At 56.1% G+C, this 67,366-nt stretch overlaps 4 protein-coding genes across 7 annotated transcripts; 3 read left to right on the top strand and 1 right to left on the bottom strand.

The window, feature by feature from the left end:
* The first annotated feature begins 11,006 nt into the window (after nt 1-11,006).
* LOC121355278 (pro-glucagon-like) lies at nt 11,007-12,688 on the top strand. 2 transcript variants are annotated; one of them, XM_041470555.1, is made up of 3 exons: nt 11,007-11,103; nt 11,796-11,942; nt 12,604-12,688. In XM_041470555.1, the coding sequence occupies exons 1-3, from the start codon at nt 11,009-11,011 to the stop codon at nt 12,611-12,613; spliced, it is 252 nt and encodes an 83-aa protein (XP_041326489.1). In that variant the 5' UTR covers nt 11,007-11,008; the 3' UTR covers nt 12,614-12,688. The 2 variants fall into 2 exon arrangements, with proteins under 2 accessions (XP_041326489.1, XP_041326488.1); XM_041470554.1 differs by having other exon boundaries at nt 11,793-11,942.
* Nucleotides 12,689-18,684: 5,996 nt separating this feature from the next.
* SLC4A8 (solute carrier family 4 member 8) lies at nt 18,685-40,688 on the bottom strand. Its single transcript, XM_041470541.1, has 24 exons — nt 40,602-40,688; nt 35,911-35,992; nt 34,671-34,805; nt 34,150-34,285; nt 33,276-33,436; nt 32,455-32,586; nt 31,272-31,381; nt 31,005-31,162; nt 30,582-30,669; nt 29,726-29,872; nt 29,474-29,565; nt 28,896-29,070; nt 28,500-28,633; nt 27,410-27,655; nt 27,215-27,320; nt 26,038-26,199; nt 25,315-25,428; nt 24,714-24,875; nt 23,925-24,176; nt 21,953-22,021; nt 21,195-21,368; nt 19,876-20,013; nt 19,195-19,292; nt 18,685-18,772 (listed from the first exon to the last, which is right to left on the bottom strand). Exons 1-24 carry the CDS (start codon nt 40,644-40,646, stop codon nt 18,685-18,687), a joined length of 3,204 nt encoding a protein of 1,067 aa, XP_041326475.1. The 5' UTR covers nt 40,647-40,688.
* A 12,357-nt stretch (nt 40,689-53,045) lies between these two features.
* GALNT6 (polypeptide N-acetylgalactosaminyltransferase 6) lies at nt 53,046-60,526 on the top strand. The gene is made up of 10 exons (XM_041470545.1): nt 53,046-53,537; nt 54,319-54,491; nt 55,812-55,961; nt 56,045-56,279; nt 57,235-57,352; nt 57,453-57,653; nt 58,539-58,670; nt 59,818-59,919; nt 60,029-60,181; nt 60,323-60,526. The coding sequence occupies exons 1-10, from the start codon at nt 53,050-53,052 to the stop codon at nt 60,434-60,436; spliced, it is 1,866 nt and encodes a 621-aa protein (XP_041326479.1). The 5' UTR covers nt 53,046-53,049; the 3' UTR covers nt 60,437-60,526.
* A 1,228-nt stretch (nt 60,527-61,754) lies between these two features.
* CELA1 (chymotrypsin like elastase 1) lies at nt 61,755-64,061 on the top strand. Of its 3 annotated transcripts, XM_041470544.1 has the most exons (8): nt 61,755-62,190; nt 62,288-62,370; nt 62,465-62,565; nt 62,816-62,941; nt 63,030-63,166; nt 63,448-63,593; nt 63,675-63,824; nt 63,943-64,061. In XM_041470544.1, the coding sequence occupies exons 1-8, from the start codon at nt 62,148-62,150 to the stop codon at nt 63,958-63,960; spliced, it is 804 nt and encodes a 267-aa protein (XP_041326478.1). In that variant the 5' UTR covers nt 61,755-62,147; the 3' UTR covers nt 63,961-64,061. The 3 variants fall into 3 exon arrangements, with proteins under 3 accessions (XP_041326478.1, XP_041326477.1, XP_041326476.1); XM_041470543.1 differs by having other exon boundaries at nt 62,288-62,565; XM_041470542.1 differs by having other exon boundaries at nt 61,755-62,565.
* The last annotated feature ends 3,305 nt before the right edge of the window (nt 64,062-67,366 follow it).

Here is a 67,366-nt window from a genome sequence, read left to right as displayed (position 1 = left end):
CCCCGTCCCTCCAGGTGATCACCAGCAGGGGAAGGAGCCCGGGCTGGGTGTGAGCCCTCCCGGGATGAATCAGAGGCTCCTGCAGCTCCAGCTCTGTGTCAGCACAAAAACCATCCAGGGCCCAGCCCTGAGCCCAGCTCGGGCACTGCCAGGGGGATTTGGGGTCAGCGGGACCCCAAAGCAGGGCAGGTGCAGCTGAGCCCAGCAGGAACAGAGCCCAGAGCTCCTTCCCCCACCAGCTTCCCTGGGCTCTGAGGATTTGATCCAGGCAGGGAGGTGAATTTAATCCAGACTGAATTTTGGCATCCAGCAAACCCCGTGACCTCACCTGGCCAGGGCAGCGCCCAGGGCAGGGCTGGAAAAGGACTGAGGGCCTCCCACCTGTGCTCACCTGTCCAGGAATGGGAACAGCAGCACTTGAAAACCAGTGGAGAATTTATTATTACTACTTCTTTAACATTCCAGCTTCTTCAGACTAATTTTTAATTAGATTGGAAGGCTGGGAGGCAGCAATGCCCCACTCACTCCCTGAACAGAAATTGGCTTTTCATGGAAAAATCCACCTTTATTTCAGCAGAAACAGCAAGGCCAGGTACAAACCTGTGTGTTCACACTGACTTACCTGCAGCGCTGTGCTGGTTTTCCTGCTTCTCCCTAAAACAGGAGATTCCATTCCATTCCATTCCATTCCATTCCATTCCATTCCATTCCATTCCATTCCATTCCATTCCATTCCATTCCATTCCATTCCATTCCATTCCATTCCATTCCATTCCATTCCCTAAGCCACACAGCTCCACCATTGTTTGAGGCATTAAAAGGTGAATTACATTTTATTACCAGCTTTTTTTACCCTAATTTAAATATTTCTCACCAGGTGAAACCACTCCAAAGGCACCTCATTACCATGCCTGGGTGGTTTTGCTCTAATTAAGGGTTATTCCCTGAACGTGCCCACGAGCAGCTGCTCTGCTCTTAAGAAGATTTCACAGATAATTCCTCACTCCTGAGTACCTTTTCCATCCTCAGGTAATCACTTCTCAGCTTTAAAAAATGGGGGTTTTTTTCTTTTTTTCTGGAGGGAGGACAAACCCAATAATTTTCACAAGTTGCAACAGTCTGGAAACTTCACATTTTTAATACATCAAAGGGCTTTCAGGTCTATTTAAGTCTAATTAAGAAAGATCTCCACCAGATAATTTAAGTTCCCTGAACCCCAAGTTTTCTGGACAGGGGAAGGAACCAGGGCCATGAGAAAAAGCAAAATTCAGTGGAAATTGCCCAGTTAAGGATTTTTCTGTGGGATGCAGGAGCTTCTTTGTTTCTGCTCCTTGCAGAGGGTGAGGCCCAGCTCAGTCCAAGAGGCAGCAGGGACAGAGCTCCACATCTGGGACACATCCCTTCCACCCTGCTCCCAGCTCCAACTATTTTGCATCCCTGAATGCTTTGTTTGAATCCTCAGGTCCTGGAGAGCAGAGCCTGGTTTCACCCAGCTCACTGGGAAGATGAGGAGAAAACAACACAGGAAATCCCAGAGGAGGAGAAAAGGATCACAGAGGGGCTTGAATCCCAGCTGGGAAATCCCAGCAGCCCAGGGAGCAGCTCCCTGCTGCAGGAGGAATTCCAGGGCTGCTCTGGAGAGCCCTGAGCAAGCAGAGAGCAGCTCAGGAGCACCACGAAGGAGCTGAGCCAGAGGAGAGAACTGAGAACACAGAACAGAACCCAGAATACAGAACAGAACCCGGAACTCAGAATAAAGAACACAGAACAAAGAACCCAGAGCAGAGCTCAAGGCTCCACACCAGGAAACTTTATTCCTGCAAATACTGACATTTCCAGAGCATTTCCAGAGCATTTCCAGGGTTGAAATGTCGCTGGAGAGGAGGGAGCTGTGCCCCAGGAGGAGAGCCCGGCCTGGGTGTTGGCATTAGTCACAGCACAGGCTGTGCCAGCACCCACCTCCTCCAGAGCCTTCCTCCTCCTACTCAGCCTCTGCCCAGCCTGTTGTGCCATGAGATCCCTCGTTAGGAGCCAGGAAACAGCTCCCAGGCCACCAAGGGACAACAGCCACCCTTCCTGTTGTCACTCCGGCCAGGAGCGCGGCCTCTGCCTGAGCAGCACCTCCTGGAATTTGTGTTTGGCTCCCTGGCTCAGTTCACGGGGATTTGGGAGTCAGGCTGGGCACCCCCCGGTGCTGCCAGTGCCACCAGTGCCCTGCCTGGTCCCCACAGTGCACCAAGACCCCAGTGTGTGCATGGCAGCACCGTCACTCATGGAAAGGTGAGAGCTGCCCAACAAACACCCAGGACATTGAGGAGGCGAAGGGCCGGAGATGTCCAGAGAGCAGGGAGGGCAAGAAGAGACCCAAAGGTGCTTCTGTTCCCACTAAACACCTCCCACAGCCCCCAATACCTCTTTAATAATTCCAAACTTTAATAAGTCCCAACTCCTACAGCCCAAAAAATGCCTCTTTAATAAATTCCAACAGCTTTAATGAGTCCCAACTTAGTTTTTAATAAGTCCCAACTCAACTCTAATACATTCCAACTCCTTCAGCCCCAAAATCACCTTTTTCAAGCCAGAACAGCTGGGAGTTTTTAGCAGATGTCCCAGGGTGGGAACCAGGAGGGGACAGGTGTCCCCCTGCCCTGCGTGCTCTGGAGCAGCGCCCCTGGGACAGCGAAGGGTGCCGAGGCCATCTCCTGCTGCCCTCTGCTGGGATTGCCGGTGGGGAAAGGAGAGGTGGCAGGAAAACCCTCCCCAAAACAGCCCCAGCTGAGGGAAAACCCCTCTGTTGTTTCCACCCACCCTTCCCAAAGCTCAGCCTCAGCACCCCACGGACATGGAGGTTCCTCCCTGGTGTCTGGGGACTCCGCTCACGCTGCTGCCGCCGCGCTCTTCCCGCTGCCAAGTTTCCTCTTGCTCAAGGTTTTGCCTCGGCTTTCCAGGATCTGTTTGTTCTTAATCACCCTCCAAACAAAGTCCAGGCGGCTCCTCTGAGGGCTGCTGGTGATGGCATCAATAAAAATCAAGAGTAATAAGAAGGGAAGATAAAGGCGCCCTGCAGGCCTGAGCTTGGCCTAACAAAGGGGCTTTGTTGGGAAAGGTCAGCTGGAGCTGAGAGGGTTTTCCAGGCTGGAGAAAGCAAGAACCCAGCAGGCAAGGAAGGGATTAAACTCAGCTTTTTAAACCACAGCCTGGGGTGAGGTGTCGGAGTTGCCCCAGCTCCTCCAGCCAGGTTTTGGGCTGGGTTCCACCAAAACAAGAGCTCTGCAAACGCGGTGCCTCCATCCAGCCCCAGGATGTGCAGGAAAAGGAGGACAAGACCTCGAGGGTCCTCTCCATGCACAGAACCACTCAGGAGAACTGGGACCTGATCCATGGCAGAAACAACCCCTGAAAAATCACCACAAACCAGCAAAATAAACCAAATTAATCCCCTGGCACGAGGCCTCCAGGATCCGGGCCCGGCTCTGCCACTTGACATTAATCCTGCTTGGCAAAGGCCAAGGGAGCTCCTGTGCCCAAGAGCAAGGTGCAGCTGCAGGTTGGGATAAAGCCCTCTTGTGCAGCCAGGATTAAAAATGGGGATGAAAACAAACTTAAATGTCCGGCACAATCAGCCTTTTCTAAAATGTCAGAAAGAAAAAAAATAAATCAATTCCTCTTCCCCAACAAATCTTTCAGCTTTTACCAGCGGGGATTTTTCCCTCCTTTCCAGAAGCTGGTTTCTCTGGGGACAGGGCAGTTGGTTCCCTGCCATGCAGCCAAAAATGAGAAATGAGCCCTTTCTCCATTCTTTTTTTTCTTAATTCCTTATTTTTTAAGCTACTTATCCCAACAGCCAATTGTTTCCTCACAGGGAGCCCCCCATTTGGAGATCAGAGTCCACAGGAATTCTGAAACCTGTTATCACCCTCATGGGTGATGAAGGGATATAAAACCCAGCTTGTTTTCTTATCTCTTGGAACAGAAACCGCTGGTGTGTTTCGCAAAGGAGCCCTGTAGGAACAGTTAATCAGTGGATAAAAGCGTGTTGGGTGTGCAAACACAACCTTATCCCACTGCTGACATCAGGCCTTGCATCTCCACGGCTTTGCCCTGGATTTTTGCCACTTTGTGTTTGGATTTTGAGCTCAGCTGCAGAGCCGGGCTCGGCAGAGCTGGGCTCTCTCTGCAGCAGCAGAGCTGTGCTGGGGTTTGCTCATCCCTGCTGCACCATCCAACCTCCAAATGCTCCTTTCTTTGCATGGAAACAGGGGGGTACCTGAGAACTCCCTGCCGTGAGCAACCACCCTGACTGAGCCCCAGGCTTTGCAGCAGGACAAGGTCTGGGTGTGTTACCCAGAGCCTTCCCAGGCCAGGGAAGGCCCCCCACCCCGGGCAGGACCCCAGACCATCCCTGGAGGAGCCATCCCGCAGTGCCGGCATCTGCAGGAGAGAGATCCAGCGGCAAATCCAGCCCTGGGCACCTTCAGCCGATGCTGTCTAGGACCAGTTCTAGTCTCAAACCCAGCCCAAAGGGGCCAAATCAGGCACTGCCGGGGGTGTCTCAGGTGGAGGCAGCTCCTGCCCCAGCCGGGGGTCCCAAATCCTCCTGCCCAACCTCTGAGGATGGTCAGGATAAATCCTGCACCCTGGGCAAATTCAGCCCAGATCTGAAACCTGGGCTGAGGCTGGGGCCAGAAGAAAGACCCCAAGGGGTTGGAGTGAGCCTAGAGCCAGTAATGGAGCTGGGGAAGGGCTGGAGCAGCAGGGAAGGTTCTGGAGAACTCCTGAGGGACCTGGGAGGCTCAGCCTGGAGAAGAGGAGGCTCGGGGGGACCCTGTGGCTCTGCACAACTCCTGGACAGGAGGGGACAGCCAGGGCAGCTCAGGCTCTGCTCTAGGGAACAGGGACAAGAATAAAGAGCCTGGGGAAGTCTAGGTTGGGAAATTTCCTCACTGGAAGGTTGTCCAGCCCTGGCACCAGGGTAGCAGTGGAGTCATCACGCCTGGAAGTGTCCAAAACCCACGGGAATGCGGCCCTTGGGGACCTGGGTTAATGCTGCTGATGCTCTTGGAGGTTTTCTCCCAGCCTGGATGATTTCTACGACCTTGGGAAAAGGAGGACTCAGACAATCCAAGGCAGCAGAGAGCCAAACTTCCCAGCTCCAGGGGAAGGAGCCGAGGCCGAAGGGTCCTCACTGTGCAGCTGCAGCTCCCGGGGCTCGTTCCTGTCCCCGGGGAAGAGCAGAAGCTGCAGCCAAGCCTCGGCGGCTGAGCAAACACGGGCGGCTTCTGTCCAAGCAGGCAAGTGAATCTGGAGGCACAATTTGTCATCTAATTGCAGCCACACCCCCCGGGATTAATTGCTGCATTTGAATTCAAAGCAGGGCAGATTTATGGCCCCATCAGGTTTCATCAGCCGTTACTGGTGATTGATGCCCGACTAAAAGCACTGCAAACAGCCAAAAAAAAGAGCTCTCATGTGGTTTTTTTTCAGAGCTAGGAGTATTTGGGTTCTTTAATCATCCCTAAGCCTGCAAGAGGGGGGAATTAAAACCTTGGCCACATTGGCTCCAGACTCCACTGAAGGTTTTTGGCTCCTGCACTAGGGGAAGTTGCCTCGGGAGGGTGTCTAAGATTTCCATAGAATTATGGGCAGGAAGAACAGACAGGGAAACAAAACCCTGATGTTTTTCCACATTCAAAGCCAGAGGGACATTTAGCAGAAATAAACCTTTAGCAAGATAAACCATTAACTACCATCTGCCTCTGTCTCAAATAAAGAGGGGAAATTAACCCCACCCTGCCCCAAGTTCAGCCGTTGTGAGGCTGCAGGTGTGTAACCACTGAGGTGCTGGGTCAAAACCATCCCACAGCTTCCCAAACCATCCCTCAGCCACCCAAAACCATCCCATAACCTCCCAAAAACCTCTGTTTCCCAAACCATCCACAGTCACCCAAACTATTCCACAGCCACCCAAAAACATTCCACAACCTCCCAAAAACATCTTACAGCTTCCCAAACCATCCCACAGCCACCCAAAAACATTCCACAGCCTTCCCAAAGTATCCCTCAGCAACCCAAAACCATCCCATAACCTCCCAAAAACATCCCTCAGCCACCCAAAACCATCCCACACACTCCCAAAACCATCCCACAGCCACCCAAAAATATTCTACTTCCTCCCCAAACCATCCACAGCCACCCAAAACCACCGCACATCCTCCCAAACCCTCCTTCACCCACCCAAAACCATCCCATAACCTCACAAAAACGTGTTTCCCAAACCATCTACAGTCACCCAAACTATCCCACAGCCTCTCCAAACCGTCCCACAGCCACCCAAAACCTCCCCACAGCCTGCCAAAACCAGTGCTAAGAGCTGGTGATGCCCAGAGCTGCCCAGTTCAGCTCCTGTGGGGTCCCAGTATGAACCAGCAATCACTGGTGCTGGGCCTTGAGGGCCTGAGGCTGCTCAGAGCACCCAAGGGTTCCCCAAAAACATCTGATAGTACCCAAAAAAGTCTTTCCTCCATAAAGGAAATGGAAGCCACCTTTAACTGTAGGGAATCGTGCTGGGAGCACACGGAGAGTGAAGGAGCAGGAGGGACCACCCAGGAGGAACCAGAGAACCCAGCCAGGGAGAAACAGGGGTCACCGAGGAGCTCCAGAAAGCAGGAGAAACCACCAAGGAGGGCCAGGGCTGGAGACCATGCAGGGCTTGGACCCCAGGTGTTTTAGGCAGCATGGGCTCAGCCAGGTGTGACCCATGCCCTGCTCCACCCACCAAGGCTGGGGTTCAGCCAGAAGAGGTGAAGTGCACAAGTTCACCCAGGTGAGAGGACTGAGCCTCCAGCCTGACCTCCAGGTGACCCCAAAGACCAGCTCCCAGTGATGAGGAGGAGCAGGGACATCACCAGAGGTGTCACCATGGCTGGGGACCCACCAGAGGTGTCCAGATCCCAGGGGTGAGAGCCCCATGCTCGACCCCAAAGAGTTTCACCTGCAAATCCCATTTTCCCACCCATTTCCCAGCCCAACAATGGGCTCAAACTGGTTTCTGCTCCAACCCCCACTGATGAAACCACTTCCACTCTCCAGGCTCACGTCCAAGTTTCCCATGGGCAAAGCCTGTCCTTGGCCCCCCGTGGCTCCGTGTCCGTGTCCAGTGCCCAGGGATCATGGACATTGAGAGCTCAGGGAAGGTGCCTGGGGACGGAAGAGTGCTGGCAGCTGGGGACAAGAGGGACCTCACCCAGTTTGTCACCAGCAATGTGAGAAGAGTCATAAATCCATCAGAAATGGGGATCCACCACAGGGATCAGACTGAGCTGGGTTTTGGGAAGGGCCCAATTTTTGACTTCTCACAGCTCAACCCATCAGGTCCCACTCTTGGCACCAGCTCAGCTTCCCACCCCACTGCTCCTCCCTAGCACCAAGCCTGTGGGACATCAACTCCAAGATGTTTCCTGCCAAAAACCAGGCACAAAGGGGAGAGGAAATAATCCCCAGCTTCAGAGCTGCGAAAGTACCTGGTGAGAACACAGAGTTTCGCTCTGCAATGGCCCCTCCCTTGGCTCTTCAACGCCTGCAAAGCAAAACAGAAAAAACCAGCCCAAAAAATGCTGAGACCAAGCCCAGGCACTCAGCGTCACAGGGGAGGCTCCAGGTGGAACCAGTGACCCAAGGAGGTTTTTCTTTGCCAGTTTTGCCTTGGCCACTCTGGCACCTCCAGCTGTGGTGGGGAGGAGGAGGCCACAAACTCCTTCAAGAGGAAAATGGGAGTGAAAAGTGCTGATTTCCAGGGCCTGGGCTTGGAACCACAGCTGGGGGACAGCTGGGGACCTTCTCCAGTCCCTGCCCTGGTTAGAGCCTGGGCTGGGCTCTGTGGGGAGCAAAGGCCTCTCAGAGGAACCAAGAGGAAGCCAAATCCTTTATTCTTCCCTGTTAGCTGTAAATCCCCTCAAAATGAAACATCCCCTCTTTGACCTCACTGAAGCAATCTGGGTTAAATTTAAGAGCAGGTTTAAACATAAACTTCCCTGCCCGTGGTAGGGATGTGGAACTGGATTTAAGGTCCCTTCTAACCCAAATCATCTGTGCTTCCATAACAAGCTCATCATGTTTCCAGCCTGATTTTAGACAGTCCCAGCAGGGCCATGTCCCACCACCCCCATGAGAGCAGCCTTGGCTCCTCCTGCCTCTCCCCACTCCTGGAGATCAGCTCATCTTCATGGGAGCTCCTGGGGAAAAACAGGAAAAGGGCTGGATGGGGAATGGATGAACTTCTCCAGAGCTGATGGACATGGAGTCTGGACATGCTCCAGGAGTTTTCCCTCATCAGCTTTTTTGGTCCCTGTTCCATCAGAAGAGGATGCTCCAGTAGCCTCAAAGCTGCTTCTCCAGGGGTGCTCCCAGAGCCAGAGTTTGACTCCAAACCGTCCCAATTCAGCTGTGATGTCACTGTGAGGTCACCGACAGCACCCCCAGCTTGGGGCCTCCCAACCCCCAAAATGAGGGAATCGCCACGATCCTTGGAGGGGCAGGACTGGAGTTCTGGGAGCCTCGGAGAAGGGAGGACGATGAAGGGCAGGGGAGGAAGGACGGGCAGAGGAAGGATAGGCAGGGAAGGACAGACGGACAAACGCTGCCACCTGGTGTCCATAAAAACCTCTCAAAGTCCCGAACCGGGATGAATTCAGCTCTGCAAGATCCCAAAGCTCAGGATCCTGCCTGTTGGGCTCCTCCAGCCCGGGAGAGCCACCGGCAACTCCATCCAGCTGGGAAAGGGAGCATGACTGGGTTTGCTTGGAATGGGAAAGCGCCACGTCCCAAAGGGCTGCAGAAAATCACGGGGGGCTGTGATCCCCATGGGACATTTCCTGAGGCCACTCCAGCACTGGGAGCCATGGTGAGAAAACCAAGGAGCCTCACAGGGAGCATCGGCTGAGCTGAATCTCCCCTCCCTGAGCTGCCACCTCCGCAGGCAGCACCGTGGCCTGCTGGGCCGGGGGACATTGCAAACAGTGACATCGTGAGCTAATTTGGTGGCATTAATAACAAACATCCCACCCGAGTGACGGGCAGGAGAGCTGGCCCTCTCCTCCCGAGATTCAGCTAATTAATGTCCCCCTCCCTCGGGTGATGTCAGGCTTCCTCCAAAGGCCGTGAGCGGCCCTCATTAAAGGCTCCTCAGGATGAGTGTCCCCCAAACACCGACCTTATTTTGACAGTGGCAGTAATTACAGAGCTCTCCGTGGTGGAATGACAATAATTACCCAGGCACGAGCAGAAAGGTCCTGGGGGGAGAGCACAGAAAACTCTGGAGAAAGAGAGAAAAAAAGAGAAATCTGGGCCTGGAGTCCCCTTCTCTCCAGGTAGGAGAGACGAGGCCCAACTCCCCAGGACTGGCTCTTGTCTCCCTCTGCCTGGGAGAAAAGGCACATTCAGACCCCCAAACACCAAACCTTGGACATTCTTCTTTCATGGAAACTCCCCAGAGATCTCAAACCTGCCCTGGAAACAGCTCCTGCCATCCACACTGGGAATGGGGAGCCTCCAGGAGCCCACCTGCCCCCCAGGTGGGGAGAAGCTCTTCAGGGAGCGGAGGGCTCTGCCCTGGGCCTACCTGGGAGCCCCCACCCTCCTCCAGGCCCAGATCCAGCTCTTTAGGGTTGCCCTCAGTTTTCCTCTTCTCTTTTTTTCCTTTTTCCTTGGCTGGATTCAAGGATTTGAAACAAACGAGCCCAGTTCCTATGGGACACCCTGGAAAATTCTGAACCAGTGAGTTCCAGGTGTTCCCAGGGCTCCTGGACTGAGCTTGGATGTCTCACAGGGATCCAGAGCTGCAGCCCCTCATGGGGCCTCCTTTCACCCCCAAATCCCATAAATCACAGGGAACATCCCCAGTTTCAGGTCTGGACTCAGGGAGCCACACCAGGCTGGGATCACAAGTGGGATCTGCCTGGCTGAGGAGCTGCAGCAGGAATTTCACACGGCAGGAAGTGATTGGAGACACAAATCATTGGTTTATGCCTTTGCTCTTTTTTCCTTCTTGTTTCTTCTCTCCAGTGAAGGTGCTGGAAAGGGGAGCCCGTGGGCAGAGGAATCTGTGCAGGACACGCTGTGCCAGCAAGAGGCCACCTCACCTGAGAGGAGGAAACCCACAGGTCACTGTTTTGGTCCAAAAAGTGGGGCGGGGAGGTGGAAAGCAAATATAAGAAAAACAGCAACAACAATTAAAAAAAAAAAAGAAAAACACTTCATTGAAGGCGTCAGTTGGAAAATCCACCAGTAACAATATTGTCTGCAGCAGCCCCAGTCCAGAAAAGCTATAATGATTCACAGTGACCCATCCGAGGAAAAGCAGGATACCTGTGACCCACCTGTCAGCTCTGGGCATCTTCCAGATGAGCTTAAAAGCACCAGAGAAGAGAAGAGTTCAGCCAGAACCGGCTCGAAGGAGGAAAATCGGATCTGGTGTGGAGGGAGCAGCTCAATCCCCAAGGTAGGTGCTTCTTCCTCCCTCCGTTCTCCCAAACTCCAATCTAACCGGGTGAAGAAAGCATTTGGTGATGGGCAACAGAAGCCTGAGTTTTGGCAAATAAAGGGTGGGAGGTGGCATTTTATTCTTGCAGAATTTCTGAGGTGTCTGGCAAAAATAAGGAATGTAAAATACGAATAAACCTGCTCATCTGGAAGGTGCTTTTCCAAGCAGTGGGAAAGTTCTCCAGCACTGCGGTGATAATTCCAGGACAGAAATGTCACCCCCAGACAGAAAAGGGAGGTTTGGGATAAAGCTCATTGCAGCTTTATTGTTGGGTGCCGTTCTGCATGCCGTGTGCCCGCAGGGAAGGGTGAGGATGGGTTTGTCACCCCAATGCTGCCCCCACCCCGGGAAGGGGCTGTCCCACGTGGAGCAGTCCCGGGCTGTGCTGCCAGGGCTTCCTGCAGGGCGTGGGGGCTCGGTGGCAATTGCAGCCAGGGAATTCCCTGGATTTCTGCCTCCCCAGGAGCTCAGATGGTGCGGTGGCTGTACCTGTCCGGGCTGCTGCTCGCCGTGCTCATCCCGGCCGGAGGGCAGGTGGCTCCCAAGGACCTGGAGGAGCCGTCCAGGTACGGGGGCTGGGTGGAGCAGGGCTGTGGGAGCAGCTTATCCCTCTCCACTCCTGGTGGCTGTCCCAGCTCTCCCTGTTCCAGTGTTCCTATTTATTTTGTATGGATCCAAAGAAACTCCCTCCTGGCTCCCCACAGCCCAGGCAGGGACATTCCCTGTAGGGAATCCCAGGATTTCCTGCCTGGGTCACAGCAGAGACAACCTGCCCCAGGCCAGCCAGGCTGGGGCTGAGCCCCATTCACATCCAATGGCACAAAGTCTTTTGGGAATCCTCTGTGGTGAATCCCAAATTCACCCTGGAGCTGTAGAGGATGATCCAAACCTCGGAGCAGCCCCACGTTCCTGCTCTGATGTGGGCAGCAGGGACCAGGGTGGAGGTTGGGATCCACCAAGCAGGACAGAGGGGGATGATTTGGGACAGGACACTGGGTGTATTTACTGGATGCCAAGAAATCCAGGCCAGGCTTGGCAAACCTCCAGAAACTGAAACAAGAATTATTTTTGATTTGTAGGAATCATATGCAGTAATCCAGATTTATTCCTCTGCCCTATTCCATCTTTTCTGGGGGATGATCCTCACAGGGACAGGGTTTGGAGGGCACAGCCCTGCCCTGGGCATGCCCTGGGGGAGGATGCTGCTGGGGTGACCATTAAACCCCATTTTCCTCCCTTCTCCTCCCACCCCGAGCAGATGGAAGTTGTTTGGACCCCAGAACTCCCAGAGCTTCCTGTCCCACATCAAGCGACACTCGGAGGGGACCTTCACGAGCGACTTCACGCGGTACCTGGACAGGATGAAGGCCAAGGACTTCGTGCACTGGCTCATCAACACAAAGAGGTGCCAGGAGGAGGGAGAGGGGTGGGATTGTGCTGGGAAACAACCACCCACCACCCCAGTCCTGATCCTGATGGAGAGCTGGAGAGGGACCTGGAGCAGTGCCAGGACACAGGGAATGGCTCCCACTGCAGAGGGATGGATGGGAGATTGGGAAGGAATTCCTCCCTGTGAGGTTGGGGAAGTCCTGGAATGGATTTCTCAGAGCTGCTGTGGCTGCCCCATCCCTCCAAGTGTCCAGGGTCAGGTTGGAGCAGCGTGGGATAGTGGGAGGTGTTCTCCCATGGCAACGGGTGGGGTGGGATGAGCTTTGAGGTCCCTCCCAACCCCAACCATTCTGTGATTCCATGAAATCTGTGGATCTGGTGCCAAGGCAGGGTTGGACTCCCTTTTCCTGATGCCCCACAGCTCCTGGGGATCCTCTGGTCTCTTGTAATAAGGTCAGGAAAATGGAGGCATTTGTGGTGGGATTGGAATTATGGGATGGGAAGGGGCTGTTTCCTCCTCACTCCAGCCTTACCCTCCTGGGATCACCGGCATTTCTGTTCCAGCCATTCCCAAGGGGCAGCTCCTCCCTGAGCGAGGGAACCCTCCCTGCCCTTTCCCAGCTCTGATTTTAGCAGGAGTTCCCATCCTCTGAATCTCTTTGGGGTTTGTTTTTAAGGTACAATTAACAGCAAATCCAGGCAGCAGCTTTCCAGCCACATCCACGCGGGAAGGTTGGGCCTCTCCTCGCCTGCTGGGATCGGGAGCTCCATGGAAGGATTCACCCATCACCCACAGCTCCCAGACCCAGCCCGTGGTCCCTGGGAGCTCCATGGAAGGATTCACCCATCACCTGCAGCTCCCAGAGCCAGCCCATGGTGCCTGGGAGCTCCAAGGGAAGGATTCACCCATCACCCACAGCTCCCAGACCCAGCCCATGGTTCTTGGGAGCTCCAAGGGAAGGATTCCCAGCACCCAGACCCACCCCGTGGTCCCTGGGAGCTCCACAGAATAATTCCCAGCTCCCAGACCCACCCCGTGGTCCCTGGGAGCTCCACAGAAGGATTCCCAGCACCCAGACCCACCCCGTGGTCCCTGGGAGCTCCACAGAAGGATTCCCAGCTCCCAGACCCACCCTGTGGTCCCTGGGAGCTCCACAGAAGGATTCCCAGCTCCCCGACCCAGCCCGTGGTCCCTGGGAGCTCCTCCTGAAATCTGCCCCCATGGATCAGCCATCCCTCCAACCTGGATTTCTCTCTGCCTTCCTTCTCCCTGCAGTTTTCCCTAAATGCCAATAAAACCTTTGCTCAGTCCTGCAGCTGGTTCCTGATGTCTCCAGCCTTTCCAAGCGTCCCACTGGGATCCCACACAGGCCCCATGGATTCTGAGCCCCTGACTCCCCACTTGGTGCCTCGGCTGGGTGGAGCAGGGCTGTGGGAGCAGCTTATCCCTCTCCACTCCTGGTGGCTGTCCCAGCTCTCCCTGTTCCAGTGTTCCTATTTATTTTGTATGGATCCAAACAAACTCCCTCCTGGCTCCCCACAGCCCAGGCAGGGACATTCCCTGTAGGGAATCCCGGGATTTCCTGCCTGGGTCACAGCAGAGACAACCTGCCCCAGGCCAGCCAGGCTGGGGCTGAGCCCCATTCACATCCAATGGCACAAAGTCTTTTGGGAATCCTCTGTGGTGAATCCCAAATTCACCCTGGAGCTGTAGAGGATGATCCAAACCTCGGAGCAGCCCCACGTTCCTGCTCTGATGTGGGCAGTAGGGATGAGGGTGGAGGTTGGGATCCACCAAGCAGGACAGAGGGGGATGATTTGGGACAGGACACTGGGTGTATTTACTGGATGCCAAGAAATCCAGGCCAGGCTTGGCAAACCTCCAGAAACTGAAACAAGAATTATTTTTGATTTGTAGGAATCATATGCAGTAATCCAGATTTATTCCTCTGCCCTATTCCATCTTTTCTGGGGGATGATCCTCACAGGGACAGGGTTTGGAGGGCACAGCCCTGCCCTGGGCATGCCCTGGGGGAGGATGCTGCTGGGGTGACCATTAAACCCCATTTTCCTCCCTTCTCCTCCCACCCCGAGCAGATGGAAGTTGTTTGGACCCCAGAACTCCCAGAGCTTCCTGTCCCACATCAAGCGACACTCGGAGGGGACCTTCACGAGCGACTTCACGCGGTACCTGGACAGGATGAAGGCCAAGGACTTCGTGCACTGGCTCATCAACACAAAGAGGTGCCAGGAGGAGGGAGAGGGGTGGGATTGTGCTGGGAAACAACCACCCACCACCCTGATCCTGATGGAGAGCTGGAGAGGGACCTGGAGCAGTGCCAGGACACAGGGAATGGCTCCCACTGCAGAGGGATGGATGGGAGATTGGGAAGGAATTCCTCCCTGTGAGGTTGGGGAAGTCCTGGAATGGATTTCTCAGAGCTGCTGTGGCTGCCCCATCCCTCCAAGTGTCCAGGGTCAGGTTGGAGCAGCGTGGGATAGTGGGAGGTGTTCTCCCATGGCAACGGGTGGGGTGGGATGAGCTTTGAGGTCCCTCCCAACCCCAACCATTCTGTGATTCCATGAAATCTGTGGATCTGGTGCCAAGGCAGGGTTGGACTCCCTTTTCCTGATGCCCCACAGCTCCTGGGGATCCTCTGGTCTCTTGTAATAAGGTCAGGAAAATGGAGGCATTTGTGGTGGGATTGGAATTATGGGATGGGAAGGGGCTGTTTCCTCCTCACTCCAGCCTTACCCTCCTGGGATCACCGGCATTTCTGTTCCAGCCATTCCCAAGGGGCAGCTCCTCCCTGAGCGAGGGAACCCTCCCTGCCCTTTCCCAGCTCTGATTTTAGCAGGAGTTCCCATCCTCTGAATCTCTTTGGGGTTTGTTTTTAAGGTACAATTAACAGCAAATCCAGGCAGCAGCTTTCCAGCCACATCCACGCGGGAAGGTTGGGCCTCTCCTCGCCTGCTGGGATCGGGAGCTCCATGGAAGGATTCACCCATCACCCACAGCTCCCAGACCCAGCCCGTGGTTCCTGGGAACTCCAAGGGAAGGATTCCCAGCTCCTGGACCCAGCCCATGGTGCCTGGGAGCTCCAGGGGAAGGATTCCCATCTCCCAGACCCAGCCCATGGTCCCTGGGAGCTCCACAGAAATATTCCCAGCTCCCAGACTCAGCCCGTGGTCCCTGGGAGCTCCACAGAAATATTCCCAGCTCCCCGATCCAGCCCGTGGTCCCTGGGAGCTCCTCCTGAAATCTGCCCCCATGGATCAGCCATCCCTCCAACCTGGATTTCTCTCTGCCTTCCTTCTCCCTGCAGTTTTCCCTAAATGCCAATAAAACCTTTGCTCAGTCCTGCAGCTGGTTCCTGATGTCTCCAGCCTTTCCAAGCGTCCCACTGGGATCCCACACAGGCCCCATGGATTCTGAGCCCCTGACTCCCCACTTGGTGCCTCATTTTCCTTCAATTCCTCAAGTTTTGGATAAAAGGGATAACCAGGGTGTGCCCACCTGACCCCACTGACCAGGGCCAAAAGAAATTTAGGAAAAACCTTGCAGTAATTCCCTTGTTGGTGTTAAATTATTCCAATTTAACCTGGATCCAAAGAACCTCTTTGGAGTTAATTTAGTTCTAATTAATTACAGGGCAAGTGGGCCAATAAAAAGCCCAGAAAGGCAGCAGAGGCAACAGCTCTGGATGGGGAATTTCACCTCTCCAAGGCATTCCTGGAGTCCCAGCACAGCCAGGGTTGGCACAGGGGACATGTGTGACACAGCTACTCCCACAGATAAATTAAATTAAATTAAATTAAATTAAATTTAAAATATATAATTTAAAAAAATATATTTTTAAAATAGAATCATTTAAAGATAAAATAATTTGAAAAAAAAAGTATGATAATTAGATAATACTTTTAAAATAGGGTAGTTTAAAAATTAAATAATTTAGAAAAAATAATGCAAAACTAGAATAATTTCAAAATTAAATCATTTTTAAATTAAAATATATTCATTTTGAATAATATAATTCTAAATAAAAATAAAATAAAATAAAATAAAATATACTTTTAAAAACTAAAAATTCCCCCCCATGGTTTTATTTCCAGCCCAGAGTGTTCCCCAACTCCCTTGAGATAAAATAAATAAAATTATTTCCGCCTCTCAGAAAGAGAAACATCTCCAGAATTTTCACAGAGAGCACAAAAACAACACAAAGAAAGTGTCAGCACCTCGTTTATTCCCTGTTTGAGTTATTCCCTGTTTACAGCCTTTGTCGTCCCCATGCCCATGGATTTCTTTCTGGGAACAGTCTGGAAGGGTCCAGGGGGAAGTGGGAGGGGATTGATGTCAGATTTCACTTTCTGGGTCATTCCAAAGACGTTTTGGGTTTATCCCTAAAGCAGCTCCAGAAGCCATTTCTGGAAAGTTTTCCCTCCGTGTTGTTTTCCCCTGCACAAGGAAATATCAACTCCTCCCAAAATACTAAGCCAGCTTCCTTCCTTCCTTCCTTCCTTCCTTCCTTCCTTCCTTCCTTCCCTCCCCTGGATGGAAATTGAGCCCAGCCCTGCCTCTCTACTTCCAGAGAGAGAAAGAAAACAGGAAAACCAAACTTGTCCAAGCGTAGGATCCCACCGATCCCAACTTTCCCTTTCTCCAGAACTTACTTCATCTTTCTGCCTCCTCTCCTTCCTGAAGGCCCCAGGCAGCTTTTCCTGCTCGGCCACTGCCCATCCCAGGCTGGCAGGAGTGAAACTCCACTTCCCAAATCCCCATCCATCAAATCAGATGGAGTTTTTCCCTGCCTGGGGAGGTGGCACCTCCATCCTTACAGAGCAATTCCACATCTTCTTTTCCCCAGCCATTGTCCTTTTGGGGTGGTTCCATGCAGGAAAATGCTCCCAGATGGGTGGGATGAACAGGAGTGGTGGTGCCCCTGTCCCAGCTGCATATTCCAAGAGGCTGGAGCATGTTCCAAGCCTCCCAAGGGTTGTGGGAGCACCTTTTCCTCTGGAATGTTCTCCCTTCTCAGCTCCACAGCCCCCAGACTCAACCACACACCCCAGGGGGACAGCAGAGCCCCCCAAGCCCCCAGAATGTGGGGAGAGCTTCAGGACCTTTGCTGCTTCCCAGCCTCTCCCTGTGAAACAGCAGGGAAAAGGAGGAGGAAAAGGCACTTCCCACTTCCCTGCCAGCTCCAAAGAGGCTTTGCAAGGACGGGGTGAAGGAAAAACCAGAGTCCAGGGAGGGGACAGGAGGGGAAGGGGAGGAACAAGGGCGGGGGTTCTGGGGGTGCAGAGCTCCACATCTCACCTGGCTGCTCCCACCACCAGCGATTTTATTTTTAAGCTTCCCTTATGGTCATTGGAGCTGACTAAAAAGAGACATTTCTGGATTTTACCGCTTTCAGGCTGGTGGCAGAGCCCAACAACAACCCTCAAAAAAGATGGGAAAATGGAGCATAGGAAGCTTTTCCTTTGTGTTATCCTGAGTGCTCAGGTGTGGTTCATCCCAGTTTCTGAGATGCTCCTAATGCTACCCCACCATGGAGAGCATCCCTCTTGTACCAGTAAGAGACAGAAGTTATCCAAAGGAGGATCCCAAACCAGAACAAAACCCCAGCTGTGACGAAGGAGAAGGCGCCAGATCCAGCAGGGAATGGTTTTGTACATTCAGAGTTTATATTTGGAAAAGAAAAAAAAAAAAAAAAAGAAAAAAGAAAATAAAAGGAAAGAGGAAGGAGAGGAGGAAGTCGAGATTAAAAAAATAGAACTGATGGGAAGCGGTAGCGGAGCCTCCACCACTGCACAACACACACACGAAGACACACGAGGCTGGACAACACGGATCCCCGGGACGCAGCAGCCCGGGGAACGGGAAACTCTGCATGGCTTTATGGGACCCCTCGGGTGGGAAACGAGCCGCTCCTCCGTGTCTGCCTTGGCACATCCCTGAGTCACTTTCCTGCTCCTCGACAGCAGCGTCGAGGCGCCTAAATGTGGGGATGGGGGGAAAAGAGGGAAACAGGGGGGGTATCATCAGTGGAAGACCCAGAATCAGAGATCCATGGAATTTTTCAGGTTGGAAAAGGTGTTTGAGATCATCAAATCCAACTGTCAACCACCGTGTTCACCACTGGCCATGTCCCCAGGTGCCACGCCCAAGTTTATGGAACTCTTCCAGGGATGATGGCTCCATCCCTGCCCTGGGCAGCTGTGCCAGGCCTTGGACAACATTTCCATGAAGGAATTTTCCCCAGTATCCAACCTGAACCTTCCCTGGTCAACCTGAGGCCATTCCCTCTCCTCCTGTCCCTGTTGCCCAGAAGCAGATCCCAAACCCCCCCAGCTGCCCCCTCCTGTCAGGAGCTGTGCAGAGCTACAAGGTCCCCCCTGAGCCCTTTTCTCCAGGAAAGAGGAAAAGCTGAGCTCTTTCCAGCTCCCTCAGGAGCTCTCCAGACCCTCCTCCTGCTGCTCCAGCCCTTCTCCAGCTCTGGAGATGCCCCCATCCCCTCAAAGCCTCTCTGGGTGGAGGGTCCCAGTCTGATCCCAGGATTCCAGGTGCGGCTCCCACACTTCCCTGCAGAGAGGAGCTGGTGGCCATGGTCCTGCTGCTGGTGGCCATGGTCCTGCTGCCTGTTCCCAGGAACGTGCCCCTTGCTCAGCAGCACTGGCAGAGCGCAGGGAGGCCATGGGCACGTGCTGTCCCCACAAGGCCACGCCACAGCTGAGCCTTTACCTCCTTCCTCCCGGCTTCAGAGCGTTTCTGTGTTCATGGTCAGAGCCTTCCACACCGTGGTCTTGGACATCTCGTCCGAAATGTTGATCTCGGAAGGATCAGCCCTGCAAGGAATATTTTTCCATGAGGATGGGTCTGATCCCACCAGGAGCATTGGCAGCAGCCAGAGGAACAGGAGGGCCTGGAAAACCAGAGCTCAGCTGGTGAGGATGGTTTGGCTGGATGAGGAATTTTGGGAATCAAGGCACGGAGCTGCAGACCCACAGCTGGTGTTTCCCCCTGTGATCTCTCAGGTGGGAGCAGGAGGGTCTCCAGACCCCAGAAAGCCACTGGTGATGTACTTTTGGGATAAAACAGGAATTGTGCAGCCACTGTGTGAGGTCAGAGCTCTGCCATCACATCCTAAATTGCCAGTAAATTGGGATTTTCCCACTAAGATGACTGGGGATAAATCTGCAAGTGGAGAAACGTGAGCCAGATATTTCCCACTGATCCTGCGAGGGGTCCTGACCTGGGGGGTCTTTACCTGTCACTGCTGGGCTTTGGGGTGTCCACCCTGCTGGTCTTGCCCAGCTTCAGCTGAACAGAATTCGCAGCAGCTGCTTCCATCATTTTCTGGGACTCCTGAAAAGAGACGAGTCAAGTTGTCTCTCCTTGATCCAAGAGGGGAAAAATGAAACTCCAGTAAAAACCTGGCAGGCTGCCCTCTCCTCTGACCCACAGCACCTTTAGCAGCAGGTAAAGACCTTCCCCTGTGGGTGTGTTTGGGGTTAGTGACACTGCTGGGAGCAAACCCTCACAGAAATATAGTAACTATTTTTATTATAAGGCTCATTTAAAAATGATAATAATGTCTCTGTTCCAGTGTGAAACTCTCTCAGAATTTAGGGGAAAAAGTTCAGAATGTGGGATCCAAGCTATGAGATCTGTTTGACTCAGTTCTGATGTTCCCCAACAGCTGCTGCCCAGAGGAGCTGTGGATTCCCCATCCCTTCCCAGCGTGGCAGTGCCCAAGGCCAGGCTGGATGAGCCTGAAGCACCCTGGGATAGTGGGAGATGTCCCTGCCCACAGCAGGGGTGGCATTGGGTGGGCTTTAATGCCCATTCCCAGCCATTCCATGGCCCCACAATTCCATGATCGAAGGATGAGCTGTGACAGGAATGGGAATGTTACAGCCCAGAGGAGATTCCTAGCTCCTGGCGTTACCTCCTCTTCTTTGGCTTCATTTTTGGCATCATCCAACTTCTTCTTCTTGCTTTCTGGCATGAGGTCATCCAGGAAGCTGAGCTCCCGCTTGGAGAAGCAGAAATCCATCACTTTCCGGACAAAAACGAGAGCCAAAACCTTCAGGAAGGAAAGGGAAGATGGGTGAGGCTGGAGATGGTGCTTCCCATCCCTCTAGGGCTGAGAGCACCGGCAGCAGTGAGGGGCGCCGGGAGCACCAGGAATACTGGTAACACTGGGAATACTGGGAATACTGGGAACACCAGCGTCCTGGATTGCAAGGTAAGTGTGTATTCCATTTGGATCTGTCAGAAGTGGGGCAGTTATTTGCTGTTCATTGGACAGTTTTCTTTGTCTCTTCCACAACCAATCCTCCTTGCAGGAGATCTCTTCTGTTAATGGACCATTAATTATTAATTATCTTCTGTTTCTTTGCCTGAGAGGCCCTTAATTTCAATTTTGTAACAATTCAGAGGGAGGGGCTTTACATTTTCCATTTCAGGGGAGGCTCCTGCCTTCCTCAGCACACGCCTGGCTTTTCAAACCCAGACAGCCGGGAATACTGGGAACACTGGGGATACTGGGAACACTGGGGATATTGGGAGCACTGGGAGCACTGGGGATATTGGGAACACTGGGAACACTGGGGATACTGGGAACACTGGGAAGACTGGGAATACTCGGAGCACTGGGAATACTGGGAACACCGGGAACACTGGGAGCACTGGGAACACTGGGAATACTGGGAGCACTGGGAATACTGGGAACACTGGGAATACTGGGAACACCTGGGATACTGGGAGCACTGGGAATACCAGGAATACCGGGAACACTGAGAACACTGGTAACACCAGTAACATCAGGAACACCGGGAACATTGGGAACACTGGGAACACCTGTAACATCAGGAACACCGGGAACACTGGGAACACTGGGGATACTGGGAGCACTGGGAATACTGGGAACACCGGGAACACTGGGAGCACTGGGAACACCGGGAACACTGGGAATACTGGGAACACCGGGAACACTGGGGATATTGGGAACATTGGGAACACTGGGAGCACCGGGAATACTGAGAACACCGAGAACACTGGGAACACTGGGGATACTGGGAACACCTGGAATACTGGGAACACTGGGGATACTGGGAACACCTGGAATACTGGGAGCACTGGGAATACCGGGAACACTGGGAATACTGGGAACACTGGGAATACTGGGAACACCTGGGATACTGGGAGCACTGGGAATACCGGGAACACTGGGAAGACTGGGAACACTGGAACGCAGTCTCTCACCATCATGGGGAAGATGATGGCAGCGCGGGAAGCTTTGATGGCCCAGAGCAGCACGAGGCAGAGCAGCTGGATGAGGGTGAAGAGGTGCACCTTGCGCAGGGGCACGTGGCGCAGGTAGATGAAGTCGGGCTGGTGCTTGGCCGGCATCCAGAACAGCTTCAGGCGGTCGAAGAACTGCAGGGAAAAGGGAGCACTGCCACAGCTCCTGCAGCTGCTGAGATGTGGAGATTTTGGGAGCAAGGAGAAACCCAGGATCTCCTTCTGTTCCTCCTGGGAGCAGCACCTGCTTTCCCTTTGCTCCATCCAAAAACCACCTGGCTTTGCCCACCACATTCTGAATTATTCCAGGATTTTCTCTGGTCAGCATCTCTTGGCCCAGGGAATCCCACAGCGAGGATTCCCACCGGTGGAATTTCCTTCCCTTCACACTGAATTCTGCCAATTCCCATCACCAAACACCACCCTGTCCTAAAACCTGAAACAGAGAGCACTGAACTGCCCCTCCCAGTGTTGAATTGCCCCTCCCAGCGCTGAACTGGGTTCTCCCAGCACTGAACTGGGTTGTCCCACCACTAAACTGGGTCCTCCCAGTGTTGAACTGGCCTTCCCAGTGCTGAACTGGCCCTCCAAGCCCTAAAAACTTCCGGAGCCTCCACCCATCAGTCCCTGACGAAAACCACTTGAATTTCCTCCTCTCAAAGACATTTTCTCCCATCCCAAGGCCTTCAGGGAGAGGAAATTCCCCGGAGCAGCCGTACCTGGATTCCTCGGAGTGACGAGACTCCCATGTACAGAAAGACCCCATAAAGCACTGGCATTGGGATAAACTGGGGGAAAAATGCAATAATTAATGGTTTTCAATTTCATTTGCAGTATTGCCACTCTCTCTCACCACTCCTTTCTCAGGTACTGCCTGAAGATTCCCAGCTTTCCCATGCTGGATTTTATCCAGCACAGATTTTATTCTTTGTGTCAGGCTGATCTTTTGATTCATTTCATCAGAATAATCCTCTTTTCCAGAGAGGTTGGAGACAAAGAGGGGATTTCATCCATCAGGACCACTTTTCATCTATCTGAGACCTCCTGTGGGGGTAAAAAATGATCTTGAAAAACTCTTGTGGGAATGCATGGAAGAGACATCTCCTTCGAGCCTGGAGCTGGGAATGGATCTGCTTTGAGCCTGGAGCCTGGAGATGGGAATGGGTCTGCTTTGAGCCTGGAGATGGGAATGGGTCTGCTTTGAGCCTGGAGTTGGGATTGTGTCTCCTTTCAGCCTGGAGCTGGGATTATGTCTCCTCTGAGCCTGGAGTTGGGACAGTGTCTCCTCCCAGCTTGGAGTTGGGATTGTTTGGTGGGAATAACAGGCACGGAATCCTGTGTGGGGAACTCTGAGGGCTCAGCTCCTGGGAATGGCTCTTCTGAGGCTCCTGGGGGAGTGAATTGCAGCCAATAAAGTCCTGCTTGTCGGAAAAGGCTAAATTCTAACCCAAAGCGGGGGTGGACGTGTAGAGTTTGTGTGGCCATGTTTGGGGAGCAGGGATGGCCTCTGTAAGAAGCTGCTGGAAGTTTCTTCCATGCCTGGCAGAGCCAGCTCCAGCTGGCTCCAGGATGGACCTGCTGCTGGCCAGGGAGCAAGGACCCACGCTGGAGCAGGTCCTGGAGAGCTGTCTCCCCTGGGATGGAGTCAGGATGGAGCAGTTCCTGGAGAGCTGTCTCCCATGGGATGGACTCAGGATGGAGCAGTTCCTGGAGAGCTGTCTCCCCTGGGAGGGACTGACGGGGAAGGGCTTTGGTTCCTATCCCTGAGGAGCAGCTGGAACAACGTGGGATGACCTGACTGAAACCCCCAATCCTGCCTCCCTGTACTGGGAAAGGAAGGGGAGGGAGGGAGGGAGGGAGGGAGGGAGGGAAGGAAGGAAGGAAGGAAGGAAGGAAGGAAGCCCAATCCTGCCTCCCTGTACTGGGAAAGGAAGGGGAGGCAGGGAGGGAGGGAGGGAGGGAGGAAGGAAGGAAGGAAGGAAGGAAGGAAGGAAGGAAGGAAGGAAGGAAGGAAGGAAGGAAGGAAGGAAGGAAGGAAGGAAGGAAGGAAGGAAGGAAGGAAGGAAGGAAGGAAGGAAGGAAGGAAGGAAGGAAGGAAGGAAGGAAGGAAGGAAGGAAGGAAGGAAGGAAGGAAGGAAGGAAGGAAGGAAGGAAGGAAGGAAGGAAGGAAGGAAGGAAGGAAGGAAGGAAGGAAGGAAGGAAGGAAGGAAGGAAGGAAGGAAGGAAGGAAGGAAGGAGGGAAGGAAGGAAGGAAGGAAGGAACTTTTTAACATTTGGTTTTACTTCTCTGATCCTGCTGTGACTTTCTCAGTAATAAATTCAATTCATATCCCTAATTCCAGCCTGTTTTCTTGTGATCATGACTGATGAGGGATCTGTCCCTGTCCTTATCTCAAGCCATGAACCTTTGGTCTATTTTCTCTCCAATCCAGCTGGGAAGGGCAGGGATGGACCAGCTTTGGTGGGATCCAGCCAGGATCCCTCTCAGTACAGAGGGTCTGGAGGACACCTGGGAATTAAGGGATTTGTTTTGTTTGCTTGGCTTGAGCAAGCCAGTTCTGAAGGGCGGGGAAGTCACCAAGCTGGTTCCCATCCTGCCTTTGGCATCACCTCCTGGGGGAGAGAGGCCCTAATTCCACATCCCCTCCCAAACTCCTCTGGGTCACCAGGGGGTTTCCACCCTGCTCTCACCTTGAGCACAGAGGTGAAGAAAACAGAGCAGCCCATGAGCACGAAGATCATCAGGCCAGTGACCCTCTGCTCCCGGATCCCCAAGAACTTGGGCTGCTCGCCCGGCGCGGAGCAGTCGGACTCCACTTTGAGGCTGTTGACGTGGGTGATGGACAGGACCGTGGCAGCCACGAACCAGGGCAGCCCCATCACCGAGCACACCCCGAGCATCACGGCCACCATGAACAGGTCCAGGTGGTACCCACAGCCTTTCTGGGGAGCAAAAGTGGAACAGGAGCATCCCTCAGGGACCAGGACAACACCACAGGTGGGGCTCAAACCCTGTTTAAGCACAGGTCAACTTCTGAGAAATTTAAATAAGGTTTGAAATAAGAACTGGAACAAAATGCGGATTTGACATCTTGCACAAAAGTTTGGCAGATTCAGACAAAGTGGGTCTGGAGGGTTTGTACATCTCTGCTTCTCAGAAATAATTTAAAAATTTATTATTCTTTCTTTCATAAAGAAATTCCCACCACTTGTAGGTAGGACATGGCTCTGAGTGATCCCTGGAGCTCATTGAGCTCCCTTCCCCAGCTGCCACTGGCTTTTGAAAAAACACCACCTTTCTACACTCCAATATTCATTTGCTGCTCCCGAAAGTTGCCATCCCCTCCCTGTGTCCAGGAGAGCTCCTGCCACACAGCCTGGTCTTATCCCAAACCTTCCCAAAGCATTTGGGACAGGAGCTTGTCCCAGCCCCTCAGCCCGAGCGGGGTGGGGAGGGAGTGACCCCCTGCAGCCCCTCACCTTGAGCCTGTGCTCCTTCCTGTTGACGATGACAGCGGTGATCTGCTGGTCCATGAAGATGAGGATGGTGCAGAGCAGGGCAGGGATCAGCGCGGCCAACACCGTCCACCACGGGTTGGGCCCAATGGGGTTGATGAGCCACCCACGGTCATCCCTGGTGGGCTGCAACACAGGGCAGGATCAGCTCCCAGCCCAAACCCTTCCCTGGCCTCAGTTCCACTCCATCCCTGTGTCCAAGCATTTCCCATTTCCCTTCATGTCACCCTCTCCCAGGGGGCTTCACAGTGCTGGTGTCATCTGTCCCCTCTCCCCGGTTTTGGGGCTCTCTTCCCAAAAGACAGGAAGGAATTGATGCAGTTGGATGTGGCAGAAGCTCACACCACCAGCAGCTCCTCCAGCCCAGCCCTGCCCTGCTGGAGATGGTTCTCCTGTCAGGTGTCTGGTTTTGGGGCTGTACCCTGGTTTCCAGGGGGGATCGATGCTCTTGGATGTCGACGAGGAGATGGTTCCACCACCAGCACCTCCTTCAGCCCTGCCCTGACATCACCTGGTGGCACCTGAGGTGCCAAAAGCCTTCTCCACCAATCCCCAGCCCTGTTACCTTGAACATGTGGGGGACGTGGAGCTTGGGGGACGGGATCCCGATCCCGAGGTCGATGAGCACCATGATGACAATGGTGAGGAACACAGCAAAGTCACTCACTGTGGATCGGACCTGGGGTGAGAAACCAAGGCTGAGAGGGGCCAGGAGACGAGGTGGGAAACCTGGGGACACCCAAGGAGTTGGGACTGGTTAATCCCTAAAATTCCACCACTCTGAGGACATGCAGCCAACTCCCTGGGGTGGATGTTGCTGCCATGTTGGAGATCTGGGGATCTGGTGTGGGACAGTAGAAAGAGTTTAATTAGGGGGAAAATTCAAATTTTAATTCAGACATTAACAAAAATACTAAAAATGAGGAAAGGTGCCACACTTCTGGGTAAAATGGGAGTAAGGCACTGAGGCATCGTTCATTCCTGTTTTTCCATGGCAACTCCTCATTCGAATGCCACTCCAGAAAATGATGCACAGAAGGGGAAAAGAAATAAATAACTTTGGAAGAGCTGATTTCCTGCTGCCTGAGCCAAAAAACATCGCTCTGGAACAGGTCGTGAGGCAGGTGGGGAATGCCACAACCTCTCTGCACTCATGGAAATGAGGGAGGGACATCCAAGGCCGGCGTTTCCCAGCCTGACTGAGCGGTGGCCAATCCTTCAGTGCTCCAGGAATGGCATTTTGGGAAAGGAGCATGGAATCTGTCCCGGGCCACCACCTTCTACCTACTCTGGTTGGGAAGTAACGGCTGGTTTTAAACTTCTTCAACAAACTCGACAGGACAAAGGTGGAGAAGAAGAGGATGCAGCACCAGAAGAGGACATTGGGCGCGTAGGGGCCGTTGTGTCCACAGGCAGGTCCGTGGAACTCCCCATGCAAAGAGCGACATTCCTGGAGAAACAGCATCAGGACACGGAGGAGAACAAGGATAAGCCAAGGGTTGAGGGTCTTGGTGCAAGATCTGTGACCCTGCAGCTGCCATAGAAGTTATAAATATGAATATATCAATATAATCTAAATATATCAGTATATTAAAAATATATAAATATTTATATATTTGAATATATAAATATATAAAAATATATAGTATAAATATTATTGTATTTATAAAATACGTGGGTGTTTATACATAAGCAAAAATATTTATATATTTATATAATGTAAATATGGGCGGCAGCAGCTGAACAAGTGACACATGGAGCTGGAATTACACAGAGGGGAGCAGGGGTGGGATGTGGTGGGACACTATGGACACACAGCATGTCATCTACTCCACCATGGCTGAGGAAAACACTGGAGGAGAAGGAAAAGCTGGAAATTTGTGGATAAAGAGGGACTAGGGAAGGAGGGCTGGGACAACCATGGGGGAAAAAGAGACAAATTATCCCTTTGCAGTCGGGGCTCTCAGGACAAGGCCAAAAGGGGCTGGAGATCTCCCAAAAAGCCCCCATCCCACACCTGGGCTCTGCTTCCAGGGACAATCCCTGTGGGGCTGCTCAGACATGCAAATTTATGTGAGACCTTACAGACAGCAGGGCCTGGAGTCATTAGGAACCAATTAAGGGAGCCAATCACTGCCTTCAGGCAGGAACTTCAGTCCTTCAGATGCTCCAGGAACCAAAGCGCTCCTTTAACCTTGATCGGGGTGCCACAGCCCAGCTGAGGGGGACAGTTCTTATCCCCGAGGTTGGGGACAAAGTGAGCTGGATCAGGGGGGCTGGACCAGGGGGGCTGGACCAGGTGGGCTGCGCACCCCTGGACTCTCCTTCCCAGGACTAAGCAGGCTCGAAGAACTCATGAGATTTAAGCAGGGACTTCTCAGAGCCCTTTGAAGCCCAAAGTCACCTGAGGATGGTGGTTTTGGCACCAGGAACTCCCTGAGGAAGTGGTGGCCCAGGGCACTTACGGTCACTGTGAGGTTTCCCCAGGTGATTCCCGACACGCTGATCCCATTGCTCTGCCAGAACTGCAGGGTCTCGTTGCTGGGATGAGCTGGGGGCTCACACTTACAGCTGGAGGAGGGAAACCAGGACAGGGCTGAGGGAACAGCGCCAGGATGAGCCCAGAGGCACCTGCTTGGGGAGAGGAGGAGAACACCCACTAATAGATGGTGAGGAGGTCCAGCTTGCTGTGCATGTGCACGGGGAAGGTCTCCCTCAGGTGGCTCAGCTTCTCCAGGGCCTCGTAGATGAAGATGATGCAGATGAGGGAGGCGAAGGCCTCCTCGGTGAAGCGGGTGATGTAGCACACCAGGCAGCTGGCATCCGTGGCCACCAGCACCACGCAGAAGAACGCGGTCCAGAGCCCGATGCACGTCCGCAGGGACAGATAGGAGAGCGTGTATTCCCTGCAAAACCACAAAATCTCCTGGGGGAAAGGCCAGAACAGGCCTCGGAGCTGAGCCTTTCTGCAGAGAACATTAGGAGCAATGGAGGAGGGTGTGGAGGTTGCAGGTGGTAATTGAGGTTTCCATGTCCTTGAGGTTGCAGGGTGCAGGTGGAGAAGCCAAGTGTTTAATTAGCATTAATTAACATTGTCTTAATGCCTTGGAGGCCGATTGAGGTTGTGGAAGGTTCTCCCATGTCCCACAGAGCCCCGACATCAAAACCAGCTGGGTTTGCCCCGGTCACCCACAGTCAGGTTGGGGGTGAATGAGAAGTTCAATTCCGGTGAGGGGGAATTAAACTTTGGAATCCCACACCAAAGTCACCAGGATGAAAGGACTGTCATAGAAAAGAGCTATTTCCCAGGAAAAGCTCCTACTTGTTCAATAAAATCCCCAAAACTCAAAATATTCCAATTGAACTACATGGATATTTGGGCAAAATCTATTTCTTCTTCCAACAAAAACCAGGTTTAAAAGTTTTTACTCAGTGGAAAACAAACCCTCTGTCACTCCCAAACCTGAGGGATTTGTCTCACCTTCCTTGGGCATCCATTAGAGCCTCTGGTTCCTCATTCTCCCACATTACAACTCTAAAAATCCCAAAATGACCCCAAGCCAAAAACCCCAAATGACCCCCAAGCCCAAGGACTCTCACCCTTCCTGCGCATCAGCAGCAGCAGGAGGAGACCTCTGTGACCCAGCAAACAAATCTGACAATTCTCACCGAGAAAATGAGAAAAACATCTCCTTGCCCAAAAAAATAAAAAAGTCTTTTCCCCAGAAGAATAGAAGACAAATATCTCACTTGCAGAATTTGTAGAGGATCTTCTCAAAGACCAGGACGGGTCCAGTGCTGCCGAGGATGGTGAGGGGTTGGCCAGCAAAGAGAGAATAAACCACACCCGTCATGGATGCTCCCAGCAGTGACTCCATGGCACTCTGGCAGGGAAGAGAAGGAGCAGGGAGTAAATCAATCATTAGGGATAAAAGCCCCCCAGAAAACCCAAAGGAAGTTCACAGCTGTGAAGAGAATTCCAAGGTTATGGAGCGGGTTGGGTTGGAAGGGACCAGTGGGTTGGGTTGGCAGGGGCTGGTTTGGGCTCCAAACACTCCCCACGAGCAGGGACACTTCCCACCAGTCCAGGGGGTCCTTTTGGGGCGTTTCCCCCTCCCCATGCTCCCTACAGAGAGAGGAGCTCACAATGTGGCCGTGGGTTGCCTCCCCCAGCAGTCCCCCGAAGGTGATGACAGGGGACATGCAGGCACAGTAAAGGAACAGGAAGGACGCCAGGCACTGCAGGCTCAGACCGTCCCTGAAGTCACTCCAGAACCACGGCGCCTTGCGCTTCACGTCCAGGACCAGACCTCCAAAGAGCCTGCAAGGAGGGAGGGAAGACCAGGCTGTTCTCTTGGGAGAGCACGTTTGGTTTCCTCTGGGCAGAAAATGCCTTCGCCTGGAGGTGTTTCCAGACCTGCCCCCGCCCCAAAGCCACGAAACCCATGTGCTGATGCTGGGGCTGGGCCCACCTGTGTCCCCCCAGCCCAGGTGTCCCCCCTGCCCAGATCTCCCACCTTCCCAGACCTCCTCACTGCCCAGATCTCCCACCTTCCCAGACCTCCTCACTGCCCAGACGTCCCCTCTACCCAGCCCAGGGGACCAAGGGGGCAACATGCAGTCCTTTCACTGAACCAGGTGACCCCAGAAGCTGCTGGAAGGGGAGGTGCCTGCTCAGATTTTGGGGGCAAAACAAGGCGGCCCCAAACCAGGAGAGCTCCCACCTCCCAGTCCGCTCCAGTTCAGGACCGCTGTGTTTCTCCGGTTTGCTGTGGGAAGAACTCTCATCCAGAGCTCCCGGCATCTTCCGCTTTTCCTGTGAGCACGGAATTCAGCTCAAAACTGGCATTTTTCAGGTATTTTATCAACCACCAGCTTGTTGTGCTCCTGGCCTGGGTGTGGCTGTGCCAAACTGGGGATTCCAAGTTTACCAGAATTTGGGGTGTTGTGCTGCCCGTGCCCCTTGCAGCACCCACCTGGGAGGGGACATTTTTGGGGGGCTCGATTCGGATGGATGGGTCCCACTCTCCTGGTGGCAAGACCGTGACCTGATCCAGGAACTCGTCGATGCCAGCCACGAGGTCAGCCCGGTCCTTGGCTTTGTAGGCAACGTCGTGGAAAACCTGCCCAGAGGAGACCCCCAGGTGAGAGCACAACCCGCCCCAGGTGTCCTCACCTGGGCAGCTCCCCTTTGGCTGTGGCAGGATCATCTTCCCCAAATCTCCTGCTGGAAATGGCAGCTGGAAACGTTCTGGGAGAAAACTTCACCCAGTGCAAATTCCTGGAGAAAACATCACGTGGTGCCAAATCCTGATAGAAACCTTCAGCTCGTGCCAAATCTCCTGCTGGAAATGGCAGCTGGAAACGTTCCCCCAGCAGGAAAAATCTGGGTATTGTGGTGCTTGTAATCATCTCCTCCATGAGGTCACTGTCCCTCATGGCTTTGAGGATCTACCACCCTGGCAATGCCAGCCCTGGGATGGTGCCAGCCCTGGATGTGGGGACGATGAGGTGCAGGATGAATCCCAGGTGGGATTTCAGCCCTGCCCCCCATGGCCACACTGGAGCTGTTGGCTTAAATGGGAGAAGTTTTTCTGGCTCGGGCGATGCCACCACTGGGGACAATGTCCTGGGTACCCCGTAGGGAAGGATGGGGTGTAGGATGCACCCAGAGGGGATTTCAGCTCCCAGGATTTGGGGTGATGCAAATCTGCCTGGTTTGGGGTGTGAATGAAGGGCTGGGACAGCAAATCCTCTTCCTCACTGCTCCAGGGACAGGGAATGGTGAAGAACCCCAAAAGTGACCCCAAGATCCCTCTTATCTCATCACACCTCATCCGTCATGGTGGTGGCCATGGACCTGCCAATCTCGTGGTACTGATGGGCTTTTCCTCCTGGCCCCAGCAGAACAAACAGGAACCTGGACAAGGAAAACCAAACTGAGAGAGGGGAATGTGGCTTCACTCCAAGAGCACCCAGGGAAACCCCTGCGACCTCAAGGGGAAACACGTTGACTCCCCACCTCCTCCATGGGATGAATTGCTCACCAAAACCAATCACAATTCTCATTTTAGGGCCAATTTCATTGAAATTACTCCATAGGTTTCAAATATCCAGCAGGGAAGGGAGGAAGGTGAGGAGCAGCATAGGAGAAACATGCAGCTCCCAGTTGTTCCCTTGGGCCCCAAATCATGGGGCGATTTCAGGTGGGTTTTGGGTTTTTTAAAATAAAAACTTTGTGCTTTTCCTTCAGACCTTGTTGGGATGGGAACTTCTGTCATTCCCGACAGGAGCACGGCCGGGGTCAGGCGGACAAAGGCCACGAGGGGCTGGTGGAGGAAATCCAGCTCTCCCACCAGCACGTTGGACGCCTCTGCTCCACTGGGGATCTTCTTCATGAAGTGTAGCTCCGCCTGGGCAGGACCAGCCATTCTCAGGGAATCCCCCAAAAACGAAGCCCTCAGGGCCCCCCAAGGTCTCTCTCACCCCCCTGGAGCAGTGGGAGAGTTGCAGGGATCTCACCTTGCTCAGGTCCATGGCACTGGTCTCAGGGGTCACCCCATTTTTAGCTTCTGCAGTGGTGGGAGAAGGGTGAGGGGTGAGGGTTTGTGCTGGGAGGGAAGAGAAAGACACTCAGAAAGGGAGGAAAGGAGGAGTTGGGGTGTTTGTTTTTTGCCAGAACAAGTCTAAAGGGGACAAAGTCACCCGGAAACCCCCATCTGGTGCCAAAGACTGGAGAAACCCTGAGGGGGTGTCAAATCCCTGGAGAAACCTTCACCTCAGGCCAAAGACAGGCAGAAGACCTCACCTGGTGCTAAAGCCCTGGGAGAAAACTTCACCCAGTGCAAATTCCTGGAGAAAACATCACGTGGTGCCAAATCCTGATAGAAACCTTCAGCTGGTGCCAAATCTGACGGAAACCTTCACCCAGTGACAATCTCCTCCAGAAACCCTCACCTGGTGCTGAAAACTGGCAGGAACCCTCACCTGGTGCCAAATCCCTGGAGAAACCTTCACCTTGTGGTAAAGCCTGGCAGAAACCTCCAGCTGGTGCTAAAACCTGGCAAAAACCTCACCAGGCTCCAAGCCCTGAAGGACCTCACCTGGTGGCTGCAAACCACACAGAAACTCACCTGGCTCCAAACACCACAGAACTTCACCAGGCTCCAAGCCCTGCAGAACCTCACCTTACTCCAAACCACACAGAATCTCACCTGGCCCCAAACCCCTGCAGAACCTCACCTGGCTCCAAACCACACAGAACTTCACCAGGCTCCAAGCCCTGCAGAACCTCACCTTACTCCAAACTTTTCAGAACCTCACCTGGCCCCAAACCCCACAGAACCTCACCTGGCCCCAAACCCCTGTAGAACCTCACCTGGCCCCAAACCCCTGCAGAACCTCACCTGGCTCCAAACCACACAGAACCTCACCCGGCTCCATACCCTACAGAACCTCACCTGGTTTCAAACCACACAGAACCTCACATGGCCCCAAACCCTGCAGACCTTCACCTAACTCCAAACCACACAGAACCTCACCTGGCTCCAAACCCCACAGAACCTCACCTGGTTCCATACCCTACAGAACCTCACTGCCTCCAAACCCCAGAGAACCTCACCTGGTGACTGCAAACCCCACAGAGCCTCACCTGGCTTCTCAAGCAGGTGCAGGTCCTGTTTCTTGCTGACATCAGCAAAGGAGCGCACGATGGGCAGGAGGTTGTTCCTCTTCCTCTCGTTCTGGTGGTGGTGCTTCTTCAGCAGCACCTCCCGCACCTTGGCCCGCGTGCGCTCGTCGAACTCCGCCGACAGCTCCTGCTGGGCCAGGATCAGGTCTGGTGGGACAGGGACATGTCAGAGCATGAGCCTGCCCTGCCACAGCCACTCTGCCCTTAAAGCCCTGAACCCCGGCATGTGGAGGGAAAATGAAATCAGAGTGATGAGAGGAAATGGCTTGGAGTGAGTTGTTATTGAACAAGGGTCAGCTCTTAGGGGGAGCCAAAGAGCCAGGTCCCAAAATACTCGAAAATGTGCAGGACATTCTCCTTCTTTGCTGCAGAATATTCTCCTTTTTACTGTGGAATATTCTCCTTTTTCCTGCAAAATATTCTCCTTTTTCCTGCAGAATATTCTCCTTTTTACTGCAGAATATTCTCCTTTTTCCTGCAGAATATTCTCCTTTTTACTGTGGAATATTCTCCTTTTACTGCTGAATATTCTCCTTTCTCCTGCAGAATATTCTCCTTTTTACTGTGGAATATTCTCCTTTTTACTGCAGAATATTCTCCTTTTCCTGCAGAATAGTCTCCTTTTTCCTGCAGAATATTCTCCTTTTTACTGCAGAACATTCTCCTTTTTCCTGCAGAACTTTGCTCCAGTCTCCCTCCAACCCAAAAACCACTTTCCAAAGGACCCCACATTGCCAGCAAGAGCTGCACACCCGAACCCCACTCCCACCCTAGGAACCCCGCCAGGCCAGCTGGGAGCCCCGGGCCAGGATTTCCCAGGATTTCCCCCACGGTACCGGCGATGTCCTCGACGCTGGTGGCGCGCACGTCCAGCAGCACAGTGCCGTTGATGATGCAGCTGCGCAGCTCAAAGAGGCTGTGCAGGGACAGCGTGGCCACGTAGGGTTTGCTCCAGCGCTCGCCCCCATCCTCCACGTCCTCCTCGAACTTCAGCCACCTGTGGATTTGGGGTGGGATCAGCCAGGGAAAAACGGGCTCCAGCCCTGTAGCCTCTTGGATAAAAGCGTGGAGTGGCTGGAGGAGGTTCCTGCAGCTGGGAAAGTTCCGTGTCCCAGGGAACAGGGACTCCTCTGCCACCGCAGCCGGCAGCAGGGATCACGGAATCCTGGAATGTCCTCAGTTGGAAGGGACCCACAAGGATCACAGAGTGCAACCCCTGACCCTCTGCAGGACACCCCAACGATCCCACTTAAAGCTGTCCCTGACCTCTGGAAACATGGAATCATGGAGTGTCCAGAGGTGGAAGGGACCTATGAGGTTCACAGGATCATGGAAACTCTGGAATTAGAAGGGACCCATGAGGACCATCAAGTCCAATTACTGGCCCAGGATAACCCTGAAAATCCCACTGATCCCCAAACCCCAATGTCCAAGCATTTCCTGACCTCTAGAACCATGGAATCTCCTAAGTGGGAAGAGACCCACAAAGATCATCAAGTCCAATCCCTAGCGCTGCCCAGACACCCCAAAATCCCACCCTGTCCCAGAGAGCTTTGTCCAAATGCTCCTGGAGCTCTGGCAGCCTTGGGGCTGTGACCATTCCGTGAGGAGCTGTTCCAGTAAGGGAAGAACCTTTTCCTAGTATCCAACCTAAACCCCTCCTGACACAGCTTCCTGCCATTCCCAAATAAATCCCAGGGATTTATTTACCTGGCTGTCTCCTTCCACTCAGCATCTTCGCCCTCCTTCACGCAGATCTCGTCCAGCTCCGTGAACAAATCATGGGGGACGTGCTGCTCATCCTCCTCCGTGCCCAGGATGAACTGCACCCGCTGGGATGGGGTGTCTGGGGACAGGAGGAGATTCCCCATCCCATTACTGAGCCTGGATCCATCCTGGCACGCTCACATTCCAGTGGCATCACACTGGGACCAGTCCAGCCATAAATGCTGGGCTGGCCCCTCTCCCATGGCTCCCTCCAGGCTCTCACAGGGAAGGTGGAGCCTCCATCCCAAGCTCCATAAGGATGGGCTGCATTCCTTCCCCACACCTCCACTTTTACACCAGGATCCCAAAATCCATTACGGATTTAACTCCAAAACCAGAGAAAAGTTTGGAAAAAGAGAAGTCTTGCTTAAAAAAAGCCACTTTTCCTCAGTAAAAGAGCCACACAAAGTGTCCACAGGGAGCTGCCTGGGAAGTGCCGTGGTGGCCACCCCAGCAGGACTTACAGTGGTATCCCTGCTCCGCAGGGACCGGCTCCTTCTCCCGCTCCCGCTTCCGGTGCTTCTGGCTGTGGGCGCGGTGGTGCCGGTGGCTCTGGCGCACCAGCGGCATCCGCACGCCCACGTACAGGGTCCGGTGGCCTGGGAAAACGGGGAGGTGGCAACCATTGGTGGCTCAGCCACTGCAGCCACCCCAGGAGGAAGCCACGGGGTCGGGGAAGCTCCTCAGTGGGAAGGGACCCGCGCGGTTCATCCAGGACCCACACAGGACACCCCAAAAATCCCACAGCGACTTCCCTCAATGTAAATTTCAGTGGATCCCTGACCTTCCCAGACTTGTCCTTTTTTCCAAGCCTGTTTTACTCAAGCTTCACACCAAGGGATGATTTGTGGTCACCTAAATGTGGCCTGAGAGCAACAAAACCCTTCTCAAATTCCAGCTTGGGCTGGACAACACCACCACCACCACCAACCCTCAGATTTGCTCATTAAGCAGGAGATAATACAATAATTATAGTTTTGAAATTTTTTTGTGGCAGAAGGTGACAAGGAAAGATCAAAGGAGCCCCACGACAATGAACTCCAGGAGGAAAACAGGGAATCTTCGCCACATAAAATGATTCTCCTGCCCTCTCCAAGCCGGGAGCAGCTGCTGTGGGAAAAGCAGATGGGAATTATCTAACCCCATGGACACATGTCACACTGGCGCCTCCACCAGGGCTTTAAAAGCCATTGTGTTAAAAAATGAGTCAATAATTTGTCGTTTAATCAAGAACCACAACAGGTTTTGCTGCTCTTGATGTGACACCAGGCAAGGGACATTGCAGGGACTGTTTAACCAGGGCCTGGTGGCTCCTCCAGCAGGATCTCAGCAGGATCCCAGCAGAAATCCAGCAGGATCTCAGCAGGAATCCAGCAGGATCCCAGCAGGATCTCAGCAGGATCTCAGCAGGATCCCAACAGGGTCCCAGCAGGGTCCCAGCAGAAACCCAGCAGGATCTCAGCAGGATCTCAGCAGGATCCCAGCAGGAATCCAGCAGGGTCCCAGCAGGAATCCAGCAAGAACCCAGCAGGATCCCAGCAGGAATCCAGCAGGATCTCAGCAGGATCCCAGCAGGGTCCCAGCAGGATCCCAGCAGGATCCCAGCAGGACCTCAGCAGGATCCCAGCAGGATCCCAGCAGGATCTCAGCAGGGTCACAGCAAGATCTCAGTAGGATCTCAGCAGGATCCCAGCAGGATCTCACCTTCCAGCTCCTCCTTCTCATAGTGGATGTTGACCACGTTGCTCGTCCTGCCCTGGTCAATCACGGCCTCCTCGTCGTGTCTCTAGCAAAGAGAAGAAGGGAAAATTTGGGGATGGGTCTGTGGAGCTGCCTCCACCCTCCCTGTCCATCCACCATTCCATGAGGATCACGGCTTCTCCTCCAGGCACAGCCCAAGAAACAAGGACCTGTGGAAGGTTCTTTTCCCAATCCCAAATAAACCCATCCACGTTGTACACAATGGGAGTCTGGAAGGGTTACAGTGGGGGAAGAGGGACTTCAGACCCAAATTTGAGTACTTCAGACCTAAAAATACCCAACCAACTGCCTGCTTTGTTTTTGTGGTTCCTTTCTTAAAAAAGAAAAAATACACAGGGATTTCTAAGCTGGGGGAAAAGAGCCACTGTAGGTCTCAGGGTGGCTCCTGCAGGACTCCCTGGGTGGCTCTTGGCCACAGCACGTGGCCACCAATGACCTCCAAAAACCTTCAAGGTCCTGCAGAGGCCCAGGCTCCCCTTGGTGTGAGTGCTCCATGGTAAACAGTATTTCCCATATTTTAATTGAGATTTCTGAGCAACCTGGGCTCATGGGAAGGATCCCTATCCATGGCAGAGGGGTGGAGCAGGATGGTCTGAGGGTTTTCCAACCCAAACCATTCCATGATTATTTTATGCTTCAAATACTAAAGGAAAGATGTCACCACTGCTCACCTTCCCCTTCCTTGTGCTCGCAGATAATCCAAGAAAACCAAAATCCCATCCTCTGTGCAAACAAACACCCTGCATGCCAAACAACCCATATTTTCTATCAGTTTCCCAATTATTCCTCATTTAAAGGCTCAAAGGGAAGTTTTGGGATGATTGAGTGGATGAGGTCCAACCTCGCCTTGATGCCATCGCAGCGACCGAAAATTATTCAAACAACAAAAACCACACCCAGATTTCAATTCCTGAAACTGAAAGTGGAAAAGGAGCAAAATCCTGAGGGAACTGGGGGAACTGGTGGGGCTGCTGGATGAAATTCCAGGAGCAAGAGCTCCCCCATGCCCAGGGAACCAGCTCAGAGCATCCACAGCTGGAATCTGTAAGGAAAATTTGCAACACCACTGGGCAGATGCTGCCCTTGGATTGATAATGATGCCATGGGGTTATTGGAAAATGGAGAGTAAATAATGGATTATGACTTCACCTGGAACAACTGAATTTGGGGGAATCTGCTCCCCCAAATTCCCCCTTTAACCAATGGATGGAAAACCTTCGGGTCCCTCCCAGGCACTGGTGAGTTTGATGAGGAAGAGGAGCAAACATTCCTGCTGGGAATGAGTGCTGCTCCCGGAGCACCAATTCCAGAGTTCACTGTCGCTCCCTCTGCCTGCTCCTGGACTTGCCCTCCCCACGTTGCCCAGCAGCCGGATTTTCCTGCACCAGTGGCTCTCTGTCCTCGCTCCAGTGACATCCACCACCACCCTCCTGCCCTTCCCAGCACCCTGCTCCCTCCAGAGCCACCAAAAGGGACTAAACCCCAACCCTGGAAAAGGCACAGGGTGAAATGGCTCAATATATGACAATTTAAAATGGGAATTTTAATTAAATGGCAAATTTGAACATGCACCACCTGTGGCAGTGGGAGTAAACAGGGATTTGGGAGGGGCAGATTCAAACCTCCCATTGGTGACACAGGCAGCCTCTTTCTCTCCAAAAATACATTTTGTCAACCTCGCCTCCTGCATCCCAGGGAAGCTCCAGCAGGATTTGGGAGAGTTTTCCCTCCATCAGGGGGATGCACAGCCCCCCGCCCTGGGATTCTCCCAGAAAGGGTCACGCTGTCACTGCTGTGACCTCGTGGGTCCCTTCCCATTCAGGCCATTCCTTCATCCTCGTGTCAGTCCCCGGTTTTGGGGGACTCTGGATGGATCAGGGGGCCAGATTCCCTCAGGACAAGGTGGCACCTTGTGTCCCTCAGCTCCAGACACAAAAAGGGAAAGGATCAGAATCCAGGGTGCCAACCCAGGATTATTTACACTCCCCAAAACTCTGCACACTAAGAAAACACAGTGGAGGGGAAGAGAATTATGGATTATGGAGAATTCTGCAGAATGGGCTGAAAACACCACATCCTGCCAGGGCAAGGACATCAGCATTTGGGTGGATTTTAAACCCGAATTCCCAAAGAACAAGTGAGGTACAAACTGCCTGGAAAAGAAACATCATGGGCAGGGCTGGTTTCCATCCAAATTTCCTGCAGAAAGTCAGGGAATTCCTGGAAGGTCTCACTTTGGCACAACCCCATCCCTTGGGGGATCCTCATCAGCCAGAGCCAGTCCTGCCACGGGACAGAGGCTCTGGACAAGCCCCATTTTTCCTCTCCTCGCTCTCCAGCTCTGCCTGACTTCCCGAGCTGAGCTAATCCGGCATCTCCATCCTCCAGACTCGTTTGCTTTAATGAGCTCCCTCCCGGCGCCGCGGACTCAGAGGTCACCTGCCCGGAAAGGTGACCCGGGTGTCAAATGACCCGGCCGGGGAAGGTGACACCGAGGGCTGGGCAGGGAAAATCCCGCCGGGACCCAAGCTCGGAGCCCCACTGCGGGTTATTAACCAGGATTGAGGCTCCCGGAGCTTTAGGAGGGGCAGGTGGGCACCTGTGGGTGCAGGGATGCTCGGACATCCCATCGCCCTTCCCGAAATCACACCGAGGGAAAGGCTCCCCCTCCAAACTGCCCCAGTCCGACCACTCAGATGCACTGGGAGGGGCTGTTCCCCCGAGGACATTCCGGGGATTTGAGGATTTATGGCCGTGGAGCCGTGGGTTGGGGATGGGATGGAGCAGGAAGGGGATGGTTCCACAGCAGGGGTTATCCCAGGATGCCTGGATGGGTACCAGCCTTGCCTCTCCATCCTCCTCCACTGCCAACAGCCTGGGAGCCATCAAATCATCCAAACTGGGCTGGGAAGGGGATGCCGAGCTTGGCATCGCTCACCCTGGAGTTTCAGAGCAGCCAGAGTTGTTTCAATTTGCCGTTTTCTAAGAAAAAAACCTCAGTTTGGCTGCCTGGGAGTTGTTTTCTGGGGAGACTGAAAGGAGTTGTTGCCACTAGAAATGAAATCAGGAATGGCTGGAGCAAGGCAGGAAAACCCATTTCCATCCCCCTCTATGTCACAAGCTCTGTGTGTCCTGTCCCCTTCTCCAAACTCACATTTTGTTGGGATTTTGTGTCCCCCAGAGAGACCTTTGGGGGTTCTGCCTCAGTTTCCCTGGCTGCCTGCAACTCCTCAGATTAGGAAAGAAAAGCTCCTGCTCTGGGGATGTTTTGGGGTAATTGATGACGAGGAAAAGCCCCAAGCAGAGGCTCAGGACCAGCCCTGAGCCCCCTTGGCCCCCAGCCCAGGGCACACCAGGAGCGGCCACCAGCAGTGCTGAGAGGATTGATGTCACTCACCTCGCCCGAGGTGTAATTAATAATTAATTAACAACTGACCCACTGTTCTGATGGGATGAGGGTAACGGGGGGGACCTGGGGGCTGCTGAGGTGGCAGAGACCCCCCCTCACCCCTCTCCATCTCCCTCCTGCTGCACAAAGCCCTGGGGTCCCCTGGGCTGTGTCACCTCGAGGGACCCCTCTGTCCCCCCTGGGGGAGGGGACAGTTCTCTGGACTCCCAAAATGGGGCTGGGGAGGGTCACAGCCAGGACATCCCCAGGACACGATGGTCACCAGTGCAGGGGGACAGAAACTCCGTTCACGCTGTCATTTCCGGGCAGATTCATTAATTCCCAATCTCTCATTAATTAATTCCCGCCCGCCGTGGTCACCCAGAGCAGCTCCGGCCACTCCTGTGGGGGCAGGGCAGGGGGACAGGGACAAGGAGACGCTGAAAGGTGGCGGTCAGCCCAGGTGTCCCCTGCCCTGGGCACGGGGACACAATCCCTGAGACCCCCAGACTGCAGGGCTGTGACGGGGGACAGTGACAGGGGACAGTGACAGTCATGGGGGACAGTGACAGTAATGGGGGGCAGTGATGGGGGACAGTGACAGAGGACAGTGACGAGGTGGGACTGATAGGGGGGACAGTAATTGGGGACAGTGACAGGGGACAGTAATGGGGGATGGCAGTGACAGGGGACAGTGATGGGGGAACAGTGACAGGGGACAGTGATGGGGGACAGTGACGAGGTGGGACTGATGGGGGGACAGTGACAGTAATGGGGGGCAGTGACAGGGGAGGACAGTGATGAGGGACAGTGACGCGGTGGCAGAGTAGGATCTAGTGGCAGGGGACAGTGGCAGGGGACAGTGCGGGGTGGCAGTGGCGGGGTGGCGTGGGGCTCTGCGGGGACAGTGGCCTTTGTCTCGTCTCCAAAGGGCCGATCGGGGGAGGGGGCAGGAGGGAGGGGAGGCACATGCACATGCAGATGCAGAGGAGGAGCCGGGGGGGCCCGGCGAGGACCCCCCAGCAGGCCCCACGCAGGTGCCCTTCCCCCCTCTTCCCCTCCCTCCTGCGCCCACCCTGAGCCCCTCTCGCCCTCCCTTTCAGAGGCCGGACCCCCACACCCCCGGCACCCCAATTCACGGACCCCTCCCCCCTTTCCCCCCCCCTCGGTCGGAAATGCCGCAGTGAAGCAGCCATGGAGCATCCTCCGGCCGGCCCGGGGGCACCGGGCATCCCCCAGCCCCCACCTGGTAGCTGAGGATGCCATCGGGCTCGTTGCTGCCGGCGGGCATGGCTGGGCCCGGGCACCCCCCCGGGGTGGGGGCCAGGGGGGGCCGCCGGCTGCAGCGCCGGTGCCGCTCACACCGGCTCCAGCATCGCCCGGTGCCGGGGCCAAACCCCGCCCAGGCCGGCGGCAGGAGGAGGAGGAGGAGGAGGAGGGGGAGGAGGCAGGGCCGGGAGGGGCGATGCCCGCCGGGTTTCCTGCGGCCCCCAGCGCCCCCCGCCCCGGCTTTGACCCCTCCGCCTTCGAAACGTCCCCAGGACCCTCCTGCTGCCCCCCGGCATCACCCCCAGCTTCCCTGCAGCACCTGCCCTCGGCTGACCCCCGGTTACCCTCAATCCACCCCCAATCCCTTTAGCGTTCAGTGCCCCCCCGCCCGGAATTGATCATCCTGACCCTCCCCAACACTATCCTGACCCCCCCAGCACCATCCTGAGCCCCCAGCATCACCCCGACTCTGCTTCAGCTCTGTTCCTTGATCCCCTCAAGCCTCCCCCTCAGATCCTCTCCAGTGTCACCCCCAAATCCCCTCAGACCCCCAGACCCTCTCCAGCAGCGTCCCCGGTTCCCCTCCACCATTCCTCCCCAGCACCACCTTCAACACCATCCTGACCCCCCCAGACCCATCTTGTTCCTCCCCAGCACCATCCTGACCCCCCCAGCTCACTCCCATCCCCTCGGGAACCCCCCAAACCCCATAACCTCCCCCCCATGTCCCCTCCTGGCCTCCTCCACCACCTCCCACCCCCCTTTTCCCCCCACTGAGGCCAAGCCCGGCCCTTTGCTCCCCAAAAATCCCCTTGGCTCAGCAGGAAAGGTTCAGAAATTCGGGGGGGTTGAGCTGTCACCTGCAACTCTTCCCAAAACACCACCTAGAAGTCTCTGACTTCCTTGAAATTCTTTTTTTTTTTTTTTAAAACCCCCCCTAGAAATCTCTGCCTTCCTTTAAATTTTTTTTTTTTTTTTTTTTTTGTCCCATTTTCCAGTCCCTGCCTCCTCCAGCTCCTGTCCAAACACAGCAGGATCACGGAACATTTCCCTTCCCTTAACGAGGGATGAAATCGAGGGGCAGTTATTAATTAACAGAGGCATTAATGACTTCCCATCCTCGCTGGTGGCACAGATGGGCTCATGCTGCAGACGGGGGGAGATGTTCCCCTCATTTCCAGTGGCAGCTCCCAGATTTGGGACAACCACAGCAGGCAGGGTTTTTCCTTAGAGAAATGCTGTTCCTGGGCAGGAAAATTCCCTTTTTCCTCACTCTCCCATGAGAGGGATGAAATCCCAGCCTGCCCCACCCTCATTTCCTTTGTCTCCTCTGAAAATGTGGCCCCAAAGGAGTTGGATGTTGGAATCTGGGGCTGTTTGGGCACAGATTAGTGCCCAGGGCTCGGTGTCAGGACATCCCCAGCACCTGGGCAGCCTCTTCCCCCTCCCACAGCTCAGACCCTATATTAGAAACCCTCAAAAATGAACATTTTCCACCCAAAATCCCATTTCCAGCTGCATTTCTGCTGCCGTGGTTTCCCCAGGAGCACCACCACCATCTCCATTCCTGCCTGGAGAACGAGAGTGGGGCACCCTTACCCCCAGCTCTCCTGGCACAGCTTCACCCACTCCTGATTTTCCAGCTTCTCCTGACGGGAACCTGCCCTCATCCAGCTCTTTCCCTTCCCAAAACAGCTCCCACCCACCTGGAGCCCGGGCTGGCCCCAGCAGCCACAGCCCACCCACGGCCCCACCAGCACCCTGCAATTAAAGTTATTTCAGCGCCAGAGCCACCGTCCTGCCCTGGAGAGGGCTGGATCCAAAAGGGAAGCTCTGTGGCCCTGGGGACCAGCTGGGGGGGGGATTAATTTAAAAATTACCCCCCACTAAAAACATCCTCGAGAGAGGCCGGGTTGGCGGAGCTGCTGTCCCAGCAGCCCAAAATTCCCTCGTGGCTCAGCCCAAAGGCTCCCAGAGGGATTTTCCACGGCATTTTGGGCATTGCAGAGCTGCACCAGCCCCACGCCAGGGGCTTTGGCTCTGGTAAAAACCGTCTGTGCTCCTGCTTTGGGAATTCCATTTCCTGGGCGAGGAGAGCCCGGGTGGATCCCTCCCTCCTGGCCAGCTCTAATCCTTGGTAATAAATTGATGGGGTCCTTGCTCCAGCTTTGGGGCTGCAGCTTCCAGGGGTTTACCTGGGAAATTAGGGTTTCTCCCCTAAGAAGAGCATAAAACCCTCAAATAATCATCAAATAATCCCAATTAATGTGAGGAGCCACAGGACAAAACTTGGAGCAGGAGATGGTGGTGGGAAAGTTGATTGTGGTGTGGAGAATTCCTGGAGAAAATCCCCAGGAAACCTTGAGAAAACTCTGAGAAAATCCCAAGAAACCCCAAAAAAACCCTGAGAAAACCAATTTTCAGTGAAATAAAGGCCCTGGTTCTACCCAGGGCTGGAAGCAGCTCCAACATCCACGTGGATGGAGAATCCAAGGTCAAAGCTGCTGATGCAAAGAAAAAAGTTGTGGGATTTGTCTTGGGAAATAGTTCCAGGGACCCTGGGGACTCACAGAAGTTTGTCACGAGTAAATCCATTAATGTGGCTCTGTTTTGGGGGAGAAACTTCCCTCCTGGCTTTTCTGTGCTGCCAAAGAGGAGATGGTGGAGCTGGAGATCCCAGTTCTTCCTCATCCCCGGAATCAGAGGAGAACCTGGCTCTTCATTTCAACACAAGTTTCCTCAAACAGGAGATGCCAAATTCACTTTGGGAGAAACTTGCAAAATAGAAAAGCCTGAGATGAGATTTTTCCAAAAGAAAAGAGGGATTTGGAGCTGATGCTTTGTGCCTCAGTTTCCCCACTTTGGGAAACACATTGGATTCCACTGGTGGAAATGCTATAAAACACTCAAATTCCTGTTAATGAATTAAAATAATTCTTAGTGACCCCAAAAACCTTGAGACTCTCCCACCCAGCCTTTCAAACTCCCAGAGAAAGTCAATGTGCCTTCCCAAACATCCCTAACTGTTTATGGAAGATTCATTTTCACTCAGTCAAAGGCAAATTTTGAGGAATTCCCTTTTCCCAGGAGTTGCAGCTCCCCCTCACATGGTCAAACCCTGGGATGAGATTGGCTTTGATATCCACAGGGAACAATAACCCACAGGGGTGATCCAAAGCTGGGACCACATGGAGAAGGACAGGGAATGTGGAACCTGCTCCCAGTCCAAACCAGCAGCAGGATGCCAGAATCCTCATCAGCCCAAAGCCCCAGGGCTGGAGGAGCCCCCTGAGGCCATCGAGTCCAACTCAGAAATGTCCCATGGAAATGGGAAATATCAGAGTCGGTCCTGTGGAAATGCCCAGAGTCTGTCCATGGAAATGGGAAATGCCAGAGTCTGTCCATGGAAATGGGAAATGCCCAGAGTCTGTCCATGGAAATGGGAAATATCCAGAGTCTGTCCTGTGGAAATGCCCAGAGTCTGTCCATGGAAATGGGAAATGCCAGAGTCTGTCCATGGAAATGGGAAATGCCCAGAGTCTGTCCCTGGAAATGCCCAGAGTCTTTCCATGGAAATGGGAAATGTCAGAGTCTGTCCACGGAAATGTCCAGAGTCTGTCCACGGAAATGGGAAATGCCAGAGTTTGTCCATGGAAATGGGAAATATCCAGAGTCTGTCCCATGGAAATGCCCAGAATCTGCCCCTGGAAATGGGAAATGCCAGAGTTTGTCCACGGAAATGCCCAGAGTCTGTCCCTGGAAATGTCCAGAGTCTGTCCATGGAAAGGGGAAACGCCAGAGACTGGCCCGTGGAAACGGGAAATGCCAGAATTTGTCCATGGAAATGCTAGAGTTTGTCCATGGAAATTCTCAGAGTCTGTCCATGGAAAGGGGAAATGCCAGAGTTTGTCCATGGAAATCGGAAATGTCCAGAGTCTGTCCACGGAAATGGGAAATCCAGAGTCTGTCCCTGGAAATGCCAGAGTCTGTTCCATGGAAATGCCCTGAGTCTGTCCTGTAGAAATGGGAAATGCCAGAGTTTGTCCACGGAAATGGGAAACGTTCAGAGTCTGTCCCGTGGGTCAGGGTGCGAATCCACGGCTTTCCCACCGGGAGGAGGAGTCCTGCTCCAGGTGGAGCAGCAGGTGGCCCGGATATCCTACTCCAGGTGCAGCAGCAGGTGGCTCAGGCACTCCGCGGGTCCCGCTGCCCCCGCGGGGGGAATCTCCCGGCACAGCTCACAGCCCGGGGCAGCCTCGCCGCTGGGGCCGCTGCCCTCCTCCAGCACCCAGCCCGGAGTCCAGCAGCTCTGCGAGGAAAAGGGGATTTGGGGACAGAGAAACCCGCAGGAGTGCCCTGGGCCGGCCCCCAAAAAGGGCTGGGCTGGAGCCTAGGGGGGCTCGAGCTGCCCCTCACTCCGTCCTCCCTGAATCCCACTGGGCAATCCCATGTCCGTGTGGCTCCCGAGCCTCCCCCAGCGCTTCCCACGGGCCAAACCAGGAGGAAAACTGGCTTTGAGCAGCAAACTGGTGCACATTTGTCACCTGTCCCTGTGCCATTGTCATCTGAGCGCTGATGGGGCCCCAAAAAGACACAGCCCCACTTCCCCCTTCTCCTTCAAAAACTCCCTCCCAAGTACAGCCCAACATCAGAGTTATCTCCAGGAATACCCAGCCCCTGAAGCCATTAAGGTATTGTTAAGGGTTTCATTTAGGAAAAGAAATGAAAGAAAATGGGTTTGGCATCCCAGGGACCCTGGGTGGGAAGGCCAGGACTGGGATGAAGGTTCAGCAGGAGGCCTGAGGGGCCAGAGCTCAGGGAGGTCTGTAGAAATCCTTCCAGAATGAGAGGAATCATTTGGAATGATTTGGAAATGTGTTTTGGGGTGTGGGGATCAGAGAGAATAAAGGAACTACTTTAGAGCAGTTTAATTGGAAGATTCAAAGGAGGTTGAGAGAACTTTTCCCCAGCTGACTCCTCCAAGGGATCCTCAAAGCCTCCGTGAGGATCAGGGCAGGGATGTCCTGGCTGGACAGCCGGACCTCAGGGGCTTTCCCCTAGGAACCAGAAAATTGGGTGCCCAGAGACTTTTAAAGGAAATAATCCTTTTAAAGGAAATAACCACTCTGGCACACTTCCCAGATGTCCAGGGCTGATGGAGAGGAGGCTGAAGTGTCCCTGATGCCATGGACTGAATTCTCCCCAGCCTCCCCCGTTACCTTCAGGGGCCCTCGGATCTCCACCAGAGCCACATCCCCGGGAGCCTCTTCCCTCTCCAGCGCGTCCGGGGCTTCATAGAGATCCAGAAGATTTGGGAAGGATTCCCCAGCCCCTGGATTGAGGGTCTCCAGCTCCCGAGGGCTGCAGGGAGCTCTCCCTCCTTCCCAGGGCACGGGGAGGATCCAGGTTCTCCTCCGGGTGGGCACTTCTCCCTCCTGCCCCTCGCTGCTGCCCAGAGCTGCTGCTCCTGCAGCTCCTGCAGCCCCTGCGGCTCCTGCAGCCCCTGCGGCTCCTGCGGCTCCTGCGGCTCCTGCAGCCCCTGCAGCCCCTGCGGCTCCTGCGGCCCCTGCAGCTCCTGCAGCCCCTGCGGCTCCTGCAGCCCCTGCAGCCCCTGCGGCTCCTGCGGCCCCGGCGCCATGCCCAGGGCTCAGGGACAGCCTGCTGGTGGCCCGGGGCTGTCCCATGGGACAAGCAGAGCCCTCCAGGTGGGATGTGGAGGGTGTCAGAGCTCCTGGGTGGTTTTGGCGGCTCTCAGGTGGCCTTTGTCCGTCCCCTGTCCCCACGTCCTCCGTGCACTGGACAGGCAGCGACACCGGGATGTCTTTGGGAGAGAGGGAGGCACAGGGGTCATTCCCGGGAATTCAAAGGGGGTTTTTTTTCTCTTTCCATTGCTCTGTTTCCCGTTGGGCTTGGGGAGCCCTTGGGCTGGCAGAGCTCACCTGTCCCCTCTGGAGCCTGGGCCACCAGAGGAAGGACACTGAGGACAGCCAGGGAGGGTGGGGGATGGGGAACCATCATCTCCTTCAGGAGACCAGGACGTACCCGTGTCCCCAAACTCCAGGTTATTCCCAGGAAGGGCTTTGGTTTAAGTCCTGGAAGGACATGGGTGGAGAGGAGGGAGCCCCAAGGCAGGGAGGCTGCAGTTTCCCAGCACAGCTTTGTCCAAACTGTTCCCTCCTGGCCACAAAATTCCCATTTTAGGGTTGGGGAAATGGTGCCAGACCCCGTGGGGGTGCTGTGAGTGTTTGGGAGAGAGGAGAGGGGGAATCCTTGGAAAACCAGAGGGTTCCTGGGTGTTTTCTGGGCTGTAGATCCTCCCCAGTCCTGCTCTCACCCCCTCCAGGTGATGCTCCCAGGACCAGGAGCATCCCTGAGCAGCAGCACCCAAAGCCACGATGGGCTCAGGGCACCTTCCTGCTCCAAGCCCTTTCATCCCACCAGAGGAACTGCTGAGGGCACCGGGACCAAGGTGGGAACGACCCTGCCAGGACCAGGGTGGGAATGACCCTGCCAGGACCAGGGTGGGAATGATCCTGCCAGGACCAAGGTGGGAGTGACCCTGCCAGGACCAAGGTGGGAATGACCCTGACCCTGCCAGGACAAGATGGGGGTGACCCAAATGTGCAGTCCGGGGACTCTGCAGGTCCCACTCACCCAGGACTGGTCCCTTCCTGGCCCTCAGCCTCTGGAGGAGCCTCCCCTGCTCCGAGCACAGCTCCTGCAGCCTGGCCACCTCCGCCCAGAGCTGCAGGAACACCTCCTCCATCTCCATCACACCGGGGCAGGGGGGAGGAGAGGGAGCGAGCACCTGGTAACAGCAATAATAATCACATTAATAATCATCCGCTGGTAACTGGTGTTATCCAAGGGCAGGAGGAGCTGCCGGGGTCATCCCGAGCTGGTGGGATGGGGAGGGTCAGGTGCTGCAGGTGTGTGGGACTGCACAGGGAGAAGCATTCCCAGTTCTGTCATAATTTAGGAAGAAAAAAAAAAAAAAAAGAAAGAAAAAGGAAGAGGTTCTTCCTAAGAGGAGCCAAGCTGGGCTTTTCCACCTCTCCCCCACATCTTCCACGAGCTCCAAACAACACAAAATTCCCGTTTAGTAAAAAAAAAAAAATCTGCCTGGAAAAAGCTGTATTTCCAAGTCAGTACCAAAGGATCGATTTTTGGGGCATGAGAGCAAAAACTCCTAAAAACAAACCCATCCAAGGAATGATGTCCAGGGGTGGGGACACAATTCCCTTTTTTGAGCTGCTCAGCCCCTTCTCCTCCCAAAAATACCCCCGGAAGCACCACCCAGCATCAATTAACCAAATGTTGGCATTATGGAGGAAAATCGCGTTCCCCACATTTGTCCCCTCTTTAACAGCTGTATTACGGATTAAACTTCCCAGTTTTCCCATCTTGCACCAATTATTACCGGGAGAAAATATAATAAATAAACCCAAAGCTGGGCACAAATCTGCAAAGGGGATTTGAAAACATGAATATGCAAATCAGCCTGGTTTCCTGTCAGCTCCTCCAGGTTTGCTGCCGCTCAGCGCCGCGAGTTTCAGCTCGGCGTTAAATTTAAGCTCTGGCTCAAATTAGGGGTTTGGCTGGAGGGTTGGATGGAGCCGCCTCCGGCGCTGTGGATTCCCCGGGAGGGTTGAAGGGCAGAAATCCCGAAGGAAATGCACTTGGAGCGAGGAAAACCTCAGAGGAGATGGTAAGGTTTGCTCCCAGCGCAGGGAATCGCGGTGCTCGCCCCGCACCGAGGGGGACCCTCACCCCAATTTTGGCTCTTTGGCTTCTTCTGCTCCTGAAAACCTTCAAAGTAAACATTTTTCCCCCCCCCCCCCCCACAAGGCAGCCAACTCCACCTCTAATTCAAGTTTTGTTTTGCCTAAGAGTTGTCTATAAAGACGCCAATTAATTATTAATTGGAGTGTGACACCGAGCCGCCACTCCCTAACAAGCCTGGGAAGATTTTGTTGTGGATTTCATCCCAGCCCTGCCAGGGTTCCTCGGGTCTCGACTCCTCATTTCCCCCAGACTGGTGCCACCGGGACAAACCTGCAGGAGATTTTTATGTCCCAAAAAAACTTCTCCTCTCCCAAACTGCAATTAAAAGCAGCAATTTGGGAGCACAGAACTCCCGTTTGCGGGGTTGGCAGAGCGGCGCCGACGGGCAGAGCCCGGCGGGGTGGGGGAGACGGGGCACCCAAAATCCCATCCCCACGGCCCAGCCCGGCGTGGACCCCAAAACCCTTCTCTTTCCCCCAAAAGTGACTTACCGTGGAGGGAACCGTCCTGGCCCTGCCCGGTGGCCGCGGTGACGCCGAGCTGAGAGCGGCGGGTCCTGAAAGTCGAGCAGCAGCAAATTTGGGGGTGGGAATTTCCCTTTCGGGTTTTGAGCGAAGAGCGAAACCTCCGAAGCAGGAAACGAAAGGGGAGAGAGCGATGGCTTCGAAGAGAACTCGGAAAAGCCCCGGGGAGGGCGATGGAGGCCCCGAAGGGCTCGTGGGGACCGAGGGTTGGCTCCAGTCGGTGCCTCAGTTTCCCCTCATAACTTATTCCAGCTCGTTAGCCCTTTAATCTGGGGCTGAGGGGTGTTTGTGCCCCGGAGACCTCATGCCCTGTAAACCAGTTAATATTCCAGCTAATATCCCAATAATCCCGATTAATCCTCGCTCTGCTCCAGCTCAAATCTCCCAAATCCTCCGCGCAGCACAGGAGCCAAAGGAAAATCCTTGGCTGGATGTTGGAGCCCGCCCGGGCCCGTCCCCCTGGGGCTTTTCCCGTGGCCATCCTGCTTCTCCCAGCGCGCCCAGTGCCAGGCGCTTACTGGTCCCAGCACACCTAGAGCCATGACTTTGGCACGTCCATAAACCCCTGCGACCCCCAGTGTGCCCAGTGCCGGTCCCTTACTGGTCCCAGTACACGTGGGGTCCTACCCTGCGGGTCCCAGTGTGCCCAGTGCCAGTCATTTATTGGTCCCAGTACACTTGGGGTCCTACCCTGCAGCTCCCAGTGTCCCCAGTGTCAGTCCCTTACAGCTCCCAGTGTCTCCAGTGCCAGTCCTTTACTGGTCCCAGTACACTTGGGGTCCTACCCTGCAGCTCCCAGTGTGCCCAGTGCCGGTCCCTTACTGGTCCCAGTGTCCCCAGTGCCAGTCTTTTACTGGTCCCAGTACACTTGGGGTCCTACCCTGCGGGTCCCAGTGTCCCCAGTGTCAGTCCCTTACAGCTCCCAGTGTCCCCAGTGTCAGTCCCTTACTGGTCCCAGCACAGCACCCCCATTTCAGGCACTGGGCCGGCCAGTGGCTCCAGGATCGGGCGCAATTCCCGGGATGGGTGGGCACCTCCAGGACCCGGCGTTTTTCCCCGTCGGGGCGGCTTTAGGACCCGGCGTTTTCCCCCGTCGGGGCGGCTTTAGGACCCGACGTTTTCCCCCGTCGGGGCGGCTTTAGGACCCGGTGTTTTCCCCCGTCGGGGCGGCTTTAGGACCGCGGGAGCCCCGCCCGTGCACCTGCCCCGGAGGCGGGCACAGGTAGCGCAGGTGGCCCCGCCCGACCCGGACGCACCTGCGGCCCCGCAGCCGCTGTGGAGCCGGTGAGAGGGGAGGGGACGGGGGTCCCGCTGCTGAGCCCCTCTCTGCTCTAAGGGGGTCTGGGGGTCCCAGTGCCGCGCTCTTGCCGGGGAAGAGGGTCCCGGGGTCACCGGTGGGCAGCCCTCGCCCCAGGGAAAGGAGGTCCGGTGGTCCCGGGGGTCGTGGTGCGGTGCCCCTCTCTGCGGTAAGGGGGTCTGGGGTCCTGGCGTGAAGTCTTTGCCTCGAGGGAGGGGTCCAGGGATCCCGGTGGTCCCGGTGCGGAGCCCCCCACCACGGTAAGAGAGACGGGAGGCTCCCGGTGAGGATCCCTCGGCCCGGGGGAAGGGGGAGCAGGGTGGTCCTGGTGAGGGGGCGTTGGGTGCTCGGGGGTCCCTGTGCAGAGACCCCTCCGTGCAAGGGGATTCAGGTGGTCCTGGGATGGAGCCCCCCCGGGGCGGGGGGTCCGGACAGAGCCCCCTGAGCAGCCCAGCGGCTCCCGGGGCTGTGGCCGTTCTGGGCACGGCACTGGGAGGACCCGGCCCCCATCACCCCCACGGGGCGGGGCAGAGACCCTCACACAGCCCCCATCTCCGGGCGCTGCCATCCCACACCCCGGGAGCGGCTCCAGGACCCCCTGGGCTCGCCCCACCTGGACCAGGGGAGCCCGACAGGATCCTGACTCCTGTGGGCTCCCAGCCCTCGCCCTCCCCAGCACATCCAGTTCCTCACACTGGAACTGAATCCCGCCGGGAGCACTCCCGCTGTGCCCCACTTCCCAGTCCCTGCCCCTCCCGGTGTCATCGTGGCTCGCTGCCACGTGGAGCCGGTGGCCACCTCACCTGCGGCAGTGTCAATTCACTTGTATTTTATTTATTTTCCTTTTTTTCCTCCACGAATGTATCTCTGTTTCTGCCTTTTCCCACCATCCCTCCCTCCCACATCACGAGGGATGCTCCTGGAATTCCCACCGAACCCCCTTTTCCCTCTTTTCCGACCCCAGTATGTTCCCTTAGGTCATGCTGATGTTTTTCAGGGCGCAGGGCCAGCCCCGTAGAAACACGGGATTTTCGGGATGGGCTGGATGGGATGGAGCAGAATCCACCTGGAAGTTCGCAGGGCAGGTAGCAGAGAGCACAGGTGCACCAGGAGCTCACGCTGGAGCTCTATGCCAAATCCACCCCAGTCTTCTGGAGGGGAATTTTTTATTTGTATTTGGCTTTTTGGCCCCTTTTTGGGAAGGGATTGAGGCCCCCTGGGAGCGGCAGCTCTTGTGCACAACCTGTGCCCTCCCTGCACACCGGAGTGTCCCTCTGGGGTTAATTAGTACCGACACCTAACGAGCTTCATTAGCAACGTAGCAGGAAGGAAGCTCAGGGAGTGGTGGGGTTGATGGAAATGGCGTTTTTTTCACCAAAATCCGTTTATTTTCCCTCCCCCTTGTTGTACGGCAGCACCGTGCAATGAAAACCTCGGGTCGGGGGCACGAGCGGAGCGGGGGCACCTTGGCTCAGCTTCGGGCAGAAATTCCTAGGGAATGGCAATCCCCGGGGGATTGATGCTTTTTTCCCCTATCCTGCTTTTCTGCTGGATGAGGCCGGGCGCTCTTGGCAGTGAAGCGTGGTCCAGCTTTGATCCCGCGGCGCTCAAAGCGGGGACCCCGGGACCCTCCTCCTCCTCCCCAGCCCAAACTTCCTCGCCCTTGAAGTTGTGGCAGGTGCCCTTCCCCGCCCCTTTCCCAAGAGAATGAAAAGAAAAGGGGAAAAAGGAATCAAGGGAAGGGGGGGGGGACCCCGAAGTGGAGGAGGAGGAGGAGATGGCGGTGAATGGATCCCGCCGGGCTCGTCCATGCTCCGGCGGCCGCGGCTCACAAAGAGGAGCCGCGGGAAGTTTGGGGGTGGTGGAAAGCTCAGAGACTCCGGCGGATCCCGGGGCAAATTCGGGAGCTGGCGCCGTGCTCCCGGTGGCCGTGGCGCCGGACACGGCACCGGACACCGAACCTGCTGCTCCAACTCTGCCGAACCCGGAGCGCTGCATGGTCTGCTCGAGTTTTCTTTCGCAGGCAGGAAAATGTCCAGGAAAAGGCTTTTTCCAGCCGTCAAAAATATTTTGGCAGATCTTGGGCTCTATTTTAGCTTCGGCGTGCGGTGGCGGGGGGGGGGAGGCTGCAGCCTCAGGATCAGTCCCAGAAGAAACTTTTTGGGGGGTCTAGTGTGTGGTGAGGGATGGGGGGGTCGGGGGTAGCACATCCTCTGGAACTTTTTAACCTGGAATTTTCCTGGTGTTTTAATTTCGGGATGGATTTAGGAGCTGGAAGGGCTGGGGGGCAATGAATTTTAAGGTGTCGCTTGTGCCAAACTTTATATTAATATTTTGTTAATATTATATTGTCATATTAATATATTACTCTCATTGTACTGCAATATTGATATGTTAATATGTTACTAATATTACTTTAATATGTCGATATATTAATGTATTATTTTGCTATTATATTATTATGTTATTTGTTATTAACCTGGCCTAGTGGGAGGTTCCCTGCCCGTGGCAGGGGGTTGGACTGGATGATCTTTAAGGTCCTTAACAAAACTATTCCATGAGCTGATCATATTTATATATTCTGTTTTAGGTACAATATAATCTATTTTAAATACAATATATCTTCAGTGCAGTATTTCTGTTTTCACACCAAGGGGATTCCCCCGGGGTGCATCCAGCCGGGAATTCACTGCAGGTGTTTCTCCTTCCCCAGGTCACTGGAGCAAAGCAGGACACCGTGATGCACCCCGAGCCCTCACATCCCTGAACCTCCCAGCCCAGCCCGGAGAACCCTCCAGAAACGCCCCAAAAAACCCAAAATGAGGCTGTTCCGCCGCCGCTACAGCACCTTGAAGGTGGCCTTGGCGGGCGCCGTCTTCGTCCTCTTCCTCTTCATCCTCCAGAAAGACGTGGGGAGCAAGGAGCCGGGCGAGGAGCCGTGGCTGCGGAACATCGTGCAGGGCAAGGACCAGGTGCTGGACCTGATGCTGGGCGCCGTGCGGGACCTGCGGGACTCGATGCCGCGGCTGCAGATCGGGGCCCCGGAGCCGCCGCCGGAGCCGCTGCCCAGCGCCCGCTCCTGCCTGCCCGGCGTCTACACCGCGGCCGAGCTGCGGCCGCTCATGGAGAGACCCCCCCAGGACCCCGCCAGCCCCGGGGCCGACGGAAAAGCCTTCAAGAAGGATCGCTGGACGCCCGAGGAGACGAAGGAGAAGGAGCGGGGCTATGAGAAGCATTGCTTCAACGCCTTCGCCAGCGATCGCATCTCCCTGCAGCGGGCGCTGGGCCCCGACAGCCGCCCCCCCGAGTGAGAGCCGGGCCCAAAACGCCCTGGGGGCACTTACTGCCTTTAAAATGGTCACTTACTCCCTTCAATCTGGCCCCTTACTCTCCTAAATTAAAGCAGATTGGAGCCAGGATGTCACCCAGCACTGGCAGAGGATTGCATGGAGACAGAGCTAAAAAAAAGAAGAATTTATTTATTTATTTATTTATTTATTTATTTATTATTATTATTTCTCCCTAATTTTGGCCCCTTGGGGGCGGGTTTAATGGCAACAGGCTCTTTGTGTCTCCCTGTACCTGCTGGTGGCTCCGGCACCTCCTCGCCTTTCCCTCCTCTCCCTCCTTTATTCCAGCGGCTCCAGCGGTCAGACTTTTTCCTTTCTTAGCAGAGTGGAACAGCCTCGGACCCCGCTGGGGTGGGGGGGAGGGAAGCAAGGAAACTCCAGAGATTTCCCCGCCTGCCCTCGGCCAGGGGCTGCCGGATTAAAGCGGGGCCGCGCGGAGGGGTGGGATGGGGGAGACATGGGGGGAATTCGGGATGGAAAAAGCCTTGAAAGGGATGGAGGAATCCAGCCCCCCGCGCTGGCAGGCGATTATCCGTGCTTAGCAGGTGTAGCGGTGACAAAGGGGGGACACGGAGGCCGGGAATGGGACTCACTCAACCAAAATCAATGGGAATCAAAGCAGGGACGAGTGCGGAGGGGCCGGAGCTGCTCCCCCGCAGCTGCGGGGTTTGGTGGGGGCGATATCGGAGGTCACTCCAGTCATGCCTCCCCCTTCACCCCCCCCATTCTGTCCCCCAGGTGCATCGATCAGAAGTTCAAGCGGTGCCCTCCCCTCCCCACCACCAGCGTGGTCATCGTGTTCCACAACGAGGCCTGGTCCACCCTGCTCCGCACGGTCTACAGCGTCCTGCACTCGTCCCCGGCCCGGCTGCTCCGCGAGGTCATCCTGGTGGACGATGCCAGCACGGACGGTGGGTGGGGGACACGGGGACACAGGGGCCAGAGGGGTGCAGGAGCATGGTGGGATGTGGGGCCGAAGGATGTGGGGCCACAGGGGTGCAGGGAGCACGGTGGGATGTGAGTCGGAGGGATGCAGGATTGGTGATGGGATGTGAGGCCAGAGGGATGCAGGGACCATGATGAAATGTGGGTCAGAGGGGTGCAGGGATCATGGTGGGATGTGGAACCAGAGGGATGCAGGGAGCATGGTGGGATTTGGGTCAGAAGGATGCAGGATTTGTGATGGGATGTGGGGTCAGAGGGGTGTGCAGGAGTTGTGGGATGTGGAACCAGAGGGATGCAGGGAGCACAGTGGGATGTGGGGTCAGAGGGGTGCAGGAGCCCTGGTGGAAAGCAGGAGGCAGAGGGATGCTGGAGCCATGTGGGATGTGGATTGCAGAGGGAGGTAGGACAAGCTGTGGTGGGATCAGCAGGATGCAGGACCTGCCAAGCCCCTTTCCAAGCCTGGAAGCAGCAGCTCTGAGCCCTCAGAGAAGCACCTCATGCTCCCAGCATCCCGGGATCTCCCAGCAGCCGCTCCTCGTTTCACATCCACCCCGGAGCACTCCTGGGATTTTCCCTTCCCCAGCACCGCTGTTAACCCTGCCCTGGGGACAAACCAGGCGCCCCACAAACCTCCACCCTCAGCCAGCTGTAATCCTCGTTAATTAGCATCCAGAGCAATTAACGCGGGGTTCAGTGTCGGGGCACTGGGAGGAGCAGACTCTGCCCTCGTCCCAGATAAATTCTCCCTTTCCACCCACGGGCTCCCGAGGAGCAGGAACCTCGCAGTGCCCCAGGGCTTCACTGCCCCAGAGCTCGACTCCCACTGTGGCTGAACGTGGGTTGGACACGGGTCCCCTTCCCAGGACGCTTTTCTCGGGGTCCCAGCTCCCACCTGGCCATTTCCAGCTCCTGGCTTGGCTGCATCTGCCAAGAAATCCCGGTTCCTCTGGTGACCCCTTCCCTCAGGAACAGCTTGGTCCTGGTGACACTTCAAGCGCAGGGATGTGACCTCCTCACCCTGTCAACCCCCAGTCCCTCTCCAGAGAGGGATTAGACAGGAGGGAGCTTAGACCCTTATAAAACTTATTTTCTTTAGCCAAAAATACACTTGGGTTTGGGGCAAAGGCTCAGGCGTCTCTGAACCCAAACCAAAATGCAGGGTCCGAGCAGCAGGGGATGGGGATGGGATGGGATGGGAATGGGATGGGGGCAGCAGGATGGGCTGGTGGGATGCAGGGACTGGCAGCTGCCTCTCTGATGGCTCCGGATGCTCTTCCCACCCGCAGAGTACCTGAAGGAGGAGCTGGATCGCTACGTGGAGCAGCTGCAGGTCGTGCGCGTGGTGCGGCAGCGGGAGCGCAAGGGGCTCATCACGGCGCGGCTGCTGGGGGCCAGCGTGGCCAGCGGGGAGGTGCTGACCTTCCTGGACGCCCACTGTGAGTGTCCCCCCGTGACACCCGTGTGTGCCCCCGGGCTGCGAGTGGCGCTGTCCCCGCTCCAGCCCTGCCCTGTGTCCCAGGCGAGTGTTTCCACGGATGGCTGGAGCCGCTCCTGTCCCGCATCGCCGAGGAGCCCACAGCCGTCGTGAGCCCCGACATCGCCACCATTGACCTCAACACCTTCGAGTTCTCCAAGCCCGTCCAGAACGGGAAGCAGCACAGCCGGGGCAACTTCGACTGGAGCCTGACTTTCGGTTGGGAGGTCATCCCCGCGCGGGAGAGGCAGCGCAGGAAGGATGAGACCTTCCCCATCAAGTAAGCCCAGCACGGGGCTCTTTATCCAGTTGGGTTTGCTCTTTTTTCCAACAAATTGATGTTCTCCTTGGTGCCTCCGGGTGGGCGGTGCTGCCCCTTCCCAGCGGGTTCTCCCCTGGGATTTTGGCAGGGGAGATGTCAGGGAGTTCGTGCCTGAGCACGGTCAGAGCTGGGGGGGTGGTGGAGGAAAAACTTCCCTTGGGGCTTGAGGAACCCGGGGCCAAAACGGACCTGGGAATCACCTCCGGCCGCCTCTCGCTCCGGCAGAGCCGCCCATGAAGGATTTAATTGCTGTCTCTGCCTTCTCACCCTCGGTGCCCAGGTGCCCCCACACAGAACAGGTCACCTGTGGGTCAGGCTGTGCCAAAATCCCCTTCTTAACCCTGTGTTTTACATGCAGACAGAGCCTGGGTGGGTTTCCCTCCTCTCTCTGGTGCCCCAGGGTAAGCCGGGTGCCCCCACTGGGAGACACCGGACACCCCGGCCGCGGGGCTGGCTTTGTGCGCGGGTCACCTGGGCGACGCTCCTGTCCCAATAAAGGCCCCTTTCACCTCCAGCCGGGCACTTGGCTCCCGGCGGAGCCTCGTCTCCAGCAGCTCAGCGAATCCTTGGGGTTTATTATTTTTCCTGAATAAAAGCAAGGTTCTGTTCCAGCCTCAGATGGAAAAGATTAGGGAAGCGGGAGGAGGGATTGGGGCACCGAGCTCTGACCTCCTCCTCTTTTTGGCGACAGGTTTTTAGTAACAATATCCTCTTTTCACTTTGAATCCAGCCGGCAGCGAGGCCCCTCTGCGTCACGCTGTCACCTCTGTCCCCTCCCAGCAGCCAGGCCCAGCCTGTCCACCAAAGCCACCACAGCTGGATGGAGGGGGACTCTCATTTTGGGGCTATGATGTCCCAAAACTCAGATTTCTCCTCTTTTATTTGTGTTTTACCCCTCCTCTGACCCCCGCAGGTCCCCGACCTTCGCAGGTGGCCTCTTTGCCATCTCCAGGTCCTACTTTGAGCACATCGGCTCCTACGACGACCAGATGGAGATTTGGGGGGGTGAGAACGTGGAAATGTCCTTCAGGGTAAGGACAGGGTGTCACCTTCCAAGGGCACCTCCAGGGAGCTCCCTGTTGGGGGGCCTGGGGGCTGGACCCCCCCACCTCAGGTGTGGCTTCCCCGCAGGTGTGGCAGTGCGGGGGACAGGTGGAGATCATCCCCTGCTCCGTCGTGGGCCACGTGTTCCGCTCCAAGAGCCCCCACACCTTCCCCAAGGGCACGCAGGTGATCTCCCGGAACCAGGTGCGCCTGGCCGAGGTCTGGATGGACGACTACAAGGAGATCTTCTACCGCCGCAACCAGCAAGCTGCTCAGATGGCCAGAGAGGTACTGGGCACGCTGGGGGGCTGCTGCTCCTGCTGGGAGGGCTGGTCCTGCTGGGAGATCCACCTGAGCAGTGGGAAGGGCAGGGAGACCAGACAGGCAGACAGAAATAGCCAAAAGCTTTTTTTTTTCTCTCCCCCTCTGGCCAGAATGTTTCCTAGTAGGAAAACATCGGGGTTTATGAAGTCCTTTTATTTTTTTTAATAATTTTTTTTTCAACACCAGTATCATAAAGCAGGGAGCCCCCGATGTAATGAGTAATTGGTATCTGACTCTATTGATTCAGAAGGCTGAACAATTGCTTTATTGAAACTATATTACATTACAGTATACTATAATATATTAAAGAGATACTATACTGTACAAAAGATACATACTAAAGAAAATCTCGTGACTGTCTGAGACAGCCAGGACACAGCTTTGAGTGTTTGGCTAAGGAATCAAAGCAGTCCTCAGTAGAATCCAACTGACAAATCACTTCAGGTAAACAATCCTCCTTTTGCATATTCCACACGTGCAAAACAAAAGGAGCGGCAAGTAGAGATAAAAATTGTTTTCTCTTCTTTTCTCTGTGCTTCTCCAGGAAAAAACCTGGGAGAGAGAATTAGGTCTCTCTGTTCAGAGAATGTGAATGCCACACACCAAAACTTCTTATATGCTTTTCTTTTTTCAACACCAGAACTTCTTATTCTTCACCAAAGTATCTCCAAGCTCTTGGTGGAGCCTGTGGGTACCCGCCAGGTGACCCCCCAGCTTGTCACCACGAGGGATGATGACAAAGCTGGGGTGACTCCCAGCTCTGAGCCCCAACCTGGAAAGGGTTTTTTTGGGATTTTCCCTACTGTTTTCTGAAGTGAATTTAATTTTCGCCCATGACTTCGTCGATAGAAGACGTTTGGTGACATCACAGAGCGGCGCAGGCTGCGGGAGCGGCTGCACTGCAGGAACTTCACCTGGTACCTGCAGAACGTCTACCCCGAGATGTTCGTGCCCGACCTGACCCCGGTGTTCTACGGAGCAGTGAGTGCCGGGATGGCCGGAGCGGCCGGGGGCAGTGCCCGGAGGCTGGGTTTGGGGGCTTTGCACCAAACCGGGCAGGGGGAGCTGGTGCTGCCACCTCTGCCACCGTGTCTGTCACCGCTCACTGTGTCTGTCACCTCAGCTGTCACCGGCTGGCGGGGCCGGTTTGGGCTCCGGCGGAGCTGGAATCCGGCAGAGCTGGTTTGGGGCGAGTCCCCAGGGTGGGGAATCCGTGGGGATGTGGATTTGGGTTAAACTCGGGGGAAGAGCTGAAAACTTCCTTGAGCCCTATACACCGTCCTGGCACAGGGAGGGCTGGAAAAACTGAGCTGGGGATGGGATGGGGGGCTCCATCTCCATCCCGAGGGAATCTGGGGACGGGTGGGAGGCAGGAGCCCATCTTCAGGCACCCATCCACAGAGAAATGGGGACAGGCAGGATGTGGAGGGCTGGCTCCGTCCCTGAGGGAGATGGGGACAGCAGGACACGGAGCTCTGGCTGCATCCCCGAGGAACTGAGGGCAGGCAGGATGAGGGGCTCTAGCTCCATCCCTGAGGATGGGATCCCCCTGAACCCCTTCCCTCAAGCTGTGTTGGGTCCTGAGTCTGCCCCAGCTCAGCCAGGGCGATGTGACAGCACCCAGCCCAGTGACAGCAGAGTGCTGGGTGCTGGCTCCCATCCAGCTTTTAATTCACCTTTATTTCCTGAAACCTCAGCCCGAGTGCCTTTCCCTTTGCTCCGTGTGCCGGAGGCGACGGCTCGGGCGTTCCTCGTGTCCTGGAAAGGACACGGGACCCGGAGCCGGCGCTGAGTGCTGGGATGCTGTTTGCACAGCGATGACCCAGAGCCCTGCATGGCCAAACCCGAGCCGGTCCTACCCCGGCTCCTCTGAGCCCTTCTCTCCTCCACTCTCCCAGCCTTTTTCCTCACTCCTGCCCCTTTTTCCCCTACCCCGTCATTTTCCCTCCTCTTTTCCCCCTCTCCTCCACTCCTCACCCCAGTTCCCGTTGCCTTTCCCCGCCCTTTTCCCCCATCTCTTTTTCCCCCCTCTTTCCCTCTCCTTTCTTTCCCTCGTTTTTCTCCCCTCTCCTTTTCCCACCCCCACCTCTTTTCCCCTCCCAACTCCTCTCTTCCCCCCACGCCACAGATAAAAAACGAGGGCACCAAGAGCTGCCTGGACGTGGGGGAGAACAACCACGGTGGGAAACCTCTCATCATGTACCCCTGCCACGGGCTGGGGGGCAACCAGGTGGGCCCCCCAAACCACCCCCATCATTTCCCCCTCTACCGACCCCGGTTTTCCCCGGGGGTCAGCTCCCGGGGCGCGGCAGTGACGGCCCCCTTGGCTCTTCCCGCAGTACTTTGAGTACACGAGCCAGCGGGAGCTGCGCCACAACATCGGCAAGGAGCTGTGCCTGCGCGGGGACGCGGGCACGGCCGAGCTGGGCGAGTGCCAGTTCCGAGGGAAGCCCGGCCGGGTGCCCGCCAGCGAGGAGTGGGACCTGGCGCAGGTAAGGAGCCCTCTCCGTCCCGGGAATCTCTCCTGGGCACGGCGGCATCGTGCCCGCCACGGCGCTGCCCCTCCGGTGCTTTCCCCTCGGTAACATCCCGCGCTCTCCCCGCTCATGGATCGCTCGGTTGTTTCTCGGCAGACCCGGCTGATCAAGAACTTGGCCTCGGGGATGTGTCTGACTGCCCGGGGGAAGCACCCGGCCCTCGTTCCCTGCGACCTCACGGACCCGCACCAGCTCTGGTCCTTCACCTAAAAGGGAGCGGAGCCCCCGGCCGGCCCCGGCCACGCTCAGGAAACCAGGATCAAAAAAAAACTTCCTTGTTCGCTTTAATTTAAGTGAAAGCCTTAAATATGCTGCATTTCGTCGTTGCCTTGAACTGAATCCCGTGCCTTTGGAACCGGGCTCTGCCGGGGGCACCCCAGGGACCCCGAAACGCAGCGGTCGTGGAGAGAACGCTCCTGCCGCTGCTCCTCGGAAGCCGCTGCTCGTCCTCCCCATCCCGGCTCCAGCCAGAGACTCTTCAGTTCGTATCGGGCATTAAAAACGCGGATGCGCCTCCCCAGATGGGGAATCTGGGCGGGAAAACCCGGCGAGGAGGAGGATGGTGATCGTGGGGCTCCTCCTGTCGAGGGGGGATCGGGGCTTGCGGTGGTCCCTGGCGGGCAATGGGAGAAGTTGGGACCTGTGCCTTAGGAATCAAATTGGATTTGGAGGGGGGAGGAAATTAGATACATGGTTTCATTATTGTTATTATTAAATGATGATGATTCCTGGGTGCGATTCTCCTTGTGCTGGGCAGGAGGAGTTTTCCAAGGATGGCACCACAGAATTCTTCTTGAGCAGGATCCTGGGTGCCACATCTCCCCTGTTCCAGATTTTTTTGTCTATCCCAACTTCTGTAGCTGCCACTTGTGTTGCCATATCTTTTATAGTGGGGAAAAATCCCCCTGGACATGGCAGGAGGGGGAAGAACCTGTCCTAGACACTCAACCTCAAATAAAGAGATGATTTATTTTACACAAATCCTGTCTCCAGCCATTCTGTGCTTCCAAAACTCCTCTCACAGGATATCCTTTACTCTTCTTGTTCCAGAAACTCCCTATTTAGCCCAAAAATGAGTTTATAGCCCTTTGTGCCACAGCTGGGGTATCAGCTTTGCCTTGGGGTGTCCCCATGTGGGGTGGAGCCGTTGCCGCTGTCCCTTGATGCTGATAGAACAAACATGGGATTACCTGGAGATTGAGTTCCATGAAATATCGTGTTTTCCTTGGAGATAAGGGCAGAACTGCAGCAGGTGCTTTTTATTTCCGTCACTTTTTTTGACCTGGGTGACGCCAAGACCTCCATGATCCCAAATGCCAGTGCCTGTGCCTCGGGGGCCAATGTCCCCCCAGAACAACCTCCATTTGGAGTTCAAGGGGGGAAAAAATGAGAGAGTTTTGGCCAAAACGCCAGGGTTTCTTTCAAAGCCTATCGCTGCCCCATTCTGCCCCAAGCTCAGCCCCAGGGAGGCCGAGCCCCGGCCCTGCTCCAGCGCTGGCTGTGCCGGGGGCTTGGGGAGGGGCTGAAGGTCGAGCCCTGCTTGTGCCTCGATTTCCCCGTCCCGGTGCCAACGTGGCTCCACTCAGGTGCCGGATCAAGCCCTGGGAGCCATCCCACAAGCCGAGGCCGGGGAGAGCTGCAGCCAAGGCCTGCCGGGGCTGAGAGCAGGAGCCAGCGGTGACACGGCTGCGGGGCACGGGGACAGGAGGTGCCAGCGCAGGGCAGCGTCTCCCTGGGGTGCAGCGCCGAGGGGCGCTCGGGCTGTCCCTGGCGTGCCCGGGCGCCCTGTGTGCTTTGGCAGAGGGGCCAAGGCCGCTCGGCGGGGCCGCGGCAGCTGCTTCCCTTCCCGCGCCTCCTCCCGCGGCCCCGTTAAAGCGCCCGCGGGGCCGCCGCTCGCTCCCACCGCGGACACCGCTCCACGATGATGCTGCAGCTCGTGCTCCTCGCCGCGCTCGCCCTGTGCGGTGAGTCCCGCCCGGAGCCTTCGGCCCCGGCACCTCCCGAAAGCCCCCCCGAGCCACTCCACGCCCGGGGGGACTCACGCCGTCCCTCTGTCCCCAGGGCGCTGCTCCGAGCTGGATCTCGATGGCATGCAGCGGGTGGTCGGCGGCACCGAGGCGCGCTCGCACGCCTGGCCCTACCAGGTGGGTCCTGCCGGGGTCCCACGGCCGCTGCCGGGGCTCTCCCCGCGCCGGCAGCCCGCGCTCAGCCCCGGCCCGTGTCTCGCCCCCTGCCCAGATCTCCCTGCAGTATTACTCCGGGGGCAGCTGGCACCACACCTGCGGGGGCTCCCTCATCCACAGGAACTGGGTGATGACCGCCGCCCACTGCGTCAACAAGTGAGCGCGCCGGGGAGCCCTCCTTCCCCTCCACAGAGCTCCTTTCCCCCAAAAACCCTCCCAGGCAGAAACCCTGGCTGCCCCAAGCGCCAGAGCGGCCGCCCTCGGAGCGCTTTTGGGCTCCTCAGGCAGGGCCTCCACGGGGCTGCTCCGGCAGCGTCCGCTGTCCGCTCGGAGCCTCCCGGAGCAGCTCACGCTCGGCACGAGCGGGGCTCGGGGCTCACGGAGCGCTTCTGCACCTTGCCGGCAGTAACATGAACTACCGTGTGGTGGCCGGCGAGCACAACCTCAACACGAACGAGGGCAGCGAGCAGGTCTTCAGCGTCAGCAGGATCGTCGTGCACCCCTACTGGAACAGCAACAACGTGGCCGCGGGGTAACGCCCGCGGGAGGGGCACCTGGGGGGAGCCCGGTCGGCGTTTCGGGGAAGGGTCCTTGTAACCTCCTCTCCCTGCCGCCGGCAGCTACGACATCGCCCTGTTCCGCCTGAGCAGCCCCGCCACCCTGAACAGCGCCGTGCAGCTGGCCGTGCTGCCCCAGGAGGGCACCATCCTGCCCAACAACTACGCCTGCTACATCACGGGCTGGGGCCTGACCCGCAGTGAGTGACGGGCTCCCCCCGCCCCAAATTCCCCCGGCAGCCGCGGCAGCGCTCCGAGTCCTTGGCGGCCCCGGCAGGCTCCGCTCGGGGCTCCGCTCGGTGCTCCGCTCGGGGCTCCGCTCGGGGCCCGCAGGTGCCCAGCGCCGGCTGGGCCGTGCCGAGCCTTGGGGGGCCGGGCGGGCCCGCAGGGGCTCGGCGGGGGCCGCGGGCTCTGCTTTGGCCGGGCCCTTGCGGCGTGCGGCGGCTCCGCGGCGGCGCTGACCGGCGGCGGCTCCGCGCAGGCAACGGGCAGCTGTCCAGCGTCCTGCTCCAGGCCTACCTGCCCGTCGTGGACTACCAGATCTGCTCCAGCGCGTCCTACTGGGGCTCCACCGTCAAGAACACCATGGTGTGCGCCGGCGGCGACGGCGTGCGCTCCGGCTGCCAGGTCCGCCCGCGGCCCCCGCGCTGCCCCCGCCGCCCCCGCCGCGCCCCGCAGCCCCGGCTCACGCCGCTCCTCGCTCCGCAGGGCGATTCCGGCGGTCCCCTGCACTGCGCCGTCAACGGGCAGTACCAGGTGCACGGCGTCACCAGCTTCGTGTCCAGCCAGGGCTGCAACGTCGCCCGCAAGCCCACCGTGTTCACCCGCGTCTCCGCCTACATCTCCTGGATCAACAGCGTAAGGCGGCCGCGCCGCGCCGCGCCGGGCCGGGCCGGGCTCAGCCCCGGCGCTCTCGGGCCAGCCGAGAGCCGGCCCCGGCCCCGCGCGGCTCAGCCCGACCCTTTCTCCCTTCCAGGTCATCGCCCAGAACTGAGCCCGGCGGGACCAGCGCTCGCTGCCCCTCGCCCACGGCCGTCCCCTCACTCCCCCCGCCGCGCTCCGGGCTCCTCGCACCCGAGCCGGCCTCAATAAAATCTCTCCTCCCGTCTCTGTGCCTCCGTGCTGCCTTGACCCGCGCCCGCTCAGCCTTCATCCTCCGGCCCGCCATCCTCCTCCCGCGCCCAGCTCCCTCACCCGCCCTTCCCCGCCTCCTCCTCTTCCTCACTCCTCAGGGAAGAGCCCTGGGGAGCAGCAGCTGCCTCCAAGCTCTCGGGGCAGCCCCAACGTCTGTGGGATGCTGGAAAAGGGAGAAAAGCTGCAAATCCCCTTCCTGGCCCCCGAGGCAATCGCCCCTTGGCTATGCGGGGGCACACAGAGCATTTGGGGCCATCCCATCGCCATGTTCCCTGGCACTTGCTCCATTGCTCTTCCTCAAATTCCCTCCTTGGCCATGAGAGGTGTCAGATTCGGGCACTGCCACCTCCTCGTCCCTCAGCTGCGTCCTGGGGCTGTGCCACAGCCCCCCAGCCTGGGGACACTCCGCCAGCACCGACGTGCCCCAAACACCCAGGTTACACCCGAACAGACACTGCCGGCTGCATCCAGCGGCCGCTGGGAGTTCCTCTCACCCCTGGGTCGTGTCCTGCTGAACAAAACACCCACGTACCACAGGAGGGCTCTCCCAGCACTGGAGGGGCACAGGAGCAGTGGCTGTGCCTGGCACTGCTGAAGCCCCCGAGGGCTGGGCCCAGCTCTGCCCCTCCCAGCAAGAAAAACACCGGGGGCCTGGAGCATGTTCAGACAAGGGAGCAGAGCTGGGGAAGGGGCTGGAGCAGCTGAGGGAGCTGGAAAGGGGCTCAGCCTGGAGAAAAAGAGGCTCAGGGGGGCCCTTCTGGCTCTGCACAACTCCCTGACAGGAGGGTCAGCCAGGGGGGTCGGGCTGTGCTCCCAGGAACAGGGACAGGAGGGGAGGGAAGAGTCTCAATCTGTGCCAGGAGAGGATGTCAGACATTAGGACCCTCGGGTTTATCCCCTCACAGTCCAAGAGTGCAAGTTTTGCTCTTTTCCCCAAATCTTTGGCTCTTCCCGTCTCTCCAGTGTCCTCCCACCTGGCTGTGCTGCTGCTCTCCAAAGGTCAGCAAAGGGTCAGCAGCTCACGGCCTCTTGTACCACCCAGAGCTCAATCTTCACCTCACCCACAAATGAGCTGTTGCACCAGCTGCGTTCCTTGACACACCAAGAACAGAATTCCAGGATCCCTGAGGTGGGAAAAGCCCTCCCAGACGTCGAGTCAAAACTGTACCCAATCCCCACCTTATCACCAGCCCAGAGCCCTGGGAGCCACATCCAGTCCTTCCTTGGACACCTCCAGGGATGGGCACTCCAAACCTGCCTGGGCAGCCCCTGCCAATGGCCAACCACCCTGTCCATGTGTCTTAGGTTGCAAGATGTGTCTGGGAGTGTGTATTCAACTCCAGTCTCTCAGAGGTGGGGCAGTAATCTCCTATTAATTGGGCAGCTTTAGCTCTGCCACAATCAATCCACCTTCCAGGAGATATCTCCTGTTAATGGGCCATTAATTATTAATTACCTTCTCTTAATGGACCATTAATTATTAATTATCTTCTGTTCCTGGCCAGTGAGTGTCCCTGCATGGCTGATAAAATTCCATCATCCATTGGGAGATGCTCTGCCCAGGGGAGGAGCCAAACATTCCTACCTGGATAGAATCTGAGATTTCAAACATTCTTACCTGGACACAATCTGAGATTTCAAACATTCCTACCTGGATACAATCTGACCCTGGAACAGCCCAGCAGCCTTTTCCCACTGCATTCCCAGAGGAGCAGCTTTCTCCTGCCCTGCATTCCCAGAGGAACACCAGGCCCATCTCCAGCAGCCCTGGAGCTCCAGAGGAAAACTCCCCCCTTGTGCAGGATCCCTGCTCCAGCAGAAGCACAGCTGGCACTGCAGGAGGGCTGAGCCCCCATGGGATGGGACTGTGCCACCACCCTGACCCACAGGGGACAGGGCTGTTCTCACTCTGGCACGGTTCGTTTCTATTACTGCTTTTTTTAAAAAAAAAAAAAATCATAACGAAGAACTGCTATTGATAATGCAATAACTTTGGCTGAGAGCCCCTTAATTTCAAAATTAAAATAATTTGGAAGGATGAGGTTTATATTTTCCATTTCAGGGGAGGCTTCTGCCTTCCTTAGCAGACACCTGGCTTTTCAAACCAAGGCAGCATGAAGAAATTCCTCCTGATGTCTGACCTGACCCTCTCCTGGCATAGATTGAGACTCTTCCCTCCCCTCCTGTCCCTGTTCCTGGGAGCACAGCCCGACCCCCCTGGCTGACCCTCCTGTCAGGGAGTTGTGCAGAGCCAGAAGGGCCCCCCTGAGCCTCTTTTTCTCCAGGCTGAGCCCCTTTCCAGCTCCCTCAGCTGCTCCAGCCCCTTCCCCAGCTCTGCTCCCTTGTCTGAACATGCTCCAGGCCCCCGGTGTTTTTCTTGCTGGGAGGGGCAGAGCTGGGCCCAGCCCTCGGGGGCTTCAGCAGTGCCAGGCACAGCCACTGCTCCTGTGCCCCTCCAGTGCTGGGAGAGCCCTCCTGTGGTACGTGGGTGTTTTGTTCAGCAGGACACGACCCAGGGGTGAGAGGAACTCCCAGCGGCCGCTGGATGCAGCCGGCAGTGTCTGTTCGGGTGTAACCTGGGTGTTTGGGGCACGTCGGTGCTGGCGGAGTGTCCCCAGGCTGGGGGGCTGTGGCACAGCCCCAGGACGCAGCTGAGGGACGAGGAGGTGGCAGTGCCCGAATCTGACACCTCTCATGGCCAAGGAGGGAATTTGAGGAAGAGCAATGGAGCAAGTGCCAGGGAACATGGCGATGGGATGGCCCCAAATGCTCTGTGTGCCCCCGCATAGCCAAGGGGCGATTGCCTCGGGGGCCAGGAAGGGGATTTGCAGCTTTTCTCCCTTTTCCAGCATCCCACAGACGTTGGGGCTGCCCCGAGAGCTTGGAGGCAGCTGCTGCTCCCCAGGGCTCTTCCCTGAGGAGTGAGGAAGAGGAGGAGGCGGGGAAGGGCGGGTGAGGGAGCTGGGCGCGGGAGGAGGATGGCGGGCCGGAGGATGAAGGCTGAGCGGGCGCGGGTCAAGGCAGCACGGAGGCACAGAGACGGGAGGAGAGATTTTATTGAGGCCGGCTCGGGTGCGAGGAGCCCGGAGCGCGGCGGGGGGGAGTGAGGGGACGGCCGTGGGCGAGGGGCAGCGAGCGCTGGTCCCGCCGGGCTCAGTTCTGGGCGATGACCTGGAAGGGAGAAAGGGTCGGGCTGAGCCGCGCGGGGCCGGGGCCGGCTCTCGGCTGGCCCGAGAGCGCCGGGGCTGAGCCCGGCCCGGCCCGGC

This window comes from Pyrgilauda ruficollis, unplaced genomic scaffold, assembly GCF_017590135.1.
Source record: "Pyrgilauda ruficollis isolate IOZ18807 unplaced genomic scaffold, ASM1759013v1 scaffold248, whole genome shotgun sequence".
In the NCBI taxonomy this organism is placed as follows: Eukaryota; Metazoa; Chordata; class Aves; order Passeriformes; family Passeridae; genus Pyrgilauda; species Pyrgilauda ruficollis.
This window is presented reverse-complemented; position numbering and strand designations above follow the sequence as displayed.

What these genes read in the sequence shown, in the direction of transcription:
- LOC121355278 (XM_041470554.1), top strand. Translation starts at nt 11,009, where the DNA reads ATGGTGCGGTGGCTGTACCTGTCCGGGCTGCTGCTCGCCGTGCTCATC. An exon ending in GACCTGGAGGAGCCGTCCAG is followed by an intron (nt 11,104 to 11,792) that starts GTACGGGGGCTG and finishes TCCCACCCCGAG; the next exon opens with CAGATGGAAGTTGTTTGGAC.
- SLC4A8 (XM_041470541.1), bottom strand. Translation starts at nt 40,646, where the DNA reads ATGCCCGCCGGCAGCAACGAGCCCGATGGCATCCTCAGCTACCAG. An exon ending in CAACCTCCTGCCCATCGTGC is followed by an intron (nt 31,382 to 32,454) that starts GCTCCTTTGCTG and finishes TCCCTTTCTGAG; the next exon opens with TGTCTTTCTCTTCCCTCCCA. An exon ending in GCCGTTACTTCCCAACCAGA is followed by an intron (nt 25,429 to 26,037) that starts GTAGGTAGAAGG and finishes TTCTCACCCCAG; the next exon opens with GTCCGATCCACAGTGAGTGA.
- GALNT6 (XM_041470545.1), top strand. Translation starts at nt 53,050, where the DNA reads ATGAGGCTGTTCCGCCGCCGCTACAGCACCTTGAAGGTGGCCTTGGCG. An exon ending in CCCGACAGCCGCCCCCCCGA is followed by an intron (nt 53,538 to 54,318) that starts GTGAGAGCCGGG and finishes TCTGTCCCCCAG; the next exon opens with GTGCATCGATCAGAAGTTCA. An exon ending in GACCTTCCTGGACGCCCACT is followed by an intron (nt 55,962 to 56,044) that starts GTGAGTGTCCCC and finishes CCTGTGTCCCAG; the next exon opens with GCGAGTGTTTCCACGGATGG.
- CELA1 (XM_041470543.1), top strand. Translation starts at nt 62,312, where the DNA reads ATGGCATGCAGCGGGTGGTCGGCGGCACCGAGGCGCGCTCGCACGCCT. An exon ending in GCCGCCCACTGCGTCAACAA is followed by an intron (nt 62,566 to 62,815) that starts GTGAGCGCGCCG and finishes CCTTGCCGGCAG; the next exon opens with TAACATGAACTACCGTGTGG. An exon ending in GGGCTGGGGCCTGACCCGCA is followed by an intron (nt 63,167 to 63,447) that starts GTGAGTGACGGG and finishes GGCTCCGCGCAG; the next exon opens with GCAACGGGCAGCTGTCCAGC.